Genomic DNA, 72,089 nt, shown 5'->3' with positions numbered 1-72,089 from the left:
GGACGGTGGACATGGAAGTTGTCATCCGCTAAGGAGTGTGTAACAACTCACCTGCCGAAGCAATTAGCCCTTAAAATGGATGGCGCTTAAGTCGTTTGCCTATACATTACCGCTGGCGTACAAGTGGGGATTTAAAGGCACCAAGTTGCAATCGACGGGGAATTCAGTCTTATTGTTTGACATTTAAAATTGGACCTTTTAGACGTTGCCTTCCGAAGTTGTTGACAAATTATCATTTATTTTCGTAGGGACCCTTCATTGAGAAGAAAAAGGCAATATAAATATAAATAAGGCAATATATGAAAATTGATGGAAAAAGTTAAATCCAGCTTCCTATAAAGTGCTATTTATCGCCCTTTCAATGCTAAGTCGCCATTTTTTCGCTGAGATATCTGTCAAAGTTGCTGAAAATCAGCAAATAATTTGCCGAAACCCAGCTAACAAGCTTCATACTTGACGGGATATCAGTTTTTATTTTGCTGGGCACACGGCTGTGCGGATTTTGCCGAGCTGCAGAAATATAAACAGAGTGTGTACTCCAAGAAGCTTCGCACAAACGAACAATACAATGTCTTTAGGGCATAAATCTCGCTTAACTTTTCAAAAGGACCTAAGTAACATTTTTTTCATGAATTTATTTGAATAGCGCAATCAACAGAACAACATGAAAGCTTTTGATTGCAGTACTCAAATTAATTCATGAAAAAAATGTTACTTAAGTCCTTTTGAAAAGTTAAGCGATAAATATCGGTGAACTCGAAAGCATGCCGTCCAATGAACCCAAGTACAGAAAATGCCCTAACAACTGTGATCTCCACATGTTCGGTAAACCGTAGCACAATGGGAAAAAAATTGTCCATACGCGAATAAATTCATTATCTAGGTTCGGTATCGGCGGATTGTGCTGAAATTTTGACACAAATCGTATTAGAACTTTCTGGGGAATCGTGCAAAGGTGGTTAAGTTTTCTGCACGAACCTCGTTTTACCTCAATGCCTCTTATTGGGTATGTAATTCGTCAAGTTCGGAGTTTCAATTAATCGACATAACATGACATATTTGGCCTCAAATTTAGCCAAAAATTATATTATGTAAACTCTATCTACTGCACGATGTTAGGAATTGAGATCTTGCTGATTTTACCCATGCTCTCATATTCCTCAAATTGCTGACAAATATCCTCACATACTAGTCTCATATAGAATTTTCCGGGGAGTCGAGTGGAGTTATTTTTGTCCCCCGCACGACTAATGGAGCTAAAATATTGCTCATTAAACCCTACGTATTATTTTATAACTATTACCCAAAATGCCAAGGTCTTCCGGAAAGCATATCAAATAAGGGACATGAGGGTAAAGAGAGGTCTTGCAGCTTCGTGCAGTGAACTTACACACCTTTGCACGATTCCCCAGAAAGTTCTACGATTACCGAGCCGAGATATTCAATTTATTCGTGTTATGGATATTTTTCCCATTGTGCGTAGTTTGGCATCGATGGTCACTCCAAGATCGCATAGTGACGTTACACGTTCTAGAGGTTCGGTACATCGAATGAAAGAAATCGATCAATGTAGATAATATGCTCATATGATCCTAAGCGCCTGAAATTATTATCCCTAATCAAAGAGCGCTCTGGAAAGATAATGTCAACCTATCATTCGAGCATTTGATAACGGGTCTGATAGCTAGCATACTTTTTGTTTTGTTCACGTTGCGAAGGTGTTGCTACAACTAAAGCTGTGAAAAATGTTTCTCTATGACGAACATTACCCTTTGTTTACTGAGCGGGTAAATACCGTGCAGATTCGTATTTCAGACGCATTTAAACTACGGACAGCAGATTTTGTATGGGAACTTTTTCGAAATATTTCACTTGAAATATGTCAACGAGCTCGTTCAAAGGAGCGCATGTTAAATCGTAATTTTCACATGCTTCCACCATAGTACGGATGTTTATTCAAATTTCATACGTAACAAATTAGCACGAAAGTTCTATGAGAAGTTGAACCGTTCACGTAAGGGCCACGTGCCACAGTCCGATATGTTATTATTATTTATTCAGACTAAGGCCGAAGTGGCCTGTGCGGTATATAAGAGACTTCTCCATTCGGCTCGGTCCATGGCTACACGTCGCCAACCACGCAGTCTACGGAGGGTTCGCAAGTCATCTTCCACCTGATCGATCCACCTTGCCCGCTGCGCACCTCGCCTTCTTGTGCCCGTCGGATCGTTGTCGAGAACCATTTTCACCGGGTTACTGTCCGACATTCTGGCTACGTGCCCGGCCCATCGCAGTCGTCCGATTTTCGCGGTGTGAACGATGGATGGTTCTCCCAACAGCTGATGCAATTCGTGGTTCATTCGCCTCCTCCACGTACCGTCCGCCATCTGCACCCCACCATAGATGGTACGCAGCACTTTCCTTTCGAAAACTCCAAGTGCGCGTTGGTCCTCCACGAGCATCGTCCAGGTCTCGTGTCCGTAGAGGACTACCGGTCTAATTAGCGTTTTGTAGATTGTCAGTTTGGTACGGCGGCGAACTCTATTCGATCGGAGCGTCTTGCGGAGTCCAAAGTACGTACGATTTCCAGCCACTATGCGTCTCCGAATTTCTCTGCTGGTGTCATTTTCGGCAGTCACCAGTGAGCCCAAGTACACAAATTCTTCTACCACCTCGATTTCGTCACCACCGATGCAAACTCGCGGTGGGTGGCTCACATTGTCTTCTCTTGAACCTCTTCCTATCATGTACTTCGTCTTCGACGTGTTGATGACTAGTCCGATCCGCTTAGCTTCCCTCTTCAGTCTGATGTAGGCTTCCTCCATCTTCTCAAAGTTACGTGCCATAATATCTATGTCGTCGGCGAAACCAAATAGCTGGACGGACTTATTGAAAATTGTACCACTCGTGTTAATCCCTGCTCTTCGTATTACACCTTCCAGAGCGATGTTGAATAGCAAACACGAAAGACCATCACCTTGCCGTAACCCTCTGCGGGTTTCGAAGGGACTCGAGAATGCCCCTGAAACTCGAACTACGCACATCACCCGATCCATCGTCGCTTTGATCAACCGTGTCAGTTTATCCGGAAAACCGTGTTCGTGCATTAGCTGCCATAGCTGGTCCCGATCGATTGTATCATATGCGGCTTTGAAGTCGATGAATAGATGATGTGTGGGCACGTTGTATTCGCGGCATTTCTGCAGTACTTGGCGAATGGCAAACACCTGGTCCGTGGTGGAGCGTTCGCCCATAAAACCCGCCTGGTACTGCCCACGAACGCCCTTGCAGTTGGTGCTAGTCGACGGCATAAAATTTGGGAGAGTACCTTGTAGGCGGCGTTCAGCAATGTGATTGCGCGGTAGTTGCTACAATCCAGCTTATCGCCCTTTTTGTAGATGGGACACACGACACCTTCCATCCACTCCTGCGGCAAAACTTCCTCCTCCCAAATCTTGGTAATGACCCAGTGCAGCGCTCTAGCCAGTGCCTCACCACCGTGTTTAAATAGCTCTCCTGGTAGTTGGTCAACCCCAGGGGCTTTGTTGTTCTTGAGCCGGCCAATCTCCTCCTGGATTTCCTGGAGATCCGGAGCCGGTAGAATTATGTCCTGCGCGCGTTCTCCCAGGTTCATCACCATACCGCCATCTTCGTCTGCCACATCGCCATTCAGGTGTTCTTCGTAGTGCTGCCGCCACCTTTGGATCACCTCACGCTCGTTCGTAAGAAGGTTCCCGTTTATGTCCTTACACATATCGGGCTGTGGCACGTGACCTTTACGTGAACGGTTTAACTTCTCATAGAACTTTCGTGTGTTATTAGCGCGGTACAGTTGCTCCGTTTCTTCACGGTCTCGATCTTCCTGCTGGCGCTTTTTCCTCCGGAAAATCGAGTTTTGTCTGTTCCGCGCCTGTTTATATCGTGCCTCGTTCGCCCTCGTGCGGTGTTGCAGCAATCTCGCCCATGCTGCATTCTTCTTTTCCACTAACTGCTCACATTCGCCATCATACCAGTCGTTTCTCTGATCCGAGGGCACCGTGCCAAGTGCAGCGGTTGCGGTGCTACCAATGGCGGATCGAATATCTCTCCAGCCATCTTCAAGAGATGCTGCGCCTAGCTGCTCTTCCGTTGGAAGTGCCACTTCCAGCTGCTGCGCGTATTCTTGGGCTAGTCTACCGTCTTGTAGCCGCCCAATGTTAAGCCGCGGCGTCCGACTTCGACGCGTGTTGTACACCGTCGAGAGTTTTGAGCGCAGGCATACTGCAACGAGGTAGTGGTCGGATTCAATATTCGCACTGCGGTAAGTGCGGACGTTCGTGATGTCGGAGAAGAATTTACCGTCGATTAGAACGTGGTCGATTTGGTTTTCCGTTTCTTGGTTAGGTGATCTCCATGTGGCCTTGTGGATATTTTTGCGGGGAAAGAAGGTGCTTCGGACTACCATTCCGCGGGAGGCTGCGAAGTTTATGCATCGTTGGCCGTTGTCATTCGATACGGTGTGCAGACTATCCGGTCCGATGACCGGTCTATACATTTCCTCCCTTCCTACCTGTGCGTTCATGTCACCGATGACGATTTTAACGTCCCGCAGTGGGCATCCATCGTATGTCTGCTCCAGCTGTGCGTAGAACGCTTCTTTCTCGTCGTCGGGTCTCCTTCGTGGGTCCGATATGTGTAAGGACATAAACGGGAACCTTCTTACAAACGAGCGTGAGGTGATCCAAAAGTGGCGGCAGCACTACGAAGAGCACCTGAATGGCGATATGGCAGACAACGGTGGCGGTATGGTAATGAACCTAGGAGCACGCGCGCAGGACATGCGACTTCCGGCTCCGAATCTCCAGGAAATCCAGGAGGAGATCGGCCGGCTGAAAAACAACAAAGCCCCTGGAGTTGACCAACTACCAGAGGAGCTGTTTAAACACGGTGGTGAGGCACTGGCTAGAGCGCTGCATTGGGTGATTACCAAGGTTCTGCCGCAGGAGTGGATGGAAGGTGTCGTGTGTCCCATCTACAAAAAGGGCGATAAGCTGGATTGTAGCAACAACCGCGCAATCACATCGCTAAACGCCGCCTACAAGGTACTCTCCCAAATTTGATGCCGCCGACTGACACCAATTGCAAGAGAGTTCGTGGGGCAGTACCAGGCGGGATTTATGGGTGAACGCTCTACCACAGACCAGGTGTTCGCTATACGTCAGGTATTGCAGAAATGCCGTAAATACAACGTGCCCACACATCATCTATTTATCGACTTCAAAGACGCATATGATACAATCGATCGGGACCAGCTATGGCAGCTAATGCACGAAAACGGATTTCCGGATAAACTGATACGGTTGATCAAGGCGACGATGGATCGGGTGATGTGCGTAGTTCGAGTTTCAGGGGCATTCTCGAGTCCCTTCGAAACCCGTAGAGGGTTACGGCAAGGTGATGGTCTCTCGTGTCTGCTACTCAACATCGCTTTGGAGGGAGTAATACGAAGGGCAGGAATTGACACGAGTGGTACGATTTTCACGAAGTCCGTCCAGTTATTTGATTTCGCCGACGACATTGATATCATGGCACGTAACTTTGAGAGGATGGAGGAAGCCTACATCAGACTGAAAAGCGAAGCTAAACGGATTGGATTAGTCATCAACACGTCGAAGACGAAGTACATGATAGGGAGAGGCTGAAGAGAGGTCAATGTAAGCCACCCACCACGAGTTTCTATCGGTGGTGACGAAATCGAGGTGGTTGAAGAATTCGTGTACTTGGGCTCGGTGACCGCCGATAACGATACCAGCAGAGAAATTCGGAGGCGCATAGTGGCTGGAAATCGTACGTACTTTGGACTCCGTAAGACGCTCCGATCGAGTAGAGTTCGCCGCCGTACCAAACTGACTATCTACAAAACGCTTATAAGACCGGTAGTTCTATACGGACACGAGACCTGGACGATGCTCGTGGAGGACCAACGCGCACTGGGAGTTTTCGAAAGGAAAGTGATGTGTACAATCTATGATGGGGTGCAGATGATGGACGGTACATGGAGGAGGCTAATGAACCACGAGTTGCATCAACTGTTGGGAGAACCATAGTTCACACCGCGAAAATCGGAAGACTGCGGTGGGCCTGGCACGCAGCCAGAATGTCGAACAGTAATCCGGTGAAAATGGCTCTCGACAACGATCCAACGGGAACAAGAAGGCGAGGTGCACAGCGGGCAAGGAGGATCGATCAGGTGGAGGACGATTTTCGGACCCTCCGCAGACTGCGTGGTTGATGACGTGAAGCCATGGACCGAGCTGAATGGAGAAGACTTTATGTACTGCACAGGCCACTCTCGCCTTAGTCTGGTAATAAATCTAAAAATCCTATCAATTGATGAACTTCTGTTCGTGAAAAAATCACTCAAATAAAGAAATAAAAGAAGTATCCCATCATTTAAGATTTAACTGTTCAGAATCCAAATTACTTTTGCCTCGCATTTTCAGAGGCACTAATCTCAACAAAAAAACGAATAACTCTCATCTTTTTTATTTTGGCTTTGCTGCGTCGCAGGAAGCATAGAAAGAAACGATGACAGCTGATCGTATTGAAAGTGGTGCCCTGAAAACGCGAGATGAAAAAATATTGGATTCCGAAAAGTTTGTCCATAAAAGTGTAATGAGTCAAATTGTATCACTTTCAAAGGTCGATAACATTTCACCTCCTGTGATGGTTAGGTATAACGAAATTTGTTTGATGACGGCTTCAGCAAGTGTTATTTCATTACACTGCGTGAGTTTCTACACAGAAAAAAATTATGCAAAAATAATCGACGCGTAAATAATAAAGACGTGGAAAATTACACTATTCTTGGCGTACATGGATCTTTACAAGTTCATCCTAAATGTATGCAATTTACATAGCATTATGACACTTATTCGTATAAAAAGTGAAATAATGCTATACAAATTGCATACATTCAGGTCATAATAACGTTTGAATTTACGCTTTTATGGCATTCCCTTTATGTGGATTATTTTTGTGTAAATTTCAACAACTTTTTCTATCTGTGTATGCGAAATTTCTACTACACCCAAAAAAATCTGCACGTTGTTTCCACCTGAAAAAGTACGTAGATTTTTTTCCACCTGAAATTCACGTAACATTTACCTGATTTGTCGATAGAATTTGCATTCTACGTGAAAATCAGGTAAGTTCTACCAGAGTTTTGGATAGAATTCACCTGACACGTAAGTTTCACCTGAATTTTCTGAAGCATTTGCAGTTACGTGTGCACGTAAAATGTACCTGAAAATTCAGGTGGAAACAACGTTTAGATTATTTGGAGTGTACTAAACTACTCCGTATTTCGACAGTACAGCCTCTCCATTGTAAACTTTTCCGCATCTAAAGATTTTACAAACCGTCCAATCTTAACTACACTTGGCCCTGGTGCGCCATATGGGAACCTAAACATTATTGTGTTCTTCATTAAAACATCCATTATTGTCTAATATTTATCCTATTCTGCTTTACAACTCAAAAGTCAAAACACTTCTTTTTGAAACTCCAGCTTTCTATACAGCTTCCGATCTAACAAAACACGTCTACTGCCAACGAAATTTGATCAACTGTTTTTCCACGACGATGTCAGCTGGGGACTTCGTCTCTCCTTGCACTATACATTTTCTTTGATCCACCCATTTCAACCCACACACGACACAACTGTCGGGTAACTTCTTCTTCTTCTTCGTTGGCATTACATCCCCTACTGGGGCATTGCCGCCTCGCAGCAGTTACCATTTCTGCATACGTATATCATGAGGCTAACACGATGATACTTTTATGCCCTGGAAAGTCGAGACAATTTCCAATCCGAAAATTGTCTAGACCGGCACCGGGAATCTAACCCAGGCACCCTCAGCATGGTCTTGCTTTGTAGCCGCGCATCTTACCGCACGGCTAAGGAGGGCCCCAACAACTCTAAAATTAAGTTGGCGTTCTGATCTTCCAAAAAGTTCTAAGCTCACTAATTTTGAGCCAAGAATTGGGTCGTTACAAGCTGGTTTAGGACAGGAAATGGTTCCCGGGGATATTCTTCTCTCAAAGCTGTCCTTCAAATCAAAATCTCCATAGGACAGTTCGTACTCGACTCTATACGTCAGAAATTCTCTGAACTGTACGGCCACCCATGACGATGCCGTACATCGTTAGTATCATCTAAAATTCATGTTTAATTTGATTTTAAATTGACACTTAGATAGTTCATAGCTCTTCAAGTTCTTATTAGAGTTTATTGCTTTCCTTTATTAATATTATTTACGCTCATTTATTTGAAAGGTCACTAAGCTAGACTTGAGGGAAGCTTTTATAAAGTCCCTCACCATTACTATGCGCCTACCTTTCACCTAACAAGTGAAGGACTGTCCCCAGAGTCAAAACTCACGGAAATAAAGGAAATGTAAAACATAAAACTGCATTGCCGCGTAGTAACTCACTCATGCGCCCTAGGCACCCCCTGTGGTATATGGGCTGATGCAAAAAAACATCCTGGAAAGCAGCTCTATCGTATTTCTATCGTCTTTTATTATTTCTCTGTTGAAGCTTCGTTGCCACGACCGCATGAGGTCTGCCTCTGCTTCGATGTCCTTCCGGATTCCAATCCATCACTTGCACAGCACAGATTGTATCTCCGCTCTTGGTAATGTGCCACAGAAAAAAATTATGAAAAGTAATTGACGCGTAAATAATAAAGACGTGGAAAATTACACTATTCTTGGCGTACATGGATCTTTTCCAACAAGTTCGTCCTAAATGTATGCAATTTACATAGCATTATGACACTTATTCGTATAAAAAGTGACATAATGCTATACAAATTGCATACATTCAGGTCATAATATCGTTTAAATTTACGCTCTTTTTGGCATTCCCTTTATGTGCATTACTTTTGTGTAAATTTCAACAACTTTTTCTATCTGTGTGTAGCCGATGGTAATGGTATCGACGATGGAGCTCAGCAGATGGAAAAGTAAATTAATCAGTGCGCGATTGATCGTGTTTCTGCTTGGTACCTTCGGAACGCTCGAGTGATCAGAGTGCATGTTTGTTCGTGTTTCCTTATGCACGCGAAGCAACCGCGCCACTATAGGATTTCGGGCGGTCATTAATCGAAAATGTCATGTCTTCCGAATTATTTTAAAATATTTTCTCTCCATTGTCAATACTCTAATTAAGAGAAATTCTGAATTTGAAGTCTCTAGGTGCACTAGTTCCAAAGATATAAGGTGGCAAAGTCAGAAATGGGTAAAAAAGTTAGCAAATTTTCTGAAAAAATATTTTATTTTCAACTATTTATTGAAATATTTTTAAATGTTTTTTCTTCAATGTTAATACATCATTACAAAGGTTATTGTATAAGCTTTTAAATGGTGTGCAAAAACTAATGGTTACACTGTGAAAAAATTGAAAAAATGCGGAAGCAATATTTTTTCAAAAACGACGCTATTTTCAACTTTGATAGTGAAGAACTTTTTTCCTCAGGAATCCCCAGGTTCTTTTATGATACACATCAAGGACAAAGCTTCGACTAAAATGTCCCGAAAGAATTTCTTGCCAGTATTTGCAATTAACAGAGTTAAGTCACTCTGATTTTTTTTCATTTGTTTTTTACCGTGTTTTGCCTCTCTCGTACTCCAAGGTTAATGCTCATTCCAAAAACGAATGTTTGATAGAAGGCCCGGAGACCCCTAGTGGTATATATCAACTAACTCAGCGCGAAGAATTGAGGTGATGTCTGTATGTGTGTGCATGCGCGTCTGTATGTATGTGCGCAAAAGAACGCAATCGCCATTTAGACACTTATTTGTGTCCGATTTTCTCGCAACAAGTTTCATTCGACGGGAAATCTAGTCCCATCGTTTCCTATTGAAAATGGGTCAGACTGAACTATGCGCTCAAAGGGTATGGTCAAAATACATTTATTGGTAATAACTTCGACTTTATTTATAACCATTTGAGCTCATTTAATTAACTTTTCAAACCCAAACTAATGAATAAAACCCCCAATGCAATGCAGCACAACGGTAACGGAAGGATTTAACAGTTCGCTCATATATTTCCTGTCAAATTTTACCGTTTCCGTCGCCATTCCGCTGAAATGCGTTTGGGGCTTGAGTGGTTTGAGTCATTCTCTAAACCTAATTTTCTGAGCTATTCATTAGCTACTGATGGAGAACTAAATATGAGATTTCATAATATGTAAATATTTATAAATCTCCTGGAATCAATAATTCCCGACATGTTTATTGCAAAAGTAAAGACGAACAATATCTTAGTTAGAACGGAGCGTATGAAATTCCTGCTAGTGTTCATGAATGTCTGGCTAATGGTAGGGAAATATTTATTCACTCATCTACACTTTGAGGTTCACTGGCTGAACAACCAGCGGAAAGTCAATATAAACAGTTGAAGAAATTTAGAACTCATAATGCAAGAAAATGATCAAGAGAGGCAAATGTTGACATTTTCCTTCGTGCCTTACATGAATCAGATCCATTTTAAGCTCGATTTGGATAACGAGGAGACGTTGGAAAAAATTTTTCACTTAGTTATTCTTATGCCATGCGTAATTTTGTAATATTTGAAGATTTTCAAAAGTTCTTTATCTTCTAATACTTTAGATGAATTTATCTCATCTTCCATCGTTGATGGAATTGAAGAAAATATCATTGAAGACTTAAACCTTGACACAGAAAAAGAATGATGCTGTATATAACTTGTAGAAATCATGAAAACAAATCAAAAGTAATTCAAATAGTGTTGTTATTTAAATTAAAAGAATTTTGCTTTTCGGAAGAATGGAGCATTCTTACATTCCACAATGAATGTCCACATTTTTTGAGAATATATTAATCTCATTTTTGAATAACTTGTACACGTAAAATGTCATGGGATTGCGATTTCTAATTTGCTAATACCCTTTTTCAAAAGTTATTTTCAATTCTGATTATTTGATTAACATTTAATGCTTTATGATCCTTCAGATCCTAGTACTTTGTCAAACAAATTGTTCTAAATACAAATTGTGAGGCATGAGAGTGAGAACAAAAAAATATCACGGAATGTCATGAAATTAATGTCATTTAACATGATCGCCGCCATAATGTCCATAAATTGCTGAACTTAGTTTTGTACAGCCCCTTCCTTCTCCTTAAGAAAACGCACGAAATTTCAACTTCCCAAATAGGTTTGCTTTGTCACGTTAATCGAACCTATGAAAAAAATAATTACGTAATTCATAGACGATCCCCAAAGGGGGGGGGGTTGGAAATTGTATATTCATGCTATTTCGACCATACACAGCTAAAACTAAGTGGAAAATCACTTTAAAAGTCCAATTTTATTTTTGACCGCTCGCTTGTATGGGGATCCCCCATAGTGCGCGCGAACATCGAGATATGTATTTGGTTCTGCTTTGTGCGGGTGAGCAAAATATTAAAATAACTGCGTATAAAATAATTATTTAGTCATTCGAAGGCGACTTCCAATATATTACCTTCTCATCTAACCAACTTTCCCTTTCTCGTGGCACTAATGGAGATGCAAAGGATTGCTCGGTCTCTTGTAGCAATAAGTGTCGAACTAATTTTCCGCAGTTCAATCAAAGTATTGACCACCCGGATTGAAAATTAATTACTATGTTTGAAAACTCGATTTGTGCAAATGCACAATATTTAAAAGATTTAGTTTGAGAAAAGTATTGGAGTTTGAACCCATGACCCCAGTATGCACGACAGGCAAATACTGCCACGGAGCCTTACTGCCATGAATCCCTAGACTAATAAAATACCACAAAACGTCTATGTACAATGTCATTGTCCTATATTATGTATGTATGTTTGTCTGTATCGCAGCTCCTAACCACGGAAACCCCTTGTAAAAAGTTCCAACAAGACGACGCATTTGTCCGTTATCAGATAATTTGGTCCCATTATCTTGGTTTTTTGTTGCGTCATACACTTCAAGGAGAGCAACAACGATAGAAAACTTTATTGGCCGCCGTAGAGAGGGTTGAATATATAAAGTATAAAAGTGAATTACCCCAACGAAAAGGTTTATTTATACCAAATTACATCAATCACGTAAGTTTTACCAGGAAATCTGGATTATATAACCAAAATTAAAACCCATAAACGATGTCATTTCATGATGACAGGCCATTGCTTCGATGATGTCATTTGTCCTGTGCTTTATTACTGCAACATGTGCGACTGCAGGCCAGAATGTAAATAGCATGTTGCGACTAACCCATCACATTCCAGTGCCCGAGAATGTCGCCGTGTCTCAGACATAATAATAAAACCGAAAATAATCCATGGCACGTGAAACGAGCGGACGACCAGTTTTGCCAGCGCAGCTAATTTAATTTGATGACACTTTAATGGAGGCGTGTCGTTTGCACACGAACTATCTGCTGCCTTTCGACACCAACAAACCAGCGGATATATTTTGGTCCAGACCCGGGCAAAAACACAAACAATGCCAATCCTGATTTAGATGAAAGATGGGAAACAAAGCAAAAAGCTTCTCGGGAAAATTGAATGAAGGAAAAAGAGAAAACCAATATGCAAGCAGAAGGTCAACTTGGTGAAGGAAGGAGGACAACCACCTCTGTTTGATGTTGGATGCTATGAGGGTCGTCCACAAAGTGTGTAACGTTAGTTATCTTTAACATGGAAAAACAAGTTTTTTTTTGTACAGAAATATGCGCAAAGTAATTGAAAAAATATTAAGAATGATACTATTTCCATGGCCAAGGAAGGTGTTGTGACTACTGAAGAAGGACAAAGTTTTAATAATTGAACATCAAATGGCAGCAATCGGGGGAGGTCGGAACAACTCTATCAAATCACTCTACGACTTTTTCTAGGATAATGAATATCTTATCAGACGTATATAATTTCTTTTTCATTTAATGGCATCGCATTTCCAACCGGGGCATTGTCGCTTCGTGACTTGATGCTCACTGAGTTATTTACCGCAAGATTTATGTGGCAATTATTATTAATGCATTTGTACATAATGCGGCTAGGTCGAATACTAATCCCAGGGATGTAAGAAAATTTTCAATAAATTTTCCAAACTGTAGCTGATATACATTGCATTAGGTTGGCCACAAGAAAAGGTCACAAAAAATCGAAAATTTGTATTAGTCATTATTTCCGAAGAATGCAATTTGCCAAACTAAAAGATGCTTCGTTATTCATATTTTTTATAATCCCTTGCAGTAGGGTAACGGCTGTATTTTGGACCGGGCTCATATTTTGGACCACCTAGCTGAATTTTGCATTTATATCAAACGAAACTAAATAAAACATGCAACATTTAAATTTTATTGCAAAAAGAAACTATCCACAAGGTATCTCCTACATTTGTTGCTCATAAAATATAGCAATTATTAAGAATATTTTTACGCATTTACCGATTCTGGCTGGATTAGACTAATACCAAGACGACATTGTAAAGTTGAAGTCAACTTTCAAAATCTGTAAGTTTATTTGTACATAGATTCAAAACATGTGAATGATGTTATTGACTTTGAAACCTAATTGAAGCAGTTGCATATCTCGAGCAAAACATTGTAAGTTTAAAAACAGTATTTCGAGGCATGTCCAAAATAGGTTCATTTTTCATTGAACCAAACAATCTTTCGACATAACATAATAATCTTCTTTTTAAAGTCTAAGGCTTTTGTTTTTACCAACCATTTGTTTCTCTAGTATCAAGCCATTCATAAATTACTGTTCACACCGCATTTATAAATTACCGTTCATTGATGTAATCCATAGAAAAATGTCTGTTAAACCAAAATGTGACTATTTTCATTATTTCCATATGAAAATAGTTAAGAAAGCTCCATGACAAGAATCAATCTTTGCTAGAGCTCTCCGTCCGCGCTGCTTGCAACAGAGTTCCGCTTTACTTATGAATCCTGTATCCTCCTGTGGCGCAAAGGGCCGACTGAGCGCTGAGAGCAGCTATCGCTTTAACCTGTTGCCAGGTTAGATTTCGGTCGACTTCTTTTATTTCTTTATTGAGGCTTCGCCGCCATGAGTCTCTAGGTCTGCCTCTGCTGCGATGTCCCGTTGGGTTCCAGTCTAATGCTTGTTTACAGATTTCGTTTCCGCCCCTACGTAGAGTGTGGCCGACCCAGCCCCACTTCCAATCCCGAATTTCTGTTGCTATCGGCCTCTGGTGACAACGACGATAGAGCTCGTTGTTTGAGATTCAGTTGTGAAGCCACCAGGCCCGAATTATATACCACAGGCATCTGGTTATGAACACTTGCAGCCGTTGAATGTTCTCCATTGATACACACCATGTTTCGCTAGCGTATAATAGCACCGATTTCACAATTTCCATTGGTTGTCCGGCTACTGTGAAACTGGAAGGGATCACCGTGTTTACGTCCAACGATTGGGTTTTGTTGACGTTGATGACTAAGCCTGCCGAAGAGCGTTCGGCAAGGTCGTTGAGCTTACTCTGCATATCAGAGCGCCGTTGAGCGAGGAGTGCAACATCATCAACCAATTCAAAGTCGTTTAGGTGCTCCATGGTTATAGGCTGCGGTTTGGTTCACGGTCAATCGCATCTACCAGAATCTCGTCGATTACGATGAGGAACAGTAACGGTGATAGAATACATCCTTGTCTCACACCAGCTACGCCAAAGAGTCTGCCCACGCTCGCTTGTCCCGTCGACATGAGCGTTTTACTTCCTTCTCAAGAGCCGAGTATCGTTGACGGGCTAAGACTTTGGCTTCCCTGGTTTTTGATCGCTCTATCGCGGCTCTGACTTCTCTTCGCTCCTCTATCTTCCTCCAGGTCTCATCGGCGATCCATTGTTTCCTCTGGGTGCGCAGTTCGCCCAGATTGTTCTCGCTGGTGGCGATGAAGGCATTCTTGATGGCGGTCCATTGGTCGTCCACGCTGCCACCTTCCGGAATATCTGCAGCACGCGTCTCCAGTTCTTCAACGAAGGTTCGTTTCACCGTGACATCTTCCAGTCAGCGTGTGTTGAACCGTCGTCCAACTCTCTCCTCCTGCCGACAAATCCGCGCAATGCGCAGGCGTATTTCGCCGGTGAGGAGGTGATGATCAGACGCTATATCGGCACTACGTTTATTTCGTAAATCAAGGCTTCGTTTCAGTTTTCGGCTGATGCAGATGTGGTCGATTTGATTTTCTGTATTTTCTGGGAGACCCACATGACCTTGTGAACCAGTCGATGAGGGAAGAGCGATCCCCCGATCACCATGTCGTTATTACCACAAAATTCTGCGAACAGCTCTCCGTTTTCGCTCATTTCTCCGAGGCCATAATGCGCTCATGGTTCGAGTTGTGGGATCCGATCTTCGCATTGAAGTCGCTCAAACGAGAGACGAGTTTGTACATGAACAGCTTTTACAGAGGTTCAACAGAGCCCACTGTCGAACCCCACCAAATCCTAGGCAAACCCCCTCAGGACGCACCCTCGCACTCTAGCTGATGCAGAAAGGCAATAGTGCCCAGGCTACACTACCAGCTAAGTACGCAACACTTAGCTGGCAGTCAATTGTCATCGGAATACCCGTGGAAGTGTGAGTATTGGAACTTATGAGGACCAGAGCTATGTTAGGTGCTCCTTCCCGGATGTTAACTCACCATTTCATAGCCCAACAGAGTTCCGCGTTCTACGATTATGTTTCATTTGGAAAAAGAATGTGCAATGTGCAAGGAAGAACCGGGAAAACCACTACTACCAATGGCGCAAATGGAACAGATCTAACAAACTACATAAAAAATATGACAGGGTAGGGTGACCAGCTGCATACATCTCGGCCATGGGCCATCCGTTTGTTTTGCTTTGATGGTGCTGTACCGAGTGGTACAGAAATTGATATTAGTTGCAATACCCCTAGCTGGTAGATATTGTTCTAAGCTTATGAGTGCTTATAAGAATGTATCGCTTAACAAGGGACAAGACGCCGAAAACGCTGGAGATTACTAATTTATTCTAATAGTAACATAACTTTTCAAGCAATACAAAATTATTCGAGTGGTCAAAATATGTTCAATAAGTGGTCCAAAATAAAAACAGGTGGTCCAAAATTAAATCCAACACATCTTCAGAATTTATGATAGTTTGGTTCTTTCGGTGGGATTTACAACATTTTACCTACAAATCCTAGCATTCACCTCTTTTTAGTTGCATAGGGAATTGATCAAGCATTATTACAAAATCTAGGTTTTATTCGAAAAATTGTTCGGCCATCTCCTAAAGTGGTCCAAAATACCTCCCTTACCCTAATCTGCAAATAAAAACTACAAAAAGTACGATTCAACGATAATAGAACAATCTACTTGCTATCTCCAAATATTCTCATTGTGGCGATAACAATACCGCGACGCAGCCCATGCTAACTGCAATGAATAATTCACTAACCCGTATTCATACCGAACAATGGCTGTAGCGCAACAACTGAACGAGTAACAATTGATAAAAGCAAACATTTTTTATCAAATACCACTGCTACTCTCTATCTCTCATCCGACCATCCAAAATTTTAACTGTAACAATTAACTTATCCCTACAGGGACCGCAGGTATCCGTGGACAAACCATTTCTGTGGGCCGACGGCCGTGTGAATCTGAAAGCCTCCCTCAACAAAGCGGCATATGTGCACGGGGAGAATGTTACCGTGACGCTCGACATAAAAAACGACAGCCGGAAAGTTGTGCGGAAAATTCGGGTAAGTATTATTGGGTCTGTGGGTTTTATTTCCTACGTCCACAGTCACAGCCATCTGACTATATTATATATCCCGCGCTTAGTATCATAGGAAGTAGGGACGTAAATTTTAGTTCTATCAAGAACGACAGGAACAATAATGTACGAAAATTTGGTTAAGTTATTACCAACAGAAGGCAACAAATACTAATTTTATTTGGGCCGGTTTGAAACTCAGTGTAGGGTTTGATTATATTTTGGTTTTTGGGAAAACCGAATGAGGCCGTTTGACATAATAAAATACATGAAAAACAAAATAATCAAATAAGACTCATGCACAGCGGCAATCGAGCATAATTATCATTAGCAATACAAATAGAAGTAATAAATAAAAACATTTGACTTTTCAAATCATAAAATTACATTACGACTTTGTAAAAGCAAGAACATTTATATCCCTACGCATTTAATAACGTCTAACGTTGACATCAGAATTCCAGACATTTTAAAACATATTACTTAATAGTTAATTTGATTCAAATATAATCAATGCCTTCTCTGCTCTATGGTGTATCCGCATCCCATTGATCTAAAATGATGATATATAGAATAATCCGATATGTGGACCGCATCCCCCAGGGGAGCGATTAGTTGAAACGAACTACGCTATAAACTAAGAACCATTGCTCATTCGGAACTTTCAGCTACACAAATCATTAGGATAACTTCATTTCCATGAGGACGATACACTTTATCTCGCAATAGGTTCATCTCCTTTCACTGGCGGAGACAGAGGTGGAGCACCATGCGATGCAATCATACAAATTGGTGTAAAAGCCTATTGTTCTTACGTGAAGCGGTGTCCCACCAAATAACAATTGCTGGTGCCACCAGTGCCCCTTGTTTAGATAACTTTTTTTTTGCACCGATTTACACAAAAAAAAGGAGATTCAGGGTTTGAATTAACAACTTTTACTGATCCATTTTTAAATGAATATGTGAAAAAAGTAGAAGGTTGTATCCGAGACACGACCGCCAATTGGACGTAGGATTACGTAAGTGTACAAGATTTTATTTTGAAACTCTAAATATGTTTCTTGGTGCTGATTTTTGAAGATGGGGCTGTATATTCAATCTGGGTTGGAATATCCTCGACATGTCGCATATCCTGGAAATAAATGGGCGAAAACCCGATTGTTACTATAAACTCATTTCGGTTTATAACTATAAGCAGAGTATTAAAGAAACAGAAGATCGGTAAACAACAGCCTCAACAACATCTTCCTCCATGAATATTTGGTGGCCCTGAAAAGGGCCGTTTGTTTATGTTGGCTTGAAGCCTTTTGAAGTGATGTACGCCGTGGTCCCGATGAATGTTAAAGGATGCATCAATCCACTGTTGGGCTGAATCTGTAGAAAACAAAGAAAAGAACAAAACGGAAAGAATGTTTCATATTAAATACATTATGATCTAAATATAAATTTAATTACCAAATACTCAAGTTTCATTTTCAGGATCAATTATCTATTTTTGCTACGGACTGTCCGGCTGATGTCAATGATTGGTCATTCTGGTTGGAATCGAACGTTTTGGCAGATGAACTAGCGGACCAACGACGATCAGTGACGTTAATTCACTTCACTGGGATGGCATCGGTTCTAGAATAAAATAACATAACTGATGAAGAGAACTATGTTTAATTCTAAATCATTAGTTTTACCTCGGGACACCGCAAGAATCGACAAAATAGGCCGGTGGTAGGAGAAGTACGTGCAGTATCTTCTGCATTCCACACTTACGTTCCGGGTGAACGTTAGATCGAGACATGTGCCACCCAGAGTAGTCGCTATAGTTGGATCCGAAGCACAATCCAGATAGAGAAACTGCTTCATGAACCAGATGAAATCTCTGTTCTCCTCTTTCGTCACATCAATATTAAAGTCTCCCGACACTACCACGGGCATGGCAACATGGGTGTACTTTATGAGGTTGCGCACTAAGAAATATTTCTTTTGCTTCAGGGTGGTACCTAGTAAATATTCAAAATTTAATGCAACACACTTAAATACAAACACAACTACTATTTGATTATACCTGGTGAAATATATACCGCAAACAGTAACGTGCGGGTTTCCATGATTGAAACCTCTGCAGCACAGCAGTCCCCATATTCGTCTGCTACACTCAATGCTGGGTCATAGCTTTCATTGAGCTTCGTAATGGCGTGAGAAACGGCCATAGTCGACGAACCAGCACGTTCAAATATTGCCACTCCTCCCGCTCTTGTTCCGTCACGCTTCTCTTGACAAACACAAAGGTATCCATTGATGTTTGTGGTTGTGCCGTTGTCAAGCCAAGTTTCGCTCATTGCAAGCAAATCAACGGCGGTAAGCACCCGATCTGTTGCAATGTCCGACGAGTGTGCATTCAAACTTTGTACATTGATGCTCATCAACGTACAAGCCAACTTGTTTGCGGTTATAGCTTCCATGATATCGTCTGTAATGGTGCGCATACGATGGTTACTCAAACGTTCAAGTTCCGTCCGAAGGTCGTTCATTCTAGGGGTCATAGAACCCTTTCCGTGGTGGAACCGGAATGAGTTACTGGCATTCGTCAGATACAATCCGTCGATTGATGTAACCCTGGAAAGACCAACGTAAACTAGCTGCTGTTCCTGACCCTTATCGTAATTATATACGACTTCCGAGAATGTGCCTCCCTGGGACTTATGGACTGTGAGGGCACACGCACTTACAACGGGAAACTGAACTCTTTTGCACTTAACACCACCGTTAAGGGTTACGTTCGCCGATCGTTTGACGATTGGAGTCCAGCCTGTTTGTAGCACCCCAGGTCTCGAATACACCAGCGGTCTGGCCTTCACTCTCAACATCTTCCCAATGGACTCATTTTCGAATGCCATCCAAAGCCTCGTGATTGCCTGTTGCTGCGAGTTTCCTTCGTTGTACTCAACATGCATGAGCTCTCCGATCGCTCCGTTCACGATGCCATCTTCGACATCCACGTTGGTGGTCAGCATATAAGGTGTACCAAGAACAAGACGCAACAGATACGGTAAGCCACCAGTCTCTACTACACTCATCTTATGCACCTTTGTGCGAGCACTGGCCAGCTGGGAATTGTCCTTATAACCAGAGTATAGGTCATCTGCAGTACATTCGACAGCCTCTCGATCCATCAACGCCACAGAGTTATACCGTTCGACATCAGCGTTCCGATGGAATAACCGGATCCCTCGAGGGACATGCTGCCGACACCACTCCTCCGTACGGAACCTGCTTTCAATAAGCTCGATTTCCTCAGACGACATCCGCTCACCGTTGCCAATTTTGTGAGAATGCCGGAGAACTGCTCGTTGGTTTGTCGCATAACTTGAACCAATGGGTAGAAGTCGAGAGATTGCCATAAAACGGCGCCATGCATGGAGTTTATGCTCGGTTTAAACACCGCCCGCGCATTGACCGGTGGCAATTGACGAAGATCGCCGCAAAATACGATCGGCATTCCACCGAATGGATCGTCGTAGTTCCCCGTGATTTCTTGAAGCCGGACATGTACTGTGTTGAGGACATCAGCACCCAGCATGCTTGTTTCGTCGATAATGATGAGCTTCACGTTGGCGAAGGCGTTCCGGTACAGTTGTAATGCCTCGAAACTCAGCTTTGAGCTTTGCCTACGCGACATGCAAATCCGGAATGCGGAATGCACTGTTGTTCCACCTATTGCAACCGCTGCTTTTCCAGTGGATGCGCATGCTACATAAGCGTTGTGCTGCTTATTATGAGCTTGGCTGTACCGGTTCACTGTCTCCATTAGAATGCGCAAAGTGAACGTTTTGCCACAGCCCGCCGGGCCAGTGAAGAATATTTGCACTGGTTTGCAGTTTTCTTCAGAGGAATGCAAGCTGTGGATTACTTGCACAATCAAATCCCGCTGCTCTGCATTCGTGGCACGCACCATTTCACAATATTCTTGCTTTGACAAGACATTTGATCGCTGTTTGACGACAGCTGCCAAGGGTCCTGTTGGCAAGTTGTGAATATCGTCATCATTCGGCTCCATGACGATCGTGCGGACGAACTCATCGCGCTTCTGGTCGGCAATCACCTGCTGCTCGTCGTCTTCGCTGCATATGCGGATGTATTCCTCCACAACCTGATCCAAGTTCATTTCGCAGTCATACTCCTTGTGCTTTGCCAAAATGGCGGCCTCGTTGTCTTCATACAACTTCAGGAACTTGTTCCGATCAAGTACATCGCAGACTTCATTCCTGAACGGTAGGAAGAGGAGAACCATCTCACGCTTATAGTCGACCATTTCCGCCATACTGTATGAGCACCAACGCAATACACGGGGAACTAAACGGAGTCTATATGAATGCTTCGTGGATCTTTCTTCCGAATAATATGCTGCGAAATCCGCCAAGCAGATATCATCCATTCCTCGGCGCAGTTCATACCGTTGGATGATGTTTAGCGTCCACACATCGGTGGAATTGTCGTCGAGATCCTCTTCGTCCATCTGTTTGTTCCGCTTCTTGGATTTTATTCGCTCTTGTGGCCACATTGTCGCAATAAACTCAACCTAAAACGAAATTGAATTCTAAATTGTGAAAACTATATCATTTGATGAATGGTACCTTGCGGCTGGCTTCTGACATCGGTTGCCGAAGCAAATACCAAGCAGCCTCCTGGGCAGACATTTCCACGGAATTTAACATTTTTATGCTGACCTTCTTCAACAATCCATTGTAGTCCTGGTCTGGATGCTCTTCCTGGAGCTTTATGAGGTCACGATGTAAACTACTTATGCCTCTGTTGGTCTTGTTTACGTATTCCACAACATAAGCAGCACATGAAAACTCCTCCAGCACAAACTGCAAATCCATATTGGATTTGAGCTTCTCAGCGATCCAAGGATTGAATGGATTGGTCCAAAGCTGCGTCATGGAACGTTTCAGCAGAACTGTTGGTCGGCGAATGGAAGAGCGAATCACGTCCAAGTAGTAATCGTACGTGCAACTGCTATCAACGAGAAACGCGTCAAGGCTATCGTAGACCTTCGTTTCAAGAGCTTCCCGCATTTTTGCTGCCTTTCTGTTTAGCTGTTGAAGTCGGCCATCCCCGGCTGTAATGGGGATCAGAATTCTGGTTTGATCCATTGGCCAGTACGGAATATTAAACCGGCAACGTTTATCGTTTCGCTTGAAACACGTAAACGTGTGTTTATGAACCTAAAAGGGTTTGACATTGTGAGTGATTACTTGCTAGAAACTATGCGAAATTTAAACCCACCTGATTGCCATAGGTCTCAGGCAGATCTTCCGATCTGATGGAGCACAGAAAATCGATCAACTCAACAGTAGCGGGCATTCTTTCGGAAACATCCTCACGGGGATCGTTCGCCAGCCAGAGCAGAATATGTGCATGCGGGCTGCCACGATGCTGGAACTCGATCCTCTTAAAATAATCTACAACGTGGTATTTGCCGAACGGGCTCAACCTGGTCGATGACAGAAGGCGCAGAAAGATGTTTACCAACTTGTGAAAATATGCACAGCACGTGACAGGATCTTCGCTGACAAGTGTAGCACGCTGGAGTGCAGACAACTGTTGCACAATATCGTCCATTTCCGCAATGTTAGATCCACCAGAAAGCTTCCGCAGAATGCTTAGTAGGTGAGGCCATCTAATTTCATTTGCACTCATCGTCAAAAACATCGTGGGTTTCCCCAGCTGCCGGATCATGGCGAAAACATCCCGTTTTCTTTGCTGCCAATATTGAACGGAGTTCGGAATAGATTTCAGAAAAGAGAGGTTACGCTCAATACAGCTTTCCAAAAATTCTTGCAACTGCGCCCTTGTTATGTTGGCCGTGCCCATGCATTTAAAGGTATTGTTCAATCCTTCCGATACCCGCAGCCGCATGATTTTCATGGCCATATACAAAATATGCTCCGGTCTCGCGCCCCGCCGATCCCGACGTCGCACCTCGCTAGTAGCCATCATGAACGCTGTCACATGGACTTCACGGTTGAAGCATCTCGGATGACCAAGATAAATATCGGGGAAAGACAGCTCCTCAGCAAACTCATCGTAGATAATGGAAAGCGGTTTCTGATTTTGTGCCGGTGCAAGTTCCAGACACTTGTCTTCATTCCACATGAGCGTATGTTGTTGTCCAATCATCATTTCTACCTCGTTCATCTCGTCGACGACTTCAAGGTCTACTGCCCTACGTTCCTCCGAAATATCCGTCTGCTCTGTTTGTCCGATCGCAGCCAAGTTTTCTTCATTGAAAACAATTCCATTCCGCCTGTAGAGCGGTGTAGTAACCAGATAGTTCAGCCATGCTTTAACGGTACCTTTCTTCACGTAGCCGGACAAGTAACTTGATTTGTGTATGAAGTGCTTCTTGATGCACACGTTGATAGCATAGTCGTCATCCAGGTGGCGGGAAGTTCGCCTACCATCGGGGCCACTTGGACTGGAATGTGGATAATTTGGCCGATTATGGCCAACCTACTGGTGGCCCGTTAAGAAAAATAGGTTAGGAAAATCATATATTTATTTGATGTAATACATTTTAAGTTAAAATAACTTTTCCACAAACCTGCAGTATGCCGCAAACGACGAAACTGCATGAAATTGATCCTGGGAGACACCAGTCTTGTGGTGAGAGGGTCTAGCGGAGGCAAATTGGACGGAAACTTGGGATATGTAAAGCCATTCGATTGCGACAATGTGGAATTGATCCGCGGTTCAGGCTTGTTCGACATGTAGCACACGCCAAAAATCCTTCCACCGTTTCGAAATAATTTGTCGCCAGTAACACGGCAGCATTTGAGTCGGAGATTGGTTTCAAATCATTCCTGAACCAGATTCTAGCACACACATCACAAGCGCAACCGAAATCGTTTTCCACGAAACGTTTCTGGAACTCCTGATCAGCCCGATCGAAATTGGGTTTGTCTTGTGTTAAAAGCGAAGAAATATGTTCGCCATCATCATCGACAGCAGACACGTTTTCTTCAAAGTCACCACGCTCATCATCGACATCTGCTCTTGCGGACTGCATCACAACATTTTCACCGGCGTCGGAATCTTCATGATCAGGGTTTACGACCGTATCAGCACGGATTAAGTTGAATTCTACTCGAAGAAATTGTAACACGGGAAGATTAATCCTTATTGACAGACAGATATACATAATTGACAGATGCATTCGCATTTAAAATGACTGTACCAAGTACAATAAGACATTTAAAAACATAAAAGATGAAATGAAAAATTATTGTCAAGCGTACTATAAACAACAATAGCATAGTAATATAAAATTCAAGTAGCATGTGTTTAGGATATATTTGTACAAAACACACTATCCAAAAGTTTAAGTAAATCTTAACTTTATGTCATAAAAATCTATTTGTTAAAATTTTGCGATTCGCTGGAATCTAATATGTTATTGTTCCAAATATTAAATTCAAAATTCAATTGAATCAAATAATAAACAAGTAAAAGACACCGTAGATTTAATACGACCCAATAATTCATTAAATAAAAATAATATTTGAGAAGCTCCAACTATTTAATTCAAATTTAATCCAAATTTTTCCAAATTAATCCAAATTTAATTCAGAACAATTAAATAATATGTCCGAAAAATATATCGAAATTCAAACTCAAGACAAAATAGAAATTCGGTTCAAATCTTATCCATTAATACATGAATGCAAAATTCAAACACAATCGATTTGCAAATTTAATTCAACACCAAATCAAAGGACCAAATCTTACCGATTGTGTGATTTCAACTCTACTGGCAGGCTAATGTAACCTACCAAGTGAATGAATTCGGAACTATATTAACAAATTGAATATCTAAGAACTTTTGGGCTTTTGGGATTGGAATTATATTGTTCCATTTATCGTTTAGCGATTTATAAAAACCCAACAAACAATTCAGGCTAAATAAGCTAATAAGTAAACATTTGCAGTATATATTTCGAAGAACTTCAGCCGTTAAAAGTACTTACCATGTTGTCAATGCTACATTTATTGAAAATAATATATAAATAATGTGTAATAACAATGTAATACATTCGACGACAAGCAAAGAGAAATAGAGGTATTCGTAATAGAAAATAGGTAATAGAAAATATTCGTTGATAATTTCACATTTATAGATAAATCTGCTATATAAAATGATAAAATGCAAAATTTCTATACTGTCATCATAGAATTTGAAGATTAGTTCACATTATTGATATGTATTTACACATTTGCTGCTAATAATAACTTCCTACCTCGAGTTGAGGGCCCTTCGCCAGCGTCCCAACCGGTAGCCGACGACGTACTACCCTTGGCCGCTTTCAACTTGGCCCGATAACTCCGTGCCCGTTCAGCGTCCGTCCTTGGAAGCTTTGAGGGTGCGTCCGATTGTTGATCTCTTTCACGCTTCCTGGAATTGCGTTTATACTTCGCTGCCAAGTATTGTGACATCGCACTATATTCACTAGTATCGAATAAACTTCTTCTAAGCTCAACTAATGTTTCTCACTTCACCGATGTGATACGAGACACTAACTGTATATCGAAAAAAATATGAAAATTGCATCACGTTAGCTATTGAAAAGTGATGTCTGTGCTAGAGAATGCATGCATATTGAATGCCAAGTTGAACCTGGTGAGAAAATGTTTATTTCAAGAATACCCCTGTTTAGTAGGTGCTGGGATTAGAGATGATATTCGATTGAAAATTTACTCAAATGTTAGCAATTTTCATATTTATTTAAATACGGCGTTGTTCTGTTGCTCTCAAGCAATTATGAATTGCACTTTGCAGAAAATTCGTCTCAGCTCAAAATACTCCCATGTAATATGATAGTTATTATAAGAACCAATTTGTTTTCCACAATACGCCTATCCAATCACAAGCAGCAATAAAGCTTATGATTTGTACTTTGAAAAACATTTGTCTCGGCTCAATCTTCTCTCGTGTGAAATTATGATTCTGAAAAGAACCCATTTGTTTTCAGTAATGCACCTTCCCAATCACAAGCAGCAACAAAACCGAAGCAGAATCTAGAAAAATTTCATTTCATTGCTACCGACCCCAATGTCAGCCGCTCGATAAGTTACCGCTAAAACGCGACATACGCCATCATGCGAATCAATTTTCGCAGCATCTCCCTCCGAAGAGCGCTTGCGCTGCTGCCGACGCCAAGCGATTGTAATTTGCACTTTTAAGAAGTAAAAGAAGAAGAAGAAGAGAGTCGCTGGTTATGTTCGAAAGCACTGGCATCGAACGAACGAAAGGCGGAGCAAACAAGCCGATGCCAAGCGATCATAATTTGCAATTTGATTTGTAAAAGAAGAAGAAGAAGAAGGAGAAGAAGAGGCCCTTGTTATGTACGAATGCATTGGCATCGAACGAAAGAAAGGCGGAGCAAGCAAGCCGATGCCAATGATACGGCGCTCAAAGGGCGGGGCCTCGAAGTCCATGCAAACGTATTCTGACCAGCCGAAGTCTGATTTTCTCGGAAAATCGGCAGGACAATTTATTACTCGGAAAATCGGCAGGACAATTACATCGCAGCGCCGACCAGAAATCACCGGCGGTGAAAAGGCTGAGAAGAAACATCATCAAGGGCGTCTCATCAGTAGTAATAAACTACTACTACTACTTCTCGGAAATTCGGCAGGACAATTACATCGCAGCGCCGACCAGAAATCACCGACGGTGAAAAGGCTGAGAAGAAGGGCGTCTCATCGAAGGCGTCGAGTATCTTCGTGCGTGTCGAGCTGGCCAAGCCCGCCGTTTCGGAGGGTTCCAAAGTCGTCACCAAGTAAGTCAGCTCCTAATGAATGAACGAGGAAGTAGCTTCACTTAAAACGGCCCTTTTCAGGGCCACAGTGTCACTCAAAGAGGAGAGGAATTTTCGTACCGTGCACGCCGGAAATCAAAATTTTGTAATGAATTTCCACTACTGATGCCACTGTCAGCCAATTTAGAATTTGCCGCTGGAACACGATAGAAGTCATCCATCCTAATACATTGTTTTGGAACGTCTCCATGTAAGGAGCGCATCGGCTGCTACAGCCAAAGAACTTTGCCCGTCACCAAGCGATTATGATTTGCATTTTTTGCAGATTTTTGTCTCGGTTCAACCTTCTAACGTGTAAAAAGATGATTTTGTTTCCAATGACGCGCCTTTCCAATAATAAACAGCAAGTACGCCGAAATCAGAATCTTGGGAAAATCTGATTTGACGCAACTCAATGATGTGAGACGTCATCATTGTTTAATTCCTGCACTTTTAATAGATAGCAGATTCCAACTTTCTACCGTCGCCAAGCGGTTATGATGTGCACTTTGAAGAAAATATTTTGGCTCTACCTCTCAATAGTACATTTGCCAAGAATTGATTTTGATCCACAATGCGCCTTTCTAATCAATCATAGCAAACAAACGATAGTCCGTATCTTGCGTAAAAATTTCACTTTTCTGCTAAATAGTCACTATTAAGAAAACATTTTCAGTGACGCCACTGGTATGCGGGGACCGTAATCGCTGCCATTTTTGCAATCAACTCTATCTTCTAATAAAATTTTGGTCCTGAGAAGAACCGGTTTTCTTTCCAAAATGCGCCACTAACAGTAACTAAACGATAGTCCGAAGATTGTTGCTTTTAGCGATGGCATCTCGATGTTCCACTTTCTGCTGAGACTGCTCCTACGGGCGTCATCGTTGTGCCCGCTCTCCGAGAAAATTTAGTCGAACTGAGGATTGGAGTCGAGCCCGTAGGTTGCACGATTTTGATGTCTGTGCTTGCGATGCACATCGCGATTGGTTGGTTTACCGATTTTCAGTGCCTAGTAAAATTCAATTTTCAATAGTTCAGCACTTTGAATGCATTTTTCGATAGCTGAGCAAAATCTTAAAGAGTTCGTCGATCGATTAACACCAAAATCTTTAAAATCGGTTGAAAGACGGCTGAGTTATTAGCCCATACTTCCTGACCACTTTTCGTGACGGTCTCAAATTTGAAACTGCAGAATGACCCCCCAATGTTCCGGAAAGACGTAATCCTACGTCAAAAAATGGTGCCCCACATCAACATTTTTGACGCTTGACGCTTGGGTACCTAGTATGAATTCAAGGAGCGGTAACCCTAGTCCTTGTTTTGTGATCCTGTCTAGGATGTTTTCGGGTGGGAAACATTCTCAACTCCCTGGGCATAGTTTTCCATGGTACATGCCACACAAGCTACATACTCATGCAATGGCGGGCATAGCAAAGCTTTCAATTAATAACTGAGGTAACGCTAATGGACTACTAAGCTAAAAAATAGGCCAAGTTTCCTGTTCCATTTCCAGGAATGTAGAGCCATGGAAGCAGAAAAAGATTGTTTCAAAGGGTGTAAATATAATTGAATCAGCAATAGACATTGTTGAATCAATCGACAATATTTATTAATTTAATCTCCGTTATGCCTATCGTACTTATGACGAATTTCGCGCCAACTCGACCAGCGGTTGGCAGCACCATCTCAGAATCGAATGAAACTTGGTGGGTATAAAGATATGGTATTTCTAAGCCACTCTGCATACTTAGTTTTTCAAAAATTGTCAAGAGTAACATTTGATGAGGGCCTAATTTTTTTTCATGGATTTTTTATAAATCGATGTAACTCTAAAATGACAAGACCTACAAAAAAGTGTTGTATGGCGGACTGTCGTGAAATTCCCTGAAGTTTTTTGGAAAAATATCCAAAAAATAAAATACTGATTTCTACACTGAAAAAAATTAGTTTTCAAAATTAAAATCGATATTACAAAAAAACCTCATCTCAGAAATCGATGAAATTTTTTCTGCAGATAGGTATTTTAATTATCTAACTTTTCTGGGAATAATGTTCCTGTGACATATTTAAGGAAAAAAAGTTTTTCTAACAAAAACTTTTTTCATGTCCATATTGAGTGAAAATTTATCAGCGTGTTTTATGTCTACAGCGCCAATTATAGGTTCAGCTGCCTATCATCAACCAACGACACATTTTGGATGTATAAAAAATTGTGTAGGAAGCAATTTAGCATAATCTAACATTAATGTGGACCAACATTTGAAAAGGGCGTATATTTTCCTAGATTGCTTATATCAATGTTACACACAAATGACCAGATTTACAAAATTGTGATGTTTGATGGACTATTGTAAATTTGTCTGAACTATGAAGTCTGAAACATAAAAGAGCGTTTCGTTCACCGAGAAAATAAATTAATGAATGTAAAGATTAAAATTGGTTTAGCAAAAAAAAATTAAAGGTCGATTTTTTTTATCAGATAAACATTTTGATTCCAAACGGTAGGTAATTTCATTAGGGGGATTTCCGGTAAACGCACATTTAAAGAATAATAAATTTTCTGCATTTTTTAAATTTTTTCTTCAATTTGATTTGTTACTACATTTAATTCTTATTTCTACTTGAATACTCATTAATTTGTAAACATAGTCGAACAATTCAAAGACTTTTGGGTCTTCATCTGAGTTGGAATATTTTTAGCCAGGATTTTATTATGAGCAATTGGTATAAAATAATGAAGCTTTTATGTGCCAATTAAAGTTTTTGCTTTTTTGAAAAGTTCATCAAACTCTTGTTGAGTACCGTCGTCGGGGGTGACAATGGGTCAAATGGGGGTGAGAATGGGTCACTGTTACTTAGAATGCTTGTAGAATGGATGCATCTGAGGACAAGAAGACAAAAATATAAGCGACCTTTTTGAACGATTTTGCTCTACGCCCTCCATGCTCGCGGTGAGAGCGATGACCCATTCTCACCCCAGACCCATTGCCACCCCCGATGGCGGTATTGCTCATTCGTGATATAATAGAAATGTAATATAGTGATATTTTTGTTTGATTGAAAACGTGCCCATTCGCCCATTCGTACAACTCCCGAGGAGTCTTGATAGTATTTCCATAATATTTGGCAAGAGTTGCTCGTTTTGCCATTCGTTTGAGAATGCCATTATGCTTCTAAGCCATGTTTTGAATTTAAATTACACAGACTTGCAAAGTTCCTTTTATTTTTATAATGTGCTGCAGCTCACCCAGACACAAAAGTAATTTTTGTAAAATCGATGGACTGTTTCAAAAAGTCAATTAATTTTGAAATAAATAAGTGAACAGCTTTTGTGTCATGGGTCATTACTTCTGATTAATAAAGCTAACGTTTTCTAATTAACCGGTTATTTTAAAGTAAACCTCGAATGGATGTATTATTGCCTGGGAATTATTCCAACCTTGAGCAGCATTTTGGATAATGAATGAATAATTTTCAGAAAAATCTAACAGTACGAGTGTATTGCTGTTTGCAAATAATGTCATAAGTTATAAGTTTATCAATTTTTTCAATAAAATACGATACAAAATCATCTACAGGCTTTATAACGGTTTCTAAATTACACCATTCAGTGGTTGGCCTTTGCTGAAAAACAACATCTTCTTTTCCACTATTACAATTAAATATCACTTCATTTTCGTTTCGGCAACATTGCCCGTTTTCAAAGAAATTATTTTTTTGTAATTGTTTTTAAGTTACTTCGGTACAAAAAGTCAAATAAAACATAAACCCTTTTCAAATGTTGGTCCACAATTATGTTAGATTATGCTAAATTGCTTCCCAAACAAATTTTTATACGTCCAAAATGTGTCGTTGGTTGATGATAGGCTGCTGAACCTATAATTGGCGATGTGGGCATAAAACACGCTGATAAATTTTCACTCAATATGGACATGGAAAAAGTTTTTGTTAGAATAACTTTTTTCCTTAAATATGTCACAGGAACATTATTCCCAGAAAAGTTAGATAATTGAAATATATATCTGCAGAAAAAATTTCACCGGTTTCTAAGATGAGGTTTTTTGTAATATCAGTTTTAATTTTTAAAACTATTTTTTTTTCAGTGTAGAAATAGGTTTTTCATTTTTGGATATTTTTCCAAAAAACTTCAGGGAATTTCACGACAGTCCGCCATACAACACTTTGTCTGTAGGTCTTGTCATTTTAGAGTTACATCGATTTATAAAAAATCCATGAAAAAAAATTAGGCCCTCATCAAATGTTACTCTTGACAATTTTTGAAAAACTAAGTATGCAGAGTGGCTTAGAAATACCATATCTTTATGCCCACCAAGTTTCATTCGATTCTGAGATGGTGCTGCCAGCCCCATAGAAGGGTTGGCGCGAAATTCGTCTTATGCCTAACGTTCTTATGCCTAACGTACTTATGCCTAACGTCACGGACCCCACTCACGATTCTACAAATCTTATAATGCAAGAAACGCAAGAAGCCATAATTTGTAGATGAAATATCTCATATTATTTTAAACTAAAAATCAGTTGAATTAAAAATATCTTATATTAAGCCATTTTAAACTAAAAATCAATTGAATTAGATTTTTATTTGAGAAACAGAAATATTAAGTTAAGAATTCGGTAAAAATTCTTTAATCTGATGTCATTTGGAACTCAGAAAAAAGTTCTAACGAGAATCACCTTGAAACATAAAACAGGACCGTTGCATTGGTTGCAATGCATTATATTCGCAACTTTGTGAGTTTCAGTTGAAGTTGGATTAAATTGCTTCCAGCTCACTTTCTATAAGTAATTCTCGCTGGAATCGAGTCACTATTTTCAAAAGGTTCGTACAAATGGCCATAACAAATCAAAAGTTTTGGCCAAGTATATATGAAAAGATTTAAGATTTCCACGGACGAATCTCTCTCTCTCTCTTTCGTTCTTCATGAAATTTGACGTTTACTGGCTTTGTTGTTTTCTAATTTCTTTGCAGCGAAAAAGAGACACAGCATTCCGTGCCCCTTGTTAGTTATTGATTTGTATTTATATTTGTACTAGCTGCATATACCCGGCCTTGTCCGGGATTGCCAGTTTGATTTAGTAGCTAATGGAATTTCCAATTTGATTTCGCTAGAACCAGTTGGCAAACTGGGTTATCGTGTTTTGTTGTTGATACTTCCTCAATTAATGAGAAGATCAAAAGATTGGTTATATGGGGGGGGACACTTACTTGTGGTATTCATACCATGGTACAAAAATCTTCAAATGAGTGCCATACCAATTATTGTCTTCATTAAAGATAGCCTTGAAATTATTTTCTTGTCGCTTTGTACCATGGTACGAATACCACAAGTGTATGCCCCATATTAACGAACAACCAATGATTAAAAGAAGGTAGATATTACTTTTAAAAGCATTAATTCCGACAAACAAATTCTTGTTATCTTCTAGGAAACGATATCACCGAGAAAAAAATGTACCGAAACTGCCACATTCGAAGAAGTGTCATTTTCGAGGAATTGTTATTTTCAGGGAAATGTCATATTCAGGAAATTGTAATATTCGGGGAAATGTCACATTCATGGAAATATCATTTTTAAGAAATTGACATTTTTGGGGAAACGTACGTAATACTCGGGAAATGTCACGTTCGAAAAAATTACATTTTCGGGGAAACATATCTGCGATTTTTTAGAGATGGGATATTTAGGAATTGTCTAGAAATGTTTTCAAGGATATGATACATGCGGAAAATGTTTTTTTCGAGGATATATTATTTCTGGGAAAATGTTTATTAATTTTTGGTTTTTTTTTTTTATTAAAAGGATAGGTTTCCGGGCAATTTCACAATCTCAAATTACCTAACTAAAGAATGGGAAACGTTCGATATGCCTATTGTACATTATGCCTTATTATGTTTTTCACACCTGACGTAACCTTCTTTACACCTCATGTTTTCCGTTCAACTCCATCTATAATCGCCTGCTAAGGATAAAGGATTAATGTCCTAATTTTGAGGATATCGGTAAAGGGGTTCAGAAGTTCTACCGCTTTTCCCAATGACCCTCCAACTTCTCTATAATCCTCCCCTTAGGATTGAGAGTATGTGTCCCAAATTTGGTTCGAACGGACCCATTCATTTAAAAGGTACGTAAAACGTTCGTTTCATTAACATGTCCCTCCCTCCTTTCTCCTTTGACTCTCCCATCTATTTATTATATAACCGTCTTATGGCAGAGAATATGTGTTGCACATTTGGTGGAAATTGGTTGAGGGTCTCAAAAGTTACAAAAGTTCGTTAACTAAACAAACCCCCCGAAATCCTTCCCTTTTCGTAATGACTGTCTCAACCCCTTTGTTATCTTTCCCTGGGGATAGGGAATGTGTGTTCCAAATCTGGTTGAAATCGGGCCTGAGGGTTAAAAGTTACAATGAATTGTTGACAAGGTTGACAAGACGGTGACAAAGTGCAACGTTTTGTTGAAACTACTGTACCCTTTGTTAAACCGTCGCGTCGGTCGTCATTGTCCCTGCAAATAAGCTTGCTGTCTACAAGCAAATCATCATCCCTGTGAACGAATACGGCATGCCGGTCTGGGAGAGCTGCGCTAAAACCCATCACCTCAAACTTCAACGGGTCCAAAACAAATTCCTGAGGATGATCCTCAACACCCTTCCCAAGGCAAGAACATCCTAGGTCCACTCTCTGGCAGGGATAAAAACATTACATGAACGCTTTGGTGAGTGTAAAGAGAAGTTCAGAGTACGTTGCACCATCTCCAATCAAGCTGCTATATTACTGGCACTGATTATAAATTAGGCTATCAAATTGATCTTGTAAATATAAGTGTACATTAGTACATAGGTTATCAAATTTATCAAACAAATCGATGCCTCCTCAAGGTTGAAATGTAAAATTAGAATTCAAATAACATATTATTGTGGTTTGGTACAAGAAAAAAAAATTAAAAAGTAACGGTTTATGCTTTAAACCAAGATACAATTTTCTAACGATTCTTGCTCTCTGGCGAGTTTTTATCAGTTGATAATTTGGGCATATGCTCGCGTGCAACAGTTGCTCATTATCGATTATTTGAACTTTTTTTTCCCATCCCTGTAGCTATACCTACTATTCACAACACCGACATATGATCATAATTTTAATAACATCTTATTTAGTGGTAACAAAAACTTTGCAAAATTGACAGATTTTTTTTTCGTTCTCAGTAATGTACTATCACAATCCTGCAGTAACTCAACATGTGCATAATTTATTCCCTTTTCTCTCGTTTGCTCCACGTTCAGCCGGATGTGCATGTGTAGCATTTTCTGAATAGTTGGGACTTTTTTCCCGTAAAAGCAAGCATGCAAATGTTTGAATGGGTATGTGGTCATGGTTAACCGAAACAAACGTATTGTATTTATGCATTTCTTCTTTTACATTTCAACTGGAACTTGGCCTGCTTTTCAACTTATAGTATTCTATAAGCAACTTATACTCAAAACAACTTATAATATTCTATATAATATTCTATTCTATTATTCATATACAAGTATTCTACCAGCATTTCCTCAGGTATTAATTGAAAGCTTTTGATTGTCCGCCTTCGCATAAGTAGGGGAGAACGGTCCAAAATGCACCCATTAAGCTTTTTCGATGTTTTCGCCCTTTTAAACAAAAATACCCAACCATTTCAATGTATAGGTGCAAAATTTACAAACCCAGCTACATTTCACAATGATCTCCTATTCGAAACAATAAGGTTTTCGTGACTTTCTAACGCATTTAAAAAAAATGTTTAAAAAATATGCCTGGGGCAAAACGCCCGAATGGTGGTCCAAAATGACTTAATGAATCGCCTGCTTTGAGCATGCTTACAGCGGCACACTAGGAGTTAACTTTTGGAAGTCAGTATGGCGAAAGGCATCTAATGTTTAATATCTCGAAAATAAGCACCTTAATCGAAAAAATATTTGGTCGGCGTAGTAGCGGACACCGTACTACATAACTGGTACCAAATAGATTTACGTGAAAAGTTCCTGCTGTTGAGAAAACCTGCGTTAGATGTCTTAGCATGTCTTAGCATAGAAGCATAAGTAGTCTTCACGGCAAATGAGCCTTCCAAATAAACAATAGATTAAAAAAAAAAAAAGAAGCATAAGTACTAGAACGCTAGTGGCGCTGTAGTCAATTAAATTATTTTGCCAAATTATGCTTCAACAAGCTTCAATTGGCCATAATTTATGCATCATGTTGTAGTGCATGTTTTGTTTCATCACCAACATCGGTTTGACACTTGAAATACCGGTACTTTGGCTGACAGGTCGAAGTAACCTACATGTTAGTCACGCGAACAGCAACGACATTAGCAATCTTATACTTTTGAAACAACTTAGGAAACCAACCACTGTATGTGATTCAATAGGACCCCTTTCGGATAAAATATAAATAATAAACTTCCATGTGCACCCTTGAGGTAAGTGAAATGAAGTGTAGGCTTGGTGTGAACCAACAAATAGTGGTGGAACGTGCTTAGTTCCTCCACTGTTGGGTATTTTACCCTATAGCGTTCTAGTACTTATGCTTCTACTGGTTAAACAGTTGATGCAAAAGTACACAATGAATCGTCTGCTTTGAGCGTGCTTACAGCGGCACACTAGGAGTTAACTTCCGGAAATCAGTATTGGGAAAAGCTTCTAAAGTTTGATATCTCGAAAATAATCATCTCAATCGAAAAAATATTTGGTAGCCGTAGTAGCGGACATCTTCCTACATACACACTTAAAATAAATCGCCGAATTCGGTAAATTTTACCGAAATCTCAACAGCAGAACTGTTCGGTAAATAATTTAACTGATTTTCGGTGATTTTGACAGTTGAGCAATAGAAAAATTAAAAAATCTGTAAAATATATTACCGAACAGTTCTGCTGTTGAGATTTCAGTAAAATTTACCGAATACGGTGAAATGAGTTAAGTGTGTAACTGATACTAAATTGATTTTCGTGAAAAGTTATATGTTTGGTTTCCTACCCGCCACTGCCGTATCCAGACGTTAACGTATATGTAAAAATAGCCTGCATGAGTTAACCACCGGAAGTTTGTATGGCGAAAGACATCTAACGCAGGTTTTCTCAACAGCAGGGACTTTTCACGAAAATCTATTTGGTACCAGTTATGTAGGAAGATGTCTGCTACTACGCCTACCAAATATTTTTTTCGATTAAGATGATTATTTTCGAGATATTAAACTTTAGATGCCTTTCGCCATATTGATTTTCGAAAGTTAGCTCCTAGTGTGCCGCTCAAAGTAGGCGATTCATTATTGGCAGTGGCTGATTTTCTACTCGCCGCTTCCACATCCAGGCGCTATCGTATATGCGCAAAAAGCCTTAACCACCAGAAAGTTGTATGGTGAAAGACATCTATCGCGGGTTTTCTAAAAATTAGGATCTTTTCATGAAAAATTATTTGGTACCGGTTATGTAGGAAGGTGTCCGCTACTACGCCTACCAAATATTTTTTCGATGAAGGTGCTTAATTTTGGAAATCGAGCCTTAGATGCCTTTCGCCATACTGATTTCAGAAAGTTAACTCCCAGTGTGCCGCTGTAAGCACGCTCAAAGCAGGCGACTCATTGAAGTCACACGATCAAAAATACGAGCAAAAAAAATCGTGTGAAAACAGAATCCTGCGTATGTGATTAATTGTGCTTCCACTAGTTGAATCATAAATATTGATCATAACAGCTGTATCGGACAGCGCATCAAGCGTTCTAATCTTTATGCTTCTACTGTATCGATAGTAGATATTGTGCCTTGCAACAAAATGACAACTTTTGTGATCAGTTTCCAAGGCTCTCATAGATGTGTAAAATATATCCGCAGCACAAATAGCACGTGCCATCAAAGCATTCACCGTCTGAATCGACCACGTGGCGGTCAAATTTTCAAAAATATCAAAGCAGCTTTTTTCTGGAGGTATGTTTTTCTTAGGCTACTATCTGGCGCTTATCTTTCGTTGCGACTAAAGATGAGAGAAAAACCCAGATTAATCCACCTAGCGGTGATGGTGCCTTTCTCGACCTTCGTAAAATGTGTTTGCTTGAAAGTGAAAAGTAAAAAAGAAAAACTTTTTGGCCGTTCTATGAAAATCGGATTATTTCAAGCAAAGATATTGTAGATCCAGTTGAAAACGCGAGATCTCGGTTCGGTTTTCAACTTGATCTACAATATGCTAATAAGAATTTCGACATTTTTTTCCTTTTCCAATCATTTGAAGTACATACCCCTGTTTTATTTTACCCAGTCATATATTTTAAGGATATCACATTTGGATGTTTGTTAAACTGAAGCTCTGACTACACAAAAAAAACGAAAATGTCATTCCCATCAAGCGAGCGGAGGGCAATATTTGTTATGATATAAATCTCATGACCGTCCTTCTGCCAAACTCCCGTATGAAGAGGGAGGGAAGTGTATCAGTGTGGAAGCATCCGATAGTTCGTTTTCGGAGAGAAATTATAGCCTTTCGGTACAACTTTGTAGCACAAGAAAGGCAAAACGTATTTTGGCCATAATTTCTAAGGTAATAGTCCAAGACAAGATGAATACACAGCTAGGTGTTTCAACCTGCCCAATTTATGGACGAGAAGGAGGCGGGTGTGAAAAATTCATTTTTGGTGCAAAACATAAACAAACCGGCTGGCTCTCCCATACCAAAATCCAAGATGGCTGAATCGTGAATTTGGCAGATTGGAACACCTAGTGGTGTATTCATCTTGGTCCAAGCTGGCCAATTTTCAATAGAAAATAATAGAATAGTAAATGAGTAAATCGATTGAGGGTAAGTGCATTAAAAATGAGCTAGACTTTTTTACGCGCTTTTTTATAACATAAAGCATTTTGGCCATAATTTTTGTGCCCATTGTCCGATCTTCTAAATTTTCAATAGAAAACAATACGACAGGATCCCGCGTCGAATGGAATTTGTTGCAAGTAAATCGGTTGAGGATAAGTACCAAAAAAGTGAGCTAAACTTTTCGCAATTTTGGTGCGCGCACACACATACATACACACACAGAGACATCATCTCAGTTCATCGAGCTGAGTCGCTTGGTATTTAACACTATGGGTCTACAGGTAAAAGTTTGGTTTTGGAGCGAACATATAGCCTTTACTTTACATATTACTTTGTAGACCAAAGGCAAAAATGGTGTTTCGGCCATAACTTCCGATCCCATATTTCGATCTGGCCAATTTTCAATAGTAAAAAAATGGGACAGGAATCTGCGTCGAATGCAAATTGTTGCGTGTGAATTGATCAAGGTTAGGGAGTGAGTGCTAGTAATGGACCCCGTGCGTATAATGGACACCCTGAACAAAATCCCAAATTAAACGCTGGAATCGACTATTTTCTGCAAGCTTCCGTTGGATAAAGTTGCCTCATGTAACGGGACAGCAGTTCCATACATTTGTTATGGCCTGTGTAGTAGGTGTTGTGATAGTATCGGTTGGAGTTCTTCCAGCTATGATCAACGACCCAAAATTTAGGTGTAATCAGCTTAAAGCTAAAAAAGAGCATTTATTTTTAGGATAGGTTGGTTTACAAATTCGGTTTTACTTACATTTCAGTCTCCGTACTATACTTTTACTATTCACAACAAATGTAGATTGTTAAGCTCAAATTTTAATCTGTAAGTAGTTCTTAAGTTTTAATCTAGGTTTAATATAGGATTCAATTCACTTTACTTGAAATAATAATAATAATTTTAAGCTACAACGATTTCTAATTCAATTAGATTCACTTTTAATTATCACCGTCTTGTTGTTGATCCTCCGTTTTGCCAATCATTTAGTTTGACACATTATCGCCGTCAAGCGATCTCATGCCCACGGATGGAGGCTCACGTCGATCACCATTAGAGCTGTTCAATACGAGGGGCTGTTGCGGCGAACATCCCCCCCGTGTCGCTTTGACTTCCGGCATAGCGTCACCAGACCCTGCAACGTCCAGCACAGCCAACTTCGTAACAGGTCTCTTCAAAACTCCTCCTGATGTCATCACATCCGCTCGACGCGGAACGCCATCTTTCCCAGGACTAGCCTGGATCACACGTCCACGTATCCACCGGTTCCTCACATTTTCGTCAACAACGAGTACAAGATCACCTACCTCGATCGGCTTCACATCCCGAAACCACTTCGTCCGACGTATTATAGTTGGTAGATATTCCAGCACCCAGCGGCGCCAGAAGTTGTCTAGCGTGTGTTTCACCATATTCCAACTGCTTCTCAACGCCATTCCTGCATCCATCGGAAACTTCTCAGGTTCCCGCACGCCATTCGAACTCAGCAGTAAGAAGTGATTCGGGGTCAGTGACTCATGGTCGGACGTTTCCAGCGGGATGAACGTAAGTGGTCTGGAGTTCACCATACTTTCCGCCTCAGCTAAAACCGTAGCGAACGACTCATCGTCCAACTTCCGCACAGTAGGAACGCTCCCTAGGGCAGACTTCACGGCGCGAACCATCCTCTCCCAACACCCTCCCATGTGAGGAGCTGCCGGTGGGTTGAACCGCCATTGCGTTTGGGCGTTGGTAAAGGTGCTACCCAGCTCGGTGTGAATCCTGCCGATCTCCTCCTGAAGCTCCCGACTCGCTCCCACAAAATTCGTGCCGTTGTCAGAGAAAATTTCTCGTGGAGAACCTCGGCGTGCGATGAACCTTCTGATCGCCTTCTTGCACGCATCGGTTGATAAACTGGCAACAACTTCAAGGTGGATAGCTCTGACCGTAAGGCAGGTGAAAAGGCAGACCCATCGTTTCACCGCACTCCTTCCGACTTTCACTAAATACGGTCCAAAAATGTCTACGCCCACATACGTAAATGCGCGTACAGCTGGTTGCAGTCGCTCCGCCGGGAGCGGTCCCATTTTCGGATACACCGGTGTTGACTTGTACACGCGGCACCACATACAGCGTTTCCTTGCCAGTCGAACTTGCACTCGTAGCCGTGGCACGTGGAATTTCTGACGCACCTCGTTGACCACGGTTTCATCATTAGCATGGCCGTATTTCCGATGGTAGAAATCCAACAACAGCTCAGTAATCCGATTGTTTCTTGGCAAGATTATAGGGTACTTTGCATCGTAGGGTATTGGTGCTTCTGCTGCTCTACTGCCTACCCGCAATACTCCGTATTCATCAGCAAACGGTGACTGCTGTACCAGCTGGCTAGATGTTTCGATTTGCTTCTGATGATTCTTGCTCCGCACCAAGTTCTGTTTGAGGATCGCAACCTCTTCCGGGAAGGCATCGGACTGCGCAACCAACCACAACGTTCTTTCTGCCATCTGTATTTCTACGCTCGTCACCCCAACTATGTCTGCCGATCTACTGTCTTTCGCAGCACGTAAGATATTCACAAAATGGTGAACGTATGCCACCGAGCGTAGCATCCTCTCAAATCGCGAAAACCTTGAAGTGTCTATCACCGGTTGTCTAATATGATGGTTAAAGACGTATGCCTCCCGCAGCTCTTTGTCACTTTCATCCGTATCTTCTTCAGGAATCATTGACCAACCTGCTTTGCTGCCGTAGAGAAATTCGGGACCTTGAAACCAGCGACTATCCACATTGCATGACGGACCTTTTCCCCATTTGGTGGCTTCATCCGCAACGTTGATCTTCGTCGAAATCCACTGCCATTCATCGATGCTCGAGTTGCTCAATATTTCGTCGACTCTGAAGGCAACGAACTGCCGATAACGACGCGTTTCCGACTTGATCCACGAGCAAACTGTCGTCGAATCGCTCCAGAAGAACGTTTTTTGGATTTTCAACGTGTGGTTTTCCTCGATGGTTTTCCGTAGGCGTGCTCCCAACACCGCAGCCATCAATTCTAGCCGAGGTATCGAGAGTCCTTGAAGCGGTGCAACCTTCGTTTTCGAAGAGACTAGTGCTACTCTGATCTTCCCTTGATCTATTATCCGGAAATATGCCACCGCTGCAAACGCCTGCTCGCTCGCGTCTACGAAAACATGTAGCTCCAGGGTTTTAAAGCTTTCCGGGTTGTATCTAGGAAAATAACACCGTGGAATGCGCAGTTCGACCATCTTCTTCAGCAACACTATCCACTCAGTCCAGCGCTTAGCGATTTCCTCAGGAATGAAGCTGTCCCAATCTGTTTTTGTCCGCCACACATCTTGGATAATAATTTTCCCGTGGACCACGAACGAAGCTACCAAACCTAGAGGGTCGTAGATGCTCATGACAAGTCGGAGCATTTGTCGTTTCGTGGGAATCTTGGTGTCTGCCAACAGAATACGCACCTTCTCGCCAAACTGCAGTGAAAATACGAAGACATCCTCTCTCTGTATCCACGCCATTCCCAACACTCGCTCCAGTCCGATGTCCTTCTCCGATAACATGTCTTTTGACGGCTTCTGGTTCGCTTCACCCAACTTCTCGACTACGCTTCGATCACTTGACATCCAATTACGGATATGGAATCCCGCTCGCTTGTGCACCTCGATCACTTCCTTCGCCACCTCGATCGCTTCTTCCGCTGTATCGTGACTGTTTACGTAATCGTCCACGTAATGCCGCTTCTTCACTGCGGCCGCACCTCGTGGAAACTCTGCTTCCTGCTCTGTAGCGTTTAGGTTCTTGATGAACTGCGAGTGCGCAGGGAGCAGGCTGCTCCGAATATTGCGACATCCGATACCATGGTACTCATCGGTAGGTCTGGGGAATCTCGGTACTGAAACAGTAGAGCACTGCGGTCCTCTTTCCGAATTGAGATTTGTAGGAACATCTCCTTAATATCTGCGGACACTGCGATTTGACGCTCCCGATACGGAAACATCACAGACAGTAACGGTGTCAGAAGATCCGGTCCTTTGAGCAGCATTGAATTCAACGAGATGCCCTCTACTTTCGCCGCTGCATCCCAGATAACTCGAACCTTTCCAGTTTTTTCTCGTTTACGACGACTCCAATCGGCAGGAACCATGTACGCCGCAGATCAAACTCCTCCATTTCTTCCACTGTCGCTTCGTGAATGTAGCCTTTGTCTTTGAATTCCGCCATTTGTTGACGCACACTTTCGTAAAGCTGTGGGTTCTTGGCTAAACGATTTTCGAGATACTTGAAGCGTCGTTCTGCCATCGGCCGGCTATCTGGAAACTCCACGTAATCGTGCTTCCAGAGCAGACCTGTCTCGTACTTCTTGTCGTTCAACCGTCGTGTGGTCGTTTCCAAGATATTGTTCGCACGTTGTTCTTCAACACCTCTCACGGCTGGTACCACCGCTACACCCATGCTCTCGATGTCGAAGAAGCGCCGGACGTACTCGTGGAGGTCTACTACAGATGGTTCAGCATGTATGTGTAGCTGCTTGTACACCGTATTGGCTTGTGGTTTCCGCACATTGCCACAAACTGCCCATCCGATCCTGGTCTTCGTTGCGATCGGTTCGTTCAATTCACCTTCCCGCAGCCTTAGAGTAGCGAGTAGGTGAACATTGCTTTGACCGATTAGGATTCCTGGTACAGCACATCGGAAGCTCTTCACCGGCAGCTTGTTGAGATGCGCGTATCGGTTAGCGAGCTCTGCGTAATCGGTGGTCTGTTGTGGTAGTCCGAGATTGTCGACGGTGTAGACTTCGGACAACCTGTACCGCCTATTTCCACCGGCCTCGGAAATCTCCATCGTGACGACTTCTGTTCCAGCAATCGTCTTGTTTATGCCTCCGGTCCATTCGATGTTCAAGTTCTTCACTTCTCCGCTTGCACCGAGTGCGTCGGCAATGGACCGCTCTACGAGTGTTACTGATGACCCGTCGTCGAGGAATGCGAATGTGTTGAACTGTCCCTGTTTCCCAAATAGGGTTACTGGGAGGATCCGAAAAAGCGTAGACGACGACAGCTGCCGATGAACTGTAACCACCGCACTGGTAGTTTTCGATGACATTGGTGGCTCGAAGTGAAGTAGTCGATGATGTCGTTTTGGGCAGTCGTTGATTCCGCACACTTCTCCCTTACACGGCCATCGCGCATGCGAAGTGAGACAACGAGCGCACAATTTGTTTGCTTTTACCGCTTTCCATCTGCCGTCCAGATCGAGTCCTTTGAACGACGAGCAATTGTCGATTTGATGACTGTCGACGTTGCAAACGGAGCACGACTTCGTGTTACTCGGTGCGGCATCCTTTTCTCTCGGCTTTCCACCTCTGACTCCCGCCTTTTCTGCATTTTCTTGGCGACTCACTTTCGCTTTATCCGTGGAAACGTGCGTGTTTACGAACGATCTCTCCTTCAAGCGACCTTTCTCATCTTTTCCAGATTTCTGTGGAATATTGGACAGCTGAGTTACGCCACTTGCTGCCGAAGATATCCTCGCCATGTAGCTGCTGAACACGTTCAAATCCACATCTTGTACTTGCTCCTGGTAGAGGGCCCAGCTGAACTTCACCGTCGCCGGTAGCTTGTCAACGAGCTCTTGCAGAAGTATAGGATTCGCCAGATGTTTCTCTAAGCCGACCGCTTTCAGGTGACCGCAGAGATTTTGAACTATCAGTCCAAAACTAACCAGTGTATCCAATCGGTCGGGTTTCGGAGGGGGTGTTGCCCGAACCTTGGCGATCATGTTGTTCACAATCTGTTCCGGGCGACCGTACAGTTGTTGCAGTGTAGACATTACTTGTGGTACTGTCGACGGGTGGAGCAAGAAACTGCTGACTGAATCCTTTGCGCTACCTTTCAAGCTACGTTGCAAGCGCAAAAGGTTTTCGGAGTCGGTGTACCCGCAAGCCTGTGTAGAATGCTGATAGCTGCTAATAAATAGGGGCCAATCGATCGGATCTCCGGAGAATGTGGGGAGCTCCCTGGTTACCACCTGTCTAGCAGCGATCTGTTGTGGCGTCGGACCCAAAGAACCGCTCAAAAAGGACGATATTTGAGGCTGTAGTTGGATATGTGGATGGATACTTGCAGAGGAATTGGGACCAGTCATTCCACCCCCCAATATTCCGGCTTGTGCTACGTAATTCCGCTGACCACTAACCAAACCAGGATCTACCGAAATTGGAGGAGGAGGAAAACAAGGATCTGACTCGACGCGATTGGAATATTCAACGTTATTTGCATTTTCCGCTTCAAACCAAGACTCTGGCGGAGGTGGTAATGGAGGAGAACCTTCATCCGCTGGCCGATCCTGATTACGCCTGACGAACTGTTGCACTTCGTCGTGCAGGTTCCAATACTCTGTGACCGCTTCATTTCGTTGGCGATCCGATTCGTACTCGCGTTGCTGAGCTGCTTCTAACTGGGATTGCAGCTGCTGTGCGGTGCCCCGCAGACACTGAATTTCAGTCTCCAGTTCTGCTAGCTGAAGTTGCAGCGCCTCGCATTCCCTATTCCGTAGTGACAGCCGATTCCGCAAATCTGCTTCCGAAGTGCGTCTTCGCTCATGCTCCTCGACGAGTAGCTTCTCCAGGGATTTCACTTGGGCCTCCAGTTCTAATCGTCCATGGCCTTGCCTTGCAAGCTGAGCACTGAGCCGAATCACGTGCTTGTTTCAGCTCCTCAGCGTGCTGCCACTGTAGATTTTTAATCCGACTAACCAGGTCAAGTTCACGTTTCCGTCTTATGTCGATGTCCACCCGATGCTTTTCCACTAGCTCTCGAATAACTCGGTGTTCCGCTTCCGTTTGCCGTTGCAATTGTAGCGCATTTTGTTTCCGGAGCTCACCGGTTTCGATGCTCCACCGCTTGTAGCAATGGGTTCCAATTCGACTCGTTTTACTAATTGCACCGGTTGGCACAACCTCACCGACATTCAGCATATCTGTCAACGGCTGCAGATCAACTAGGGGCAAGCCCACCAGGTTCTTATCCTGATCCTGCTGAATCACCTCTCCACCGATGGCGCCATCAGCTGAAAGCTCGGATTCCTCATCGATAGTGATGCTGGCCACAGTCCTCGGGATCGACTTCACCTCTGATCCCGCACCAACCCTATCTTCTCCGATGGATGGTAGAACCGCAGATGCCGCTGTCTTCAGAGGTGTCGAAGAAGGATGCACTGCCTGCGGATTTTGCAGACTTGCTTCAAGTGGTTGATCGATGCTTATAGATGCAGAAGCAGACTCAGGTACTTCCACGATGGCCTGGGCAGCCGCTTCAGTCCGTCTTACCCACTCTTCGGTCCGCTTTGCGCTCCTCTGACTGCTCGTCAAACTACGCACACTGGTTCCTTCTTCATCCTGGCGGCTCAGCAGCTCATGTTTGCGAGCGATAAACTGCTTTCCTCGCTCTAGCTTTTCCCGAAGTTCCCTCTCGTTCAAAGCACGTTCCTTCTCAATCTGCTCACGGGTCAAATCCTCGAGCAACTTCTGTTCCTCTTCCAGACGTTGTAGCTCACGTTCCACTTTCGACTGACGGGCACTCGACGTGCTCGAAATACCGCTTGCCTGACTACGCGCTCGACGAGATTTAGCTAACGTACACACCGCACAAACGAAGTTATTCGAGCGCACCGTAGCCGCTTTCACACCGGCACAGGTCAAATGGTACCAATGATCACAGTTATCACACTGAACCATATACAGCTCAGAGTTATTCGGCCGATCGCAACCAGCACAATCGAACAACTCACCTCCGTTTCGATCTACGATTGATGGGACGAAAGAATCATCCGAAACCTCACTCGATGCCTTTTCGTCGTCGTTACCCGGTGCGAGGTTCGCATTCGCCTGCTGAGCCCTCGTCTGCGACCGGGTTTGGCGCACATTCGACAACGAATTCCTCATGTTCCGGTTGAAATCTTTAAGAAAATGTTGTGATAGTATCGGTTGGAGTTCTTCCAGCTATGATCAACGACCCAAAATTTAGGTGTAATCAGCTTAAAGCTAAAAAGAGCATTTATTTTAGGATAGGTTGGTTTACAAATTCGGTTTTACTTACATTTCAGTCTCCGTACTATACTTTTACTATTCACAACAAATGTAGATTGTTAGCTCAAATTTTAATCTGTAAGTAGTTCTTAAGTTTTAATCTAGGTTTAATATAGGATTCAATTCACTTTACTTGAAATAATAATAATAATTTTAAGCTACAACGATTTCTAATTCAATTAGATTCACTTTTAATTATCACCGTCTTGTTGTTGATCCTCCGTTTTGCCAATCATTTAGTTTGACACATTATCGCCGTCAAGCGATCTCATGCCCACGGATGGAGGCTCACGTCGATCACCATTAGAGCTGTTCAATACGAGGGGCTGTTGCGGCGAACAGTAGGAATTTAGTTAAATTAACTAATCTGTAAATGCACATACGCCAAAGGGTCCGTTACTAGCACACAAAGGGGGGTCCATAATAGGCATCAGGAACATGTGGGAATGGAACATATAAATCAAATGGGGGACCATTATACGTATGTAAACAAACCCGACGTTGCGTATTATGGACCCGGGGGTGGCCATAATAGGCCCGCTAGCTACATTATTTTAAAATGCTTTCTTTATTAGTAAAAATGAATGTTTTGGCTAGTTTTATGTACGAAACAAGATGCTGGTACCTGTTGCTTGTCATCTGGTGTAGCAGAACTACAATTTGTCAAAAGGCTCGGTCTAGCGGAGCAACTGAAGTAAATTTTAGTCGTTAAGGGGTCCATTACTAGCACTCACTCCCTAGGTGTCCGAAAAATAGGTGACATTTTTTTATGATTTTTATATTAAAAAAGGTGGTTTGGCCATAACTTCCGATCCCATAGTCCGACCTGGCCAATTTTCAATAGGAAGCAATGGGAAAGGATTTTGCGTCGAATGCACTTTGTTGCGAGCAAATCGGTTGAGGATAAGTGCCCGAAAAATGAGTGACATTTTTAACGCGATTTTTACGTATAACTTTGTATTTTGGCCATAACCATCGGTTGAGGATAAGTACCCGAAAAATGAGTGACATTTTTTACGCGATTTTTACGTATAAATTTGTATTTTGGCCATAACTTCCAATCCCATAGTTTGACCTGGCCAATTTTCAATAGGAAACAATGGGAAAGGATTCTGCGTCGAATGCAATTTGTTGCGAGCAAATCGGTTGAGGATAAGTGCCCGAAAAATGAGTGACATTTTTAACGCGATTTTTACGTATAACTTTGTATTTTGGCCATAACTTCCAATCCCATAGTTCGACCTGGCCAATTTTCAATAGGAAACAATGGGAAAGGATTCTGCGTCGAATGCAGTTTGTTGCGAGCAAATCGGTTGAGGATAAGTGCCCGAAAAATGAGTGACATTTTTTGCGTCGTTTTGTGCACACACACACACACACACACACACACACACACACACACACACACACACACACACACACACACACACACACACACACACACACACACACACACACACACACACACACACACACACACACACACACACAGGGGCAGCAGGGACTTTGTCCAAGGGCTTGACGACCCCTCCCCATGGCCACTGCGAGTTAGGAGGCCTGTCTAGAACGTGGTGGGGTTTGACAGTGGGCTCTGTTGATCCTCTATAAAAAGCTGCATGTGTTTGCAAGCAGGCCCTATCACAGCGACCGTGCGCCGCTCAAAGCACACAAGCCCAACAGGTGTGCCAACCGGCACATCAGGATTGATGCCAGTAAGATCCTGATTATGGTATACTGGTCACGGCAAACGACATTGGACGATTCTCGGTTTTTGGATAGGATTAGGCGTATATGGGCTGACAGTCGAGCTATTCTGTTTCCTGAGTAAAAAAGAGTGACATCGTTTTGAAATGGCAAGCAGGCTAATGGTTCGTCTGCCTCCGTCCCGGTAAACAACCTGGCAGGCCTCCGGTAACGCTCAACACTTGTCACCTATACCGGTGGGTAGTAGGTTCAGATGCACCATTGCTGATTTACGCCGATCCGGCTCTGAACACGGTGTTATAAGGCACCGGAGTCAACCCTTGCATGGACCTCACTGTTACAAAGGCACCCATGGGATCACAAGAGGCGACTATCTACAACAGGAAGAGATAACGGCCCGGAGGGGGGACCCTTTGTACATGGAACAAATTCTACAATCAACGAAGGAGCAGGCGGTGCGAATGTTTTCGCAAAGAGTGGGAGGCTGCAGCGATCTCCAGTGATGGCGCAGGCAGCAGTAGCAAGTACCAGCAGTATGGCCAAGGCTGCTGAGAACCAGGCAGGCCAACAGGAGCTAGGATCCGGAAATAGGGTGTCCACCCCAAAATCGGAAAGTAGTGCTATTCAGGAGGATCTACAATTTGGGAGGTCCAACCTGATGGAGGTGCGGAAGCGAGTCAACGAGCTCTATGACTTCGTGAAGGACAAGCACAATGTTCACACGAAGATCAAGCTTCTAGTGACGAGCATCAAGTCCGCCGTTAAATCTGCTGAGCACGAACAGAACGCGCTCAAAAGAAGAGCGGAAGCAGCTGAAAAAGCACTGAAAGATGCAGCGGAGCATACAACAGTCGAGGCACTGCAAACACCAATGAGCTCCCGAAATACTCGCACGGAGAAGCGAAGCAGGGACTCTCCAGGAGAGCAGGAAATCCCGAAGAAGCAGCGGAACGTGCAAGATAGTGCTAGCGTACTGAAGGAAGGCGTCAAGAACGGTGATTGGCAAACCGTGGAAAGTCAGCGAGAGAAGAGAAAGAAGCAGAAGGAGTACGTGGAAAAGAAGAAGGAGCAGAAGAAGAAAGAAAAACATCGCTCTTCTCGTGAGCGGGTCAAGGGGGACGCCTTGATAGTCGAAGTGAGCGACAAGACGACATACGCAGCGATATTACGGAAGGTGAGAGAAGACCCGGTGCTCAAGGACTTGGGTGAAAAAGTGGTGAGGACTAGGCGTACTCAGAAGGGCAAGAGCTCGGCCTTCCGGGAGCTCATTGCCAATTCCTTAGGTAGTGAAGGAAACGTAAGGGCTTTAACGCAGGAGGCCGTGGTCGAATGCAGAGACCTGGACGAGATCACCACGATAGACGAACTGAGGGATGCACTGATCTCACAATGCATGCTGGGCGAAGTTCAGATGACCATTCGGTTGAGGAAAGCGTACGGTGGTACACAAATAGCAGCGATACGACTACCGGTAGATGCCGCCAACAAAATGGTGGAGGTGGCCAAGGTGAAGGTCGGATGGTCTATGTGTCCGTTGAGACTCACCCTCGAATCACCAAACAGATGGAGCGATGCTTCAAATGTATGGCATTTGGACACCAGGCGCGAAACTGCAGTGGCCCAGACAGATCCGGTCTTTGTAGGAAATGTGGTGGAGAAGGACACGTTGCTAGGGACTGCACGAAGCAACCAAGATGCCTGCTCTGCAAACCGGAGGATGGAAACGACCACATGACGGGTGGCTTTCAATGCCCTGCCTACAAGAAGGCGATGGCGGGCCGAGATTAATGGAGATCATCCAGTTGAATCTCAACCATTGCGACACCGCACAGCAGCTGTTGTGGCAGTCGACAACAGAAGCAATGTGCGACGTGGCAATTATTGCTGAGCCGTACCGGATTCCTTCTGACAACGGCAACTGGGTGGCGGATGCTACGGGGATTGCGGCTATCCAAGTGATGGGCAGATTTCCTATCCAAGAGGTGGTAGACAGTTCAAGCGAGGGTTTCGTAATCGCCAAAATTAACGGGATCTTTGTGTGTAGCTGTTACGCACCCCAAGGTGGACTTTGGAGCAGTATAACCGGATGCTGGACTCACTCACGGAGAAGCTGATCGGCCGAAATCCAGTGATCATCGGAGGCGATTTCAATGCTTGGGCAGTGGATTGGGGAAGCAGACTGACTAACGCCAGAGGTTACAGGTTGCTGGAGGCGCGGGCTAAGCTGGAAGTAAGAGTGTGCAACGAAGGTACCGTTAGTACATTCCGCAGAGATGGCAGGAGTCCATCATCGATGTCACGTTCTGCAGTCCGTCGATGGCGAGGAACATGAACTGGAGAGTTTGTGAAGAATATACCCATAGCGATCACCAGGCGATCCGATATAGTGTTGGAACGCGAACGCCGACGGTACGACGGGAGACAAGGTCTAGTTGGCGAAGATGGAAGACGAAGGACTTCGATAAGGATCTTTTTATCGAAGCACTTCGAGTGAACAGCGACGCTACAAACCTTGACGCAGACCAACTGACGGAAACGCTAGCGAGGGCTTGCGATGCGACGATGCCGAGGAAATTGGAGCCAACGAATAGCCGACGGCCAAGTTACTGGTGGAACGAAAATCTTGCTAACCTTCGCGCTGCCTGTCTCAGAGCTAGGAGACACGTTCAGAGGGCACGGTCTGAAATGGTCAGAGAGGAGCGAAAGATAGTTTTCCGTGAAGCTAGAGCGGCATTCAAACGGGCGATCCAAATCAGCAAGTCTAACTGCTTCAAGGAGTTGTGCCAGGAAGCTGACGCTGATCCTTGGGGTAACGCTTATCGAGTTGTGACAAAGAAGATCAGGGGTCCAGCGACGCCAGCCGAAATGTGTCCAGACAAGCTGAAGATTATCGTGGACGGTCTTTTCCCGCAGCATGGTTCTACGACGTGGCCGCGTACGCCGTACGAAGATGAAGACCGAGTAACCGCTGCAGGTATGCAAGTCACCAATGACGAGCTACTATCAGTGGCGAAAGGTTTGAAGTTGAAAAAAGCTCCGGGTCCGGATGGAATTCCAAATGTGGCTCTAAAATCCGCGATTTTGGCGTTCCCGGATCTGTTCAGGATGGTGCTGCAGAAGTGTTTAGTAGACGGTAATTTTCCGGACACGTGGAAGATCCAGAAACTGGTGCTGCTGCCGAAACCAGGAAAACCGCCGGGGAATCCAGCATCGTATAGGCCCATATGTCTGCTGGACACACTGGGGAAGCTTCTGGAAAGGGTTATCCTTAATAGGCTTACACAGTTCACGGAGGGTGAGACTGGCTTATCGGATAAACAGTTCGGATTCCGCAAAGGCAGATCGACTGTGGATGCAATCAGGACAGTCATTGAAGATGCAGAGAGGGCGTCCAAGAAGAAGAGGAGCGGCAATCGGTTCTGCGCGGTAGTGACGATTGACGTCAAAACGCGTTCAATAGTGCCAGCTGGGAGGCCATCGCCGCAGCGCTGCATGGAATGCGAATCCCCGACTTCCTGTGTAAGATCCTTAGGAGCTACTTCCTGAACCGGATTCTGGTTTACGACACGAACTCGGGGCAGAAGTCGATCAAGGTTACGGCGGGCGTTCCACAAGGGTCCATACTAGGCCCGACGTTATGGAATGTGATGTACAACGGGGTGCTGATGCTGAAGTTGCCCAAAGGTGTAAAGATTTACGGATTCGCGGATGATGTCGTCCTAACGATAACCGGTGAGTCACTGGAGGAGGTGGAAATGCTGGTGGCGGAAGCGACCGACGCAGTAGAAACCTGGATGAATGGAGTCAAGCTGCAGCTGGCTCATCACAAAACGGAAGTGATGCTGGTCAGCAACTGCAAAGTAATCCAGCGGATGCAGATTACCATTGAGGGCACGACATCCCGTCGGTGCGGACTCTGAGACATCTAGGTGTGATGATTGATGACCGGTTGAACTTCAACACCCACGTGGACTATTCCTGTGAAAAGGCGGCTCAAATGATCAGTGCGTTAGCAAGGATCATGCCGAACGTCGGCGGTCCGAAAGGCAGCAGTAGGCGTCTTCTTGCGTCAGTATCATCCTCGATACTAAGGTACGGAGTTCCAGCCTGGGAGCTGCGCTCAAGACGAAACGTAACCGGAGTAAGCTTTATAGCGTGTTTCGTCTAATGGCCACTCGAGTCGCAAGTGCATACCGAACCATTTCGTCGGAAGCAGTTTGCGTTATCGCAGGGATGATTCCAATCTGTATAACTATAGCAGAGGATATCGAGTGCTACCAACGGAGGGATACCAGAAATGTGAGGAAGGCGGTGAGACTGGCCTCTATGGTGAAGTGGCAACAGGAGTGGGACAATGCGGATAATGGAAAGTGGACCCATCGACACCCTAGGTGTCGACGTGGGTGAAGAGGGAGCATGGTGAGGTGAACTTTCACCTAACTCAGTTCCTATCCGGACACGGCCGCTTCCGCCAATATCTGCACCGGTGTAGCCATGCGTCATCGCCATTCTGCCTGGCATGTATCAACGGAGAGGAGCACTTCAGAGCACGTGGTATTCGATTGCCCGAGGTGTGCGGAGGCACGTAGGAGAATGCCTGCCATAAGGGCGGACAACATCGCAGAGCGAATGTGTCGCGATGAAGGTACGTGGCATGCGGTAACCAGAGTCGTGACACAAATAATGTCAGAGCTGCAGCGTCGATGGAGAAGGGACCAGCAAGTAAGCGTCGGTTTGGAGCAAAATCCAGCACAGTGAGCAGTGTTGGGTCTCGAGTCGTCGGGGCGCCAGCGAACCGGATTTCTTCGGCCAACCGGAATCGTCGGACCGACCTCGGCACTCGAACCGTCAACCTGCTGAAGAAAGAAGAAAGAAGAAGGAAGTGCTTCGGGTATGTATGGCACCGCCAGTGCGGACGTTATCCACCACCGGAACTGTCGGACCACCTCTGCAACCCGAAGACGAATTCGGCGCAATGCGCGAAAGCGTCCCCTGCGATAGCCGCCGGTAGTCGGGGCACCATCAGTGCGGAAGTTTCCTTCACCGGAACTGGTGGACCACCCTCGACGCCGGGGGAAGTCAGGAGGATTCGAGTGAGGAAGTTTGCGGCACAACCGCCGAGGGATCGAGACGTAGCAGTGGATCTCAGCAAGCCAGTCGGCGAACTAGCCTAAGCTAGGGGCCGGAATTTTAGAAGAAGTGCATGAGCACAGCCCCCCCCGAAGTAGTCGCAGCCTCCAGTCGTCCCGGGGGGATCGAGGCAAGGAGGATAAGGGACCCGGTTTATCCGGGAGGCACATTTTAGCAGGTCGGGAGGAGCCCATCCCTGTTCGCCTTCGAGCATAGTGTGGATGCTCGAGGTGTCTGTCGCGCAGATTTTGATGGCCTTTAACCCTTGCAAAAAAAAAAAAAACACGCACACACATACACAGACATCACCTCAATTCGTCGAACTGAGTCGATTGGTATAACACTATGGGTCTCCGGGCCTTCTATAAAAGTTTGTTTTGGAGCGATCATATAGCCTTTACCGTATACTTAGTATACGAGAAAGGCAAAAGGTGGTTTGGCCATAACTTCCGATCCCATAGTCCGACCTGGCCAATTTTCAATAGGAAGCAATGGGAAAGGATTTTGCGTCGAATGCAATTTGTTTGCGAGCAAATCAGTTAAGGATAAGTGCCCGAAAAATGAGTGACATTTGTTACGCGATTTTTCCGTATAAATTTGTATTTTGGCCATAACTTCCGATCCCATAGTCCGACCTGGCCAATTTTCAATAGGAAACAATGGGAAAGGATTCTGCGTCGAATGCAATCTGTTGCGAGCAAATCGGTTGAGGATAAGTGCCCGAAAAATGAGTGACATTTTTTACGCGATTTTTACGTATAAATTTGTATTTTGGCCATAATTTCCAATTCCATAGTTCGACCTGGCCAATTTTCAATAGGAAGCAATGGGAAAGGATTCAATTTGCAATTTGTTGCGAGCAAATCGGTTGAGGATAAGTCCCCGAAAAATGAGTGACATTTTTACGCGATTTTACGTATAAATTTGTATTTTGGCCATAACTTCCTATCCCATAGTCCGACCTGGCCAATTTTCAATAGGAAACAATGGGAAAAGATTCTGCGTCGAATGCAATCTGTTGCGAGCAAATCGGTTAAGGATAAGAACCCGAAAAATGAGTGACATTTTTTACGCAATTTTTACGTATAAATTTGTATGTTGGCCATTACTTCTGATCCCATAGTCTGATGTGGCTAATTTTCAATAGGAAACAATGGGAAAGGATTCTGCGTCGAATGCAATTTGTTGCGAGCAAATCGGTGGAGGATAAGTGCCCGAAAAATGAGTGACATTTTTTACGCGATTTTTACGTATAAATTTGTATTTTGGCCATAACTTCCAATCCCATAGTTCGACCTGGCCAATTTTCAATAGGAAACAATGGGAAAGGATTCTGCGTTGAATGCAATTTGTTGCGAGCAAATCGGTTGAGGATAAGTGCCCGAAAAATGAGTGACATTTTTAACGCGATTTTTACGTATAACTTTGTATTTTGGCCATAACTTCCAATCCCATAGTTCGACCTGGCCAATTTTCAATAGGAAACAATGGGAAAGGATTCTGCGTCGAATGCAGTTTGTTGCGCGGTTGAGGATAAGTGCCCGAAAATGAGTGACATTTTTTGCGTCGTTTTGTGCGCACACACACACACAGACATCACCTCAATTCGTCGAACTGAGTCGATTGGTATATAACACTATGGGTCTCCGGGCCTTCTATAAAAGTTTGTTTTTGAGCGATCATATAGCCTTTACCGTATACTTAGTATACGAGAAAGGCAAAAACATATTATTATGAGCGGTACAATACATAAGTATTAGATTGCGGCGTATCAAATCTTGTGATCAACATGTTTTGTTCAAGATGGTACTTTATGTGTCAGATATCCATGTTTTTCATCCAGTAGTCCAATTTTCATACTTGAGAAAAAGCAAGCAAAAATCTACACACTTAATTTTTTTACCGGGATCTCAGCAAAATGTTGAACTTTTACCGAAATTTGCACAGCCGTGCCCCAGCAAACATGTTTTTTGCCGAGATTTCTGTCAAAATTGCTGAAAATCATATTTAAAAATAAAAAAATATATATTTTGCCAAAAATCAGCTAACAAACGTTATTTTTGCTGAAATGTCAGTTTTTTATTTTGCTGGCGCCCGGCTGTGCGGATTTTTGCCGAGCTGCAGAAATAAAAACTAAGTGTGTAGGATCCTAGACAAAAACTATAAATTTGACATTCAAGGTACCGACAGTTGATTCAAAAGTATTAGATTGTTAATGTCGTTCCTGTTCGCGTGACTAACATCTAGGTTACTTCGACCTGACAGCCAAAGTACCGGTACTACAAGTGTCAAATCGATGTTGGTAATGAAATCAAATATGCACTACAACATGATGCATAAATTATGGCCGATTGAAGCTGGTTGAAGCATAATTTGGCAAACTAATTTAAATGACTACAGCGCCACTAGCGTTCTAGTACTTATGCTTCTACTGTACCGACCGAGCCCTTTATGTAAAATCAGTGTTACTATGGTTGAATTATGTTGATCACAAATACTGTATGGGCTAACAGCGCCATTGGCGTTCAAATTATTATGCTTGTGCTGTCGATTGACACCAACAAACGCTCTGAAGCTGTCAACAGCTATCCTGGTTGTATGACCATCGCATTTTTTTTCGAGCTGATAAAATCACCTAGCATTGGGATAGAAAGGGGAAAGGCTACCGACCACAAAACCACACAATGCGTCTGAGCGGTAACCATAATAATTATTTTATATATAACGAATGAATCATAACGCTACAAGCAATGGCCATGCAGATTGAAAAATCTTTTGAAATTCTCACTAGACAAATTTCCAAATTTAAAAATTATTGCTTGAGGCGTCTAATCAAACCTGCTTTTGATGAGAATTATTTTTACTTAGCATAGTGTAACATTCCGCAACTTCTTTTTTAATAATCGCGCTCAGGATCATAAGGGCGTAGCTGCGTTGATTGATTTCTCTTCGTTGATGTTTACTTTTTATCAGTGCACGAAATTCTTGGAGCTTGCCATAGATTGTATGGTTTGGGGTTATAAAGGATTGGTGTGATAAATAATGTTCTCATACTGAAAAGCTAAAGAAGTTTATAGGCTAACGAAAGATATAAGTTGTGGTGAATTATTGATTTAGTGTTCTCTGTTTAAATATAAGCTAAATAAACGAGTGAATGTGGCTAATGCAGTGTATAACTTTTTTGTATGAATATCATTAAGATACTGATTTGGCAAAAGTATTAAAAATATACATTTTTTAGTAAGAAGAAAGTACCCAAAAGTTCTAAAGAATTCACATTCTGTTCTCTATGCTTCTACTTCAAAGTTTTTTATTATTTGAGCAAACCCCTATGCATGATATGATACACAGGAACTTTTGTTCCAGAATGTAAATATTTTAAAACATGATGAAAATAAGTGGCAGTGTACCAAAAAGAAGCTTTAGTAAAACTGAATTCGTGCATCAAACGTATGACAACAAGAAGTCTGAAATAGCGTACCTTTGAGCTTTTACTTCAGAACGTCAGTGAAAAGGAGGATAAAAATATAATTCCAGCCTGCATTAATTACGAAATACAAAATCTCTGCCGTGGAAAAACTAACACTTGACTCGGCCAGCAGCGTAGATGCGGTCGAATACAATTCTGCTTCCATATCTGACGAGGAAACCAAACCAAGCTGCGGCTCAGCTTTGAAAGCTTCTCATTTGCATTGTAATGCACACAGAGTGAAAGTGCTTCCAGGTCGACGTCATCCGACTGCAGTGCAGATACGGGTGGTGTTTTTTTTTGCAAAAGCTACTTATGGAGGCGCATGGCAGTTCACGAGCAAACTCCTGAACGGCTATGGTTTGATTAATTTCGGATTTCGGTTTCGGACAAACTTAAATTCTACATAATCATAATAGGAGAAATAAGTTAACAAGCAAATAACAACAAATGTTTATGGCTAGTTTTTTCATCAACTCTGGCTCATGAAAATTGTTATTCCATGGTTCACATTCTAGTTGTTTGTAAGCTAATATGTACTGTCCACTTCTAACAACATACAGTGTGTTAAAAATATTGTTGAAAGACCACTAGGTTCGTACAAGTGGACTGAATCCAATTACGGTAAATTCACTCACTTCCGACACCAGTGTGAGTCATGGCTCATGCAATACCCATGGTTAGTGGAAGCAAAATGAACGTGCATCATAAAGTAGAATTATGATAAATATATCGGCGGTTTCGCGCAGTATTGAGAAAAATCATCAAACCATTTTTGACATGATTATGATAAGTAAACAGATACGTATGCGTATTTTTAAATACTATAAAATTTTACCTGACCCAGGTTTAAGTTTTGCGATACATCAATTAACTTATATTATGGAATTCTTAATAATGGAGAATGCGTAGATAATATATATTTGTATATACCTATTCCAAAAAAGTTTCATAAAGCAATAGCTCAAACGCTTTCTGTGTATTTTTAAATACTATGAAGAAAACAATACTATAGGTACATCAGAGATACTTTCAATGTTTCTATTTATGCAGAACTATTTTAACATATTTGGTATTGTATAGGTAATACAATTACATATATTTTTTAAATTACTCGTCCACCCTTCTCGAATTTTTTTACAATAAACAATTTTTTTTAGAATGAATTTTCAAAACATTTTTTAAGTTCGAGAACTAGTCATATTTTATAACAATGTTTGTAATATTTCTTTTGGAGAAAAATCACGGGACGTATACTATTCGGTCGCATCCAACATCACTCCACGAAGCACCATCACCGCGTGTAAACTAACCATTTTTGTTGTTTTTTCTCGCTCGATTTCCATTTTATCACCCCCAGCTGGTTGCCGTGCAGCATGTGGACGTCTGCATGTTCAGCAACGGGAAGTTCAAAAACATTGTCGCCGAGGTGGACGTCAGTAAACACATCGGTCCGGGAGACACCCTGCATGCGTCCTATTCACTGCTTCCGGTTAGAGGTGAGTCTCTTCGTGTTGATGTCGGACGATCGGCGATTTTTTATTTCAGTTTGCATAAATACCTGCATACATTGTTTGGCGAACTACCGTCGGTAGTGGACGGTAACCTATAAAGCAGAGAGCAATAAATGTCAGCAGTCAGCACTCTTCAGTTGATGACGGTGTGGTGCGTTTGATCGACTAACGAAGAGATGGAATTAGTTTTCAACCATTTAGAATTGATGTTGCGTCGAGTGTCCAAGACTGTCTATGAAGGGTTTCATTTTTATTTCCTTCAATAATGGTCTACTAAAAGATCAAGAAACATGTTCTAACGTCCACATATCTAGATTGGATCTTCAAACATTCCAAACAGTTCTCTAGCACTCCGGTTTGGCACTGACTTGCTTGAAGAATCCCACGAAATACAACGAATCGGGAACGGATGGACATATAATATATGAACGCCGCGGCTACAATGCGGAACATTGGATGGCTACCAGGTGGTAAGCTGATTCAAGACTACTCGCAACAGCTGGAAATGGTACTTCCGACGGAAGACATTCTAATCTTCTTCAACGGCTCTACATTCCAATTGGAGCTTGGCATGCTTTTGACGTGCGACTAAGTCTGTGTTTTACGATTGCATAAATATGATAGATTTTAAACGTTAATATCCCAACCGTTTCTCGATGGATTTCCATTTTGGACCATTCGATCAAGGAAGAGCCAACGCTGTACAGTCTTCTTAACGCCTTTGTAGCTGAGCTTAGCTTAGCTTGATTGACTGTACACATCGTAGTTGCTAGTCGCGATTGGCCGAAAAACAACAAATATGCACAGCTCACCAATAGAAATAGGCCTTCCACGAAGCCTGCGGTCTCTTCCGGGTTCTCTACTAAATATTATCTTCACTTGACGTTCTTCCAGCATACAAACAATGTGACCAGCCCACCGTAGTCTGCCGTGTTGAATAAGCTTAATAATATCCAGCCCTTTATACACCTGGTACAAATCGTGATTCATGCGGCGCCGCCAGATACCGTTCTCCTGTTTACCGCCGAGTATTGTTCGCAGCACCTTAAGCTCAAAAATTTCGAAAGCTCTCCGATCAGCCTCCTTTGAGGTCCATGTTTCATGGCCGTATAAAGCCACCGGAAGAATCAGAGTAGTATACAGCGCGAGTTTTGTTTTCGTTTGCAGACTACGGGACTTAAGCTGGTTACGAAGTCCGTAATAAGCCCTATTTGCAGCTGCAAAACGCCTTTCACCTCGCGGGTAACATCATTATCGCACGTCACTAATGTTCCAAGATACACAAATTCTTCTATCACTTCAAACTTTTCACCATCAAGCACCATTTCGCTAACACCACCACTAATGAACCCACGTTGATTGCCAGCGACCATATACTTCGTTTTGCTGGAATTGATCGTGAGTCCAATCCTCGCTGTCTCCGTCTTAAAAGGCACAAAAGCCTCTTCCACGGCACGGCGATCAATCCCGATAATATCGATATCGTCCGCAAATCCCAGGAGCATATACGGTTTTGTGATAATGGTACCGCTTCTTTGCACACCAGCTCTCCTAATCGCTCCCTCGAGCGCTATATTGAACAGTAGATTCGAGAGTGCATCACCCTGCTTTAATCCATCTAGGGTAACAAATGACGTCGATATTTCATCCGCAACCCTTACACTTGATTTCGATCCGTCCAACGTTATACGAATCAGCCGCATCAGTTTCGCCGGAAAACCATGTTCAATCATAATTTGCCATAATTCATTCCGTTTCACTGAATCGTACGCCGCCATGAAATCAATAAACAGATGATGTGTCTGCAAGTTGTACTCCCGGAATTTATATAGGATCTGTCTCAGGGTAAACATTTGATCCGTCGTTGATCGGCCCTCACGAAAACCTGCTTGGTATTCGCCGACGAAGGACTCTTCAAGCGGTCTCGAAGAGTCCGACGAAGGACCCTTCAAGCGGACAGAATACGGGACATAATTTTGTACGCCAAATTAAGGAGGGTTATTCCTCGGTAATTGGCGCACTCCAGTCTGACATCTACCATTTTTCGCAGTTTGGAAGCCGAAGAATTGAAAGTGTGGAATTGATACACCGTGTTTTTACCTTTATCGTATATTTTAATTTCACCTTGCTTACAATAGAAAGGTAAATGTAATGAAGTGAATAAAAATATACCATTACCCTTATATTGTACATTGTTCTTTTACAGTTCGTATCAACAAGTTGACGCTTCCGTTGCCGGTGATCTTCATGCTTTTTCAGCCGGCTTCCTGATGACCACCGGCATGATGCTTTTCTATTGTGTAATTCATCACAGACGTATGGAACGGACGATGAAATTATACTTACGATTTCCTTCAAGACTAACATGCAAAAAGTAAATGTTCTATGTCGCCGCTCGCAATACTCATGCAAAGGAAAACGTGTTTACTGTTCTTTCCGAATCTTTCAATAGATATACTCAATTGTTAATTGAAAGAAAATGCATACCATATTGCTGTGAATAAAAATATGTATTTAATAACCAATTGTGTTTTCTTCTGTTTTCTGCAATAAAACAAGAAAAATGAAAATCAAATCCTGCCACGTGTTTAGTAAAATTACAGTTTTTCGGTAACGTACTACCGAAAAGTCAGCAAAGACAACTTACCGAAATTTCGGTAAATTTGACAACTGTGACCTTCGGCATGGGTCGCCTGACACCTTGGGATTCGGGGTTAGGGGCTTGTATGCTTTAAGCGGCACACGGTCGCTTGATAGGGTTTGCTTGCGGATATGTGGTTTTTGGGAGGGAATTAACAGCGCCCCCTGTTAACCCCACCACCTCCTAGGCAGAACCCCCTGACTCACAGACTGCTGGGGAGGGGTCGTCAAGCCCTTGGACATGGTCCCTGCTGCCCCCATGGCCATCCCTCTGGGAGCAGCGAAGTTTACTAGCCGTAGGCCGTTGTCGTTGGTAGCGGAGTGAAGGCTCTCCCTACCGATTATGGGACGGAAAAAGTCCTCTCTACCAACCTGAGCGTTAGCGTCTCCGATAACAATTTTCACGTCATGCTTTGAGCATTCTCCATAGGCTTTATCAAGACATTCATAAAACGTGTCCTTCACGTCGTCGGATTTATCGTTTGTCGGTGCGTAAACGTTGATTAGGCTGTAATTGAAGAATTTGCCCCGTATCCTCAACACACAGATTCGTTCGCTAATGGGTTTCCGCCGCATCACTCGCTTCATCTGCTTGCCCATCACTACGAAACCAACTTCTTGCTCTGCTTTTCCGCCGCCGCTGTGATAGATGTTGTACTTGAATGCAGTGTTGGTCGTGGGGTCCACGGCTTTAAATTCACGTTCTCCGGATCTAGGCCATCAGACTTCTTGAATAGCGGCCACGTTTACTCCAACCTTCTGCAGTTCACGAGCCAGAAGGCTCACTCGTCCAGGTTCATTTAGGGTCCTGACATTCCAGGTACCGAGTTTCCAATCATTATCCTTATTGCGTTGCCGGGTCGGTTGCCAAAAATAACGTTCTCTTTTTCTTCTATCTCCATTTTTCGTGGTATTTGAGAGGCTTCAATAAGCTACCTTACCGGGGTCGCGTTACCTACATCGCGCTGGTGGGGCTGCCACCTTAGGTATACCTGACGCGATACAGCATTTCGTTGATCAACCGCTGGGTAACAGGCAGACGCTGTTTGAGCCGCACCTCCTGGTGAACAGACACTCGAGGCGTACCTTCTCACTCTAGCTGATGTCAGAAGGACAACAGTACCCAGGCTGCACTACCAGCTAAGTACACAACCCTTAGCTGGCGGTCGTTTGTCATCGGACGACCCGTGGAAGCGTGAGATAGGGACTTGTAGGGACCAGAGCTCTGTTGGGCGCTCCTTCCTTGATGTCAACCCATCAGCCCAGTCAGATCATACAATTTAGAAATCTACAGCAAAATGAGATCAAAATATGTAATCAATCATGATGATTGATATTTGAAAATATGTAATATGTAATATGTAATATGTACTGCAGTTAAAATTAGAATATTCACAAGTTGGTTTTGCAATGTGCTTTTGTAATCAAATTTGCCAATACTAATTAGACATACGATTCTCTGTACTATTCCAGGAACAACCAAAAACTGGATTGCCGTGGAGGGTGCGCTATTCAGTAGCAGCTTCAACGATCCCAGTGCAGCGGCCTACAACTCCAAGCTGGCAACCAGTGCGCCCCGCGGGATTCTATCAATGCTCTCCGCATCGGAGGAAAAGAACGTTTTCGCCATATATGTGTCCTATTACGTTAAGGTTAAACTAGTACTCAGCAGTATGGGAGGAGAGGTTTCACTTAAGCTACCGTTCGTCCTGGGCAATGTGGAAATTTCCGATCCCAGCGCTAATCCGACTACCCTCAGCGGTCTCAAGAAGCTCCGGGAGCTTAGCAGGAAATCCAGCTGCATCGCCAGTAATGGCGGTAGTAGTATGGACATTGTACCACGATCACCGGTAACCAAAGATTATAGCACTCCAGAGTTTGATGACGATCACGATACCACCGATCGCATCAATAGAATTGCTGAACTCAACAATCAGAACAAACGAATGCCAGGTCGGTCAATATCAGCTGCCTCTCCGACGCGATTACCAGTTAAGGATAACGGAACCAACAACCGGAGGGAACTTTTTAAAAATTCTAAATTTAACGATAACCTCAACAGTACAATCGATGTGATCACCGAAGACTTTCAAACAATCACGGCTAATATCAGCAATCTGGTCAAGTCGGACTCGAGCAAATCGAATCTCAACGAATCGGGTTTGGCCTGCCAGCAAGAGATTAGCGTCGAGGCTCAGATCCACTGTCCTCTGGCAACGGACGACGGCCTTACGCAGAATTGATTTAAGCATACCAAAGAACGATTACCAAGTAGTGAAATATTGTTATAGGGCTATCCATGAAGCTATTTTCCATCAAAAGAGCTGTCACTCATATAACAATCTGTCGAAGACCTCATGAATCATAGCGACCATGGCACCTCCAGGATCGATCTGAGATCAATGAAATATCTCAAAATGAAATACACTCTGGCAAAACCTCTCGTATTTTTCAATCCATATACTGTAGCGCCATTGTTGCGAAGCGGAGAATGTTTAATTATTTGCATTAAATAATCATACGAGGACATATACTCCAACGAGATACTGAACTTTCAAAAAATAAAAACTTTTAGTTGATCGGCAGCTGTTTCATGAATAGCCTTTTAGCAGTTGTATGTAATGCACCTTCCCTAAGTTAATCATAAGATTAGATCTATAATCTGTAATTTTGACCTTTTACCGATTCTCAACCTGCTGGATAGCGTTGAATGTTTATACAAGAAAAGGAAACTAAACGGTAAAGTAAGTTTTACCAAGTATTATTTTTACGAACTGTAAAAAAACTGATAGTCATAATATAGAAGGAAACAAATGATCACTTTTATATACAGTCGCACTCTATTTGTGATGTAAAAGAAGAATTAAAATTTTCATATGTGTCTGCAAGTCTGTTTCGTTAATGAACTTAGTTGGGTAAGTAAAAATGAGAAAGTCCATTTCCGCACATACCGTAATGTCTTGAGTGATATTTCATTCATTTATTTAGTTTACATCTAAACAGATAACACTGAATCAACAATTTTACGCCACAATACACGGTTCGAGGCCGTATCTCTCCATCCTCGGATACGCCCCACGCTCGCCAAGTCGTTTTGCACCTGGTCTGCCCATCTCGCTCGCTGCGCTCCACGCCGTCTCGTACCTGCCGGATCGGAAGCGAACACCATCTTTGCAGGGTTGCTGTCCGGCATTCTTGCAACATGTCCTGCCCATCGTACCCTTCCGGCTTTAGCTACCTTCTGGATACTGGGTTCGCCGTAGAGTTGGGCGAGCTCATGGTTCATTCTTCGCCGCCACACACCGTCTTCTTGCACACCGCCAAAGATGGTCCTAAGCACCCGTCTCTCGAAAACTCCGAGTGCTTGCAAGTCTTTCCGATCATTGTCCATTTCATGTTCGTAGAGCACGTAGAGGACGTTCGTTTCATTTCCGTAGAGGACAACCGGTCTTATTAGCGTCTTGTACATAACACATTTGGTGCGGTGGCGAATCTTTTTCGACCGCAGTTTCTTCTGGAGCCCGTAGTAGGCCCGACTTCCACAGATGATGCGCCTTCGAATTTCACGACTGACATTGTTATCAGCCGTTAGCAAGGATCCGAGGTAGACGAATTCCTCGACCACCTCGAAGGTATTCCCGTCTATCGTAACACTGCTTCCCAGGCGGGCTCTGTCGCGCTCGGTTCCGCCCACATGCATGTACTTTGTCTTTGAACGCATTCACCACCAGTCCAATTTTTGTTGCTTCACGTTTCAGGCGGGTGTACAGTTCTGCCACCTTTGCAAAATGTTCGGCCGACACTGTCCATATCATCCGCGAAACAAATAAATTGACTGGATCTGTTGAAAATTGTACCCCGGCTGTTACACCCGGCTCTCCGCATGACACCTTCTAGCGCAATGTTGAACAACAGGCACGAAAGTCCATCACCTTGTCTTAATCCCCGGCGCGATTCGAACGAACTGGAGTGTTCGCCCGAAATCTTCACACAGTTTTGCACACCATCCACCGTTGCTTTGATCAGTCTGGTAAGCTTCCCAGGGAAGCTGTTCTCGTCCATAATTTTCCATAGCTCTACGCGGTCTATACTGTCGTATGCCGCCTTGAAATCAACGAACAGATGATGCGTTGGGACCTGGTATCCACGGCATTTTTGAAGGATTTGCCGTACAGTAAAGATCTGGTCCGTTGTCGAGCGGCCGTCAACGAAGCCGGCTTGATAACTTCCCACGAACTCATTCACTAATGGTGACAGACGACGGAAGATGATCTGGGATATCACTTTGTAGGCGGCATTAAGGATGGTGATCGCTCGAAAGTTCTCACACTCCAGTTTGTCGCCTTTCTTGTAGATGGGGCATATAACTCCTTACTTACACTCCTCCGGTAGCTGTTCAGTTTTCCAGATTCTGACTATCAATTTGTGCAGGCAAGTGGCTAGCTTTTCCGGGCCCATCTTGATGAGCTCAGCTCCAATACCATCCTTACCAGCTGCTTTATTGGTCTTTATAGCTGTTGGTTGGCATCCTTAACTTCTGCAATGGCCGCTTTCGCATATCTCTCATTATAGGATCCCTAATCTGAACGTACTATTAGACAGAGTGTATGTAATTAAGCAGGCTATAGACATCCCTATATAACTCCATTAGCCTAAAATAGCCACCATGTCCCGGGCACAGTGTGCAGATAGACCGCTGTCAGTTGCATGAGATGTCAACAATCGTCAACAACACCAATGATTGTAGCTTGATAATTAAAAATATGCACAACAATAAAAGAGCAGGATTTATTTTAAATTCTGCTCAAGCTTTTCACGGTGAAATAAAAGACAAATTGTTGTTCTCCATGTAAGTAATATCAAAATTAATCATGTAGATAAATTTTGAATCAATTAAACTCATTAGTCATATTTAATGAATATTCCCGATTAAAGATGCATATTGAAGAAAGCTGAATTTGGATGTTTTATGATGTTAAGCTTTTCTAGATTTGACGTACAGTCACTCTCAAAATCAAGGGCCTCATATGCCTGTCACTGGTGAACAAAGCTCGTGTACTCTGCATCGAAGCTTAGAACCGGTGTTAGGGCACAATCGTTAATGTGAACATTTTTATATTCGGTTAGTTACTGCAAATAAATTCTTTTTCGAGTCCCTATGATCAAGCAGTTATCTCAAGCATACCAAATCATTATATTGCTGCATGATTGAGTGTTTAATTTTGATAAAATATCGAAAACAAAAGTGTGCATAAAAATTGCCTCGCCATAACAAAAAGGTGGTAGAGAATTAACACTGTTGTTTACAGTTTAGAACCAAATCCAGATGTCGCACATGTTGGGGTAGGGATTCAGTGCTCCGCCTTCTCCCCTGCTCGAAATTGAGCGTACACCATAGATTAGATGAAGATATTCGAAAATTCCAAAGGAAATTTAATTGTTGGCTCGGTGGTTTTTAATGCATTTCAATATTCATCCCTTCCTTCAATGTATGCGTACATAAAATGGTTGAAATATTTTTTCTAAAGTTCATTTATTTGAAAATAATCTCAAAATACGCCTATCAGATGTGACAAAATTGAGCGTACAGCTAATGTTTTTCTATAAAATTTCTTATTATAAACACGATTAATGTATTTTATAATTGTTTTTTCATGATTATATTTATAATAATAAACATCCGCTACATAAACATTCAATGTTTTAAAATTAAACCATGTTTTAATCAAAATGGCGAACAAGTAAGATGTATAAACAATGTTATTTAACAATTCAATGCTGCTGGGCAAAATAGATGCTTTAAGATATGGATTTCACCGGCATCGTGTCTTATATATGATAGACAATCGAAATCGAGCGAGACATACGATAAATTTGGGAAAATTCAGTCGGTAAATGATGAAAACAGATGTAAACATACAAAGAAAACGACAAATGTTGGGAACGGCATATTTCAAATTAAGTATAACTTTATTTAAAAGTCGATGTATAGGTAGCTTATAAGCTCAGGACACTCATTAATAATAATATTACTAAAAGAGCAGCACACGGATACATTATAAGATGTCATATCATATTTGAAGACTCAGTCACCGTAGGAACAAATTTGGTTGAATCATTTAAATACACCAAGATATCATTAAATAAGCTGCCAAACTCTTAAAAAAGTTTATTTTTACTTGCCACATGGAAATCATCCAATTGCATCCCTTATGGTAACAGATCGTGGAGTTTAATCCAAATTTAATTATGAAATTACGATTTGAGGCTATATTTACAATATTTAATCAGAAGTGCTCTACGGGGTTAAAAAGCTGTTTTTATGTTCGGTACCTTAACATGCACCTTGTACTTTTAGAATTTGACTGTGAATGGTTGGATTCAATAATATTACTCTTAATGAAATACCTGAGACAATAATCGAGCTTGAAAACAAATTTAAGTTAAAGAAATTCTAAATTTGAATTATGTCATTCCTAACATTTGTCGTTTTCTCTGTATGTTTACATCTGTTTTCATCATTTACCGACTGAATTTTGACAAATTTATTGTATGTCTCACTCGATTTCGATTATCTATCATATATAGGATACTATGCCGGCGAAACATACAAATTAAAGCATTTATTTTGCCCACAGGCATTGAATTGTTAAAAAGCAATGTTCTTACTTCTCACTTGTTCGCCATTTTGACCAAAACATGGTTTAATTTCAAAACATTGAATGTTTAAGTAGCGGATGTTTATTATTATAAATATAAACATGAAAAAACAATTTTAAAATACATTAATCGTGTTTATAATAAGAAATTTCATAGAAAAACATTAGCTGTACGCTCAATTTTGTCACATCCAATAGGCGTATTTTGAGATTATTTTCAAATAAATGAACTTTAGAGAAACAATTTCAACAATTTTATGTACGCATACATTGAAGGAAGGGATGAATATTGAAATGCATTAAAAACAACTTGAGCTAACTATTGAATTTCCTTTGAAATTTTCGAATGGAGTCAACTAATCCATACTGTACGCTCAATTTTGAGAGTGACTGTACGTTGCTCGGCGTTGGTGTTGGTGTTGGCTACGCTAAACATGAGCTCTTAGCATAGGCCTGTAATTAAGAGTGGTGACATGTGCCGCATTTGACAGGTCTCCTGCTCGTTTGGAACACGATTTTGTATGGGAATGACCGAGCCGGTGTCAAGCGTGGTGTCATCATCATCATCAATAGACATAGCCCGCTGTCATCATTGAAACGCAGTATAAAAAAAATATAGCCCGGGACATCCTGGCTACGATCTGGCGATGGGCTAAACAAGGATGTCAATAGCCTGGGAATGACAATTGAATTTTGTTCCAATTCTGACAGTGTCGCCACTCTTAATTACATACACTCTGGTTTCAGATTCAAACTAGAAAAGTGCTAGGAAATTTTATATTATTCTGTACGTAATCATTGGGGTACTTTGTGGGACAATTGTGTGACGAATCTGATAGCTCTCCCACGCAAACCAACACCATCAACAGGTAGCGGAAACCTTCACCTACCTATTGATGGTGTTAGTTTGCGTGGGAGAGCTATCAGATTGGTCAAATCGTCGTTTGAATCTTTGTTTACAAAAGCAGATAAGTCGTTTTGAAAATTTTGTCTTGACTTATAAATACAGTATCCCCCCGCTTATCCAGATCTCGCTAGTCCGACGACTCGTTAGTCCGGATCTCGCTTATTCGGAATTTTCCGGATTAAAAAGTATCAACACCCATTTAAACACATTATGCTGTCAGTTTTCAAATTTGAGCTGTGATTTTGTTTTGGTTCATTTGTATGGATTTGACAGTCGGATTAACGAAAGAAACCCCGATAGTCCGGCCATACATTTGTCGGATCAGCGGGGGTATACCCATTGACGAATACATAGACCGAAATGTCCGGTACAAAGCCATCAGAAAATCGGGCACCATGTCTTCTTCTTCATTTTGAAGAAAATACCCCTCGTGGGTGACGAATTACATAAATATTTTACGAGCGCTGACTTACCCCTCTTGACGTTTTGACAGTTTGTTTATTTTTCTCCCTCACCTTGTGACGTCGTTTCGGTTCGTTTGTTGTTTGTTCGTTTCGTTACTCAGTTGGAGCGTGAGTTCGACCGTTTTGGTGCCATCAAAAAGATCGGATATAACAAAGGGGACACCCAGGCCTACATTCTGTACGATTCTATTGATGCTGCAACGGCTGCTGTGAAGGAAATGCGTGGATTCCCGTTAGGGGCACCGGATCGTCGTATTCGTATCGATTTTGCTAATAACGGAACAACACCATCGTTCTCAAAGTGCAGTGGAGGCTTTAGGGAGGCGGTGAGTATCGTCGCGGCCCCGACTACGAATATCCGGAAGGCGGTGCATCACACGAGGAAAATTCATCGTACGGCTATGGTGGAAGACCGTTCCGCGGCCGTAGAGGATTCCGCGGACATGGTGGTTTCCGTGGCGGTTTTCATCGTGATGGCCCACCGCACAACGGGGACAATGATGAACGGCGTCGATCAGGAGCCGATGGCGAATATGATTCACGCCGTCGTTCTGGATCACGTGAACCAGGAATCGATAGTTCACCGTTAACCGAGGCGACGCAGTCCGGCTGATTCGGATTCTGATTCGTCTTCTCGTAGGAATGGCATGTTATCGAATGCAAGAACGTTACCAGAAGTGGCACGGAAATCTACCACAGTCTGGCAAGGGGCGCTGATTTTGAAGAGTTCACTATTCCCCGCCAAGTTGCACCTAACGGACGGAGACAACGAAATAGTGGACAGCCTGATGAAGGTAAACACCACCTTCGTATTACTCAGCGACTACGCCTCGATCAACCGAAGTTGGAAGATGTGCAGAAGCGCATATCGACGTCATCGTCGCACGCAATCTTCCTCGGCCTGCCGGGATCGACGTCGAAATATTAGCAAATGATCAAGTATGTTGATACTACAAATATATGTTTTAATCTTACCTTCCGGCACGTAATCTTCGTCGTCACTCAACACAATAAAATTTCGATATTTTTCGAAATAATCGGTCATATCGGTTTTATCTGAAATTCGGATTTCTTCAGCATTTTCGTCCAAATCCTCCATATTGGAAATATTTCCCATGTCGTCATGTTCATCACTTAGATGAATTGTAGCAGAATGCGGGAGGTGCGTAGAGGTAGATGGCATCTCAATGTTAGAGTTACATTCATTGTTATCATGCAGCCCATCGTAATACATGGTAGCCGCTTGCGAGATCTGCTTTGCGATACAGGGATGCTCAATAGTAGCGTCGTTAGCAGCTACAGTGGGAGGATGAATTTTGTACTCGCCATGCGTACCACCAAGGTGCAAGGTAGCCGCATGCTGAATCTGCTTTGGGGCAGTCGGAAACTGAATAGTAGCATTGTTAGCAGCTATAATGTGGAGATGATTGTCGTTGTCACCATGTACACCATCATGGTGCATGTTATCGGCATGCAGAGTTTGCTGTGAGGTGGATGAATGTGGCGTTGCTAGCATTTATGGTAGACGGACGGATTTTGTTGTCGCCATGCGCACCTCCGAGGTGCATGGTAGCCGCATGCGTGATCTGGTTTGAGATCGACGGAAACTCAATGGTAACGTTGTTAGCAGCTATAATGTGGGGACGATTTCCGTTGTCGCCATGCACACCACCATAGTGCATGATAGCTGCATGCGGAATTTGTTGTGAGGTGGGCGGGAGCGTTATAGAAACTTTGCGTAAGGCAGTAGCAATGTGATGCTTTTCAATTTGCAAGTGTTGATCAAGCTCATGGTGAGATTTTTGATGTGATCTAATTCTGGAGTTGTAATGCTTCACATTATTATGTGTGGTATGTGAGTGTGAGCTACGATGTGCAGATGAGGAGATAGAATAGCTGTGATCAGCCAAAGAAATGTCCGCATTCACATCAATCACGCGCTGAGACCGGTCGGGACGGAAAGGGCAACTACGTTTTGATTCATGCAGTAACTCTCGCAGATCATTGAATAGCGTGCGGTTTCCAAGGTCGCCGTAATTGCGATGATGCTTCATTAGTCTACTGGATTCCGTATTATTAATACATTCCTTTGCATTTTTACTTGTACGAAGATCCAGAACATCACCCGTATCCGAAAATATAGACGCCTCGATGCATGACATCGAACTACCCGGATCATACGAATCCTCATTGACTCTTTCATATGATTTCATTTTTTTCGGTGTTGATGATTGAATGTTACGGAATGATACAGAAGACATGTTTATAGCCGTAAGTTCCGCTACCACAACGGGTTCCGGATCTGCAACTACCTCCTCGTACACAGCAAAAACAAATTGTTGAATATTACATCGAAATCGATGCAACCCGTTGAGTTCATCGATTGTTTGATATTACATCGTGCGATGTACTAGAGAGCTTGCTGTGTAATAAACAGGAGCGACGTAGTTTCTATCGATGTAATCAATAAGATGATGTAACTGAAGCGATGTAAACGATTGTGATGTAAAACCGTCCAAAATGCATGGCATTGAATGAAATTTTTGGGTGTTTCGGTTCTCATAGTGCGGTTTGGGCCGTGTTTATATAATACAACATACATTTGCATATAAAATATTATTTAATTGTTCATATCTTATTTCTATAGGAATTTAAACAATAAAAATTACAATTAATTGCATATTATTCGGCAACTCGGCCGTACGAAAACCATTTTTTTGTTAAATATCTTGGCTGTGCATATGCACAGCATATGTTTCGAAATGGACAAATTGATATGAAATTTGCGAAAAAGAATCCACGTGTCTTGGAGGGACTCGAACCCTCAACCTCCTACTCTCTAGATAGGCGTGATAACCCCTACACAACAAGACCACTTAAAGGTCACGTTTGCGGAAAAGCCATCAGAATCCGAGTACCAACCTCCACCGCGGTTAGCTCTCTTTTTTGAAAATTGAATATCTTTCGGATGCTTGATTTGCCCAATCTCCACATTTGCTTTACTGTTGTATATCCACAGCCAAGCGAGTGCACATTGTTTATTAAACGAGAGGATCGCACTCCATGCCCCCCAGCAACGGACTGGGCGGGACGGTATAGAATGCGAATTCAATCGCACTCTGCTGTGCCAAAGGCTTGCTTGGCTAAAGCATTTGATGAGTTTGATTGCCTTTGCGTAAACGGTCGCGTGTACTCAGACGACTAATGACGGTGAAAGACCGACACTTGATTACAATTAATTGCATATTATTCGGCAACTCGGCCGTACGAAAACCATTTTTTTGTTAAATATCTTGGCTGTGCATATGCACAGCATATGTTTCGAAATGGACAAATTGATATGAAATTTGCGAAAAAGAATCCACGTGTCTTGGAGGGACTCGAACCCTCAACCTCCTACTCTCTAGATAGGCGTGATAACCCCTACACAACAAGACCACTTAAAGGTCACGTTTGCGGAAAAGCCATCAGAATCCGAGTACCAACCTCCACCGCGGTTAGCTCTCTTTTTTGCAAATTGAATATCTTTCGGATGCTTGATTTGCCCAATCTCCACCTTTGCTTTACTGTTGTATATCCACAGCCAAGCGAGTGCACATTGTTTATTAAACGAGAGGATCGCACTCCATGCCCCCCAGCACCGGACTGGGCGGGACGGTATAGAATGCGAATTCAATCGCACTCTGCTGTGCCAAAGGCTTGCTTGGCTAAAGCATTTGATGAGTTTGATTGCCTTTGCGTACACGGTCGCGTGTACTCAGACGACTAATGACGGTGAAAGACCGACACTTGATTACAATTAATTGCATATTATTCGGCAACTCGGCCGTACGAAAACCATTTTTTGTTAAATATCTTGGCTGTGCATATGCACAGCATATGTTTCGAAATGGACAAATTGATATGAAATTTGCGAAAAAGAATCCACGTGTCTTGGAGGACTCGAACCCTCAACCTCCTACTCTCTAGATAGGCGTGATAACCCCTACACAACAAGACCACTTAAAGGTCAC

At 42.7% G+C, this 72,089-nt stretch overlaps 2 protein-coding genes across 2 annotated transcripts; one reads left to right on the top strand and one right to left on the bottom strand.

Moving 5' to 3' along the window:
• Nucleotides 1–12,652: 12,652 nt before the first annotated feature.
• LOC134228160 (beta-arrestin-2-like) lies at nucleotides 12,653–62,912 on the top strand. The gene is made up of 4 exons (XM_062709944.1): nucleotides 12,653–12,685; nucleotides 16,613–16,768; nucleotides 57,253–57,391; nucleotides 61,520–62,912. The coding sequence occupies exons 1-4, from the start codon at nucleotides 12,656–12,658 to the stop codon at nucleotides 62,287–62,289; spliced, it is 1,095 nt and encodes a 364-aa protein (XP_062565928.1). The 5' UTR covers nucleotides 12,653–12,655; the 3' UTR covers nucleotides 62,290–62,912.
• LOC134227997 (uncharacterized) lies at nucleotides 17,826–20,085 on the bottom strand. The gene is made up of 4 exons (XM_062709753.1): nucleotides 18,842–20,085; nucleotides 18,468–18,776; nucleotides 18,238–18,405; nucleotides 17,826–18,156 (listed from the first exon to the last, which is right to left on the bottom strand). Exons 1-3 carry the CDS (start codon nucleotides 20,079–20,081, stop codon nucleotides 18,386–18,388), a joined length of 1,569 nt encoding a protein of 522 aa, XP_062565737.1. The 5' UTR covers nucleotides 20,082–20,085; the 3' UTR covers nucleotides 17,826–18,156; nucleotides 18,238–18,385.
• Nucleotides 62,913–72,089: the final 9,177 nt, after the last annotated feature.

Source organism: Armigeres subalbatus, chromosome 3, assembly GCF_024139115.2.
Source record: "Armigeres subalbatus isolate Guangzhou_Male chromosome 3, GZ_Asu_2, whole genome shotgun sequence".
NCBI classification, from domain to species: Eukaryota; Metazoa; Arthropoda; class Insecta; order Diptera; family Culicidae; genus Armigeres; species Armigeres subalbatus.
The sequence above is the reverse complement of the archived record's forward strand: the minus strand, read 5'-3'. Positions and strand labels throughout refer to the sequence as shown.

Bases quoted from the DNA above. Each gene is read 5' to 3' on its own strand.
- LOC134228160 (XM_062709944.1), top strand. From the start codon at position 12,656: ATGTTGGATGCTATGAGGGTCGTCCACAAA. The intron at 16,769-57,252 runs GTAAGTATTATT...TATCACCCCCAG, and splicing joins AAGTTGTGCGGAAAATTCGG to CTGGTTGCCGTGCAGCATGT. The intron at 57,392-61,519 runs GTGAGTCTCTTC...GTACTATTCCAG, and splicing joins TTCACTGCTTCCGGTTAGAG to GAACAACCAAAAACTGGATT.
- LOC134227997 (XM_062709753.1), bottom strand. From the start codon at position 20,081: ATGTCGTCTGAGGAAATCGAGCTTATTGAAAGCAGGTTCCGTACGGAG. The intron at 18,777-18,841 runs GTATAATCAAAT...AATATTTACTAG, and splicing joins TGCGGTATATATTTCACCAG to GTACCACCCTGAAGCAAAAG. The intron at 18,406-18,467 runs GTAAAACTAATG...ATTTTATTCTAG, and splicing joins GATTCTTGCGGTGTCCCGAG to AACCGATGCCATCCCAGTGA.